Source organism: Staurois parvus, unplaced genomic scaffold (genome assembly GCF_062004578.1).
Source record: "Staurois parvus isolate SC_StPar_1 unplaced genomic scaffold, SC_StPar_1.0 ptg000132l, whole genome shotgun sequence".
In the NCBI taxonomy this organism is placed as follows: Eukaryota; Metazoa; Chordata; class Amphibia; order Anura; family Ranidae; genus Staurois; species Staurois parvus.
Genome location: NW_028317928.1, coordinates 8,414,091 through 8,480,791, shown reverse-complemented (window position 1 = coordinate 8,480,791; position 66,701 = coordinate 8,414,091). Strand labels below are relative to the sequence as shown.

The window sequence follows — 66,701 nt, the reverse complement described above, 5'->3', positions numbered from 1 at the left end:
TGAATGCGGGGTCCGACGAGAGCGGATCTAGTGAATGCAGGGTCCGAGGAGAGCAGATTTAGTGAATGCGGGGTCCGGGGAGAGCAGATATAGTGAATGCGAGGTCCCGGGAGAGCGGATATAGTGAATGCGGGGTCTGGGGAGAGCGGATATAGTGAATGCGGGGTCCGACGAGAGGGGATCTAGTGAATGCGGGGTCCGACGAGAGCGGATCTAGTGAATGCAGGGTCCGACGAGAACGGATTTAGTGAATGCGGGGTCCGTGGAGAGCGGATATAGTGAATGCGGGGTCCGTGGAGAGCGGATATAGTGAATGCGGGGTCCGTGGAGAGCGGATATAGTGAATGCGGGGTCCGTGGAGAGCGGATATAGTGAATGCGGGGTCCGTGGAGAGCGGATATAGTGAATGCGGGGTCCGTGGAGAGCGGATATAGTGAATGCGGGGTCCCGGGAGAGCGGATATAGTGAATGCGGGGTCCGGGGAGAGCGGATATAGTGAATGCGGGGTCCCGGGAGAGCGGATATAGTGAATGCGGGGTCCGGGGAGAGCGGATATAGTGAATGCGGGGTCCCGGGAGAGTGGATATAGTGAATGCGGGGTTCGGGGAGAGCGGATATAGTGAATGCGGGGTCCGGGGAAAGCGGATATAGTGAATGCGGGGTCCGGGGAAAGCGGATATAGTGAATGCGGGGTCTGGTGAGAGCAGATATAGTGAATGCAGGGACCGGGGAGACCGGATATAGTGAATGCAGAGACTGGGGAGACCGGATATAGTGAATGCAGAGGCCGGGGAGAGCGGAAATAGTGAATGCGGGGTCCCGGGAGAGTGGATATAGTGAATGCAGGGTCCGGGGAGTGCGGATATAATGAATGCGGGGTACCGGGAGAGTGGATATAGTGAATGCAGGGTCCGGGGAGTGCGGATATAATGAATGCGGGGTCCCGGGAGAGCGGATATAGTGAATGCGGGGTCCCGGGAGAGTGGACATAGTGAATGCAGGGTTCGGGGTTTAGTAACACTTTAAGAACAGTGGCTTCCTCCCCGCCATTGATTATGAATTCTCCCTGTATCATTTCCTCGGACTGGAACACTGCAAGTAAAGGAGGGGATCCTGCGCTTCAACCACCCCTCTCCCATTCATAAAAACTGTTGCATTCTATGAAAATAATACAAGGAGTTTTCTTATAGAATGTATTACCCCAACATTTCATATCCCTGATATGTGTCTGTTGCACCATGTACACGTATTAAAAAGTATCCTGTTCTCTTTGTATTGCTCCATTTGTGTGAAATACATGGTGATTCAGTCAGTCCCCCTTGTTTCCTATTACAAACTGACCACCCTAGGCATGAGAGTACATTTATCCCAGCATGGTCAGTTTTCTGTCTGCCCTGGGAGAACAGTCTGTCTGTTCTCCAATGGACTTGTGCCCCCCCCCCCCCCAGCACAACCATTCGCTGGGAAGATCAGTGTGATGCTGTTTACCCCACCCACAGCTCATGTGTTTTTTTTTATTCTTTTGTCTGAGAATAGATCTGTGCTTGTCCCACAGTTTTGTCCCTGTCTTTGATTTGTGCTCCTGTGTTGTCACCCAGGCCTCTATGGACGCTATAAGAGGCTGATGTACCAAAAAGGGAGGCCATCTGTTGTCACCATCAGAAAACCCGCTGTGAGAAATGCCATGCAGCCATCACTGGTGTGCATGAAGTCGGCAAGTGGCTGCAAAGAGGCAGAGGGAGCTTAGTAGCACTTAAATGTGACAACAATGTTGTTTAGTTAGGGTTTACATCTACTTCAAGTGAATGACAAGGTGTATGCTCTCTGTTGTGGATTTTTTTTTCTTTTTTTCCAGATGTGGATATATAACTTTTTTGTAATATGTAAAACAGATTTCCAGCCTTTTTTTTCCCGTAACCTTGATTTTTTTTTTTTTTTTAACTGAAAGCTGAAAAAAGCACCAATAAATAAGGTTGTGTGTTCTATATAAAATGTATTTTTTATTTGCAGCTAATATAAGTTCCTGAATTTGTCTTGATATAAGTATCTCATCATTTCCTGTACAGCAGCTCCCAGACGGGGAGGTTGTGGGTGCACGACTCAGAGCCAATGAGGCCTCATGCACACGGGACATTTTTACAGCGCCTGTTTTTGGCTTTTGGCGGTTTATTCTACAGCCAGTGAACCCCCCAGCATGTTATCTTGTGTCCATTCACACATAGACTTGAATCAACATTTTTTGGCTGGAAAAAAACCCAGGACTAGTGTGATTCTAGAGGAGTTTTTTCGCTGTAAAAATGCTCTAATGCTGAAAAATGCAGCAAACTGGCGTTTTTCAACTTTTTTGAGTAAAGAAAATTATTTTTGGTAGGAAAAAAAAACCGCGGCTAACGCTAATGGTAAAAAAACTCTGAAAAACTCATGTTTTTAATGTGACTAACGTGGCAAACTGGTGTTTTTGGACTTTTTTGGAGCATGAAAAAAATATTTTTTTTGGTGAAAAAAAAATGTGGCTAAACGCTACTGCTGAAAAACTCCGAAAAACTCACATTTTTAACATGACTAACATGGAAAAAGGCATTTTTGGACTTTTCTTGAGCAAAAAACTTCCTTCTTTTTTTTTTTTTTTTTTTTTAGTAAGAAAAAAAAAAAAGGGGCTAAACACTAATGATGAAACATGCTGAAAAAGTCAGGTTTTTAACGTGACTTTGCACAGCTAACGTTACCGGTGTTATTAAAATGCCTTGTGTGTATGGAGCCTAAACATGCTATCAGGAAAAATAATAAAAATTTGATGTGGTGGCTGCATCAGTTTTCTTTCCTTTATTTCTTCGTCTTTCAGTGCGGAACAGAGGAATGTGGAAATGGTCATGTTATAACTGCCGCTTACAGGACGTGGGACACTAAAAAAACTAGTAAGCTAGAACTGTGTAACCCTCTTCTCTACCCAGCATGCTTCTGGTTTTTTTTTTTTTTTTTGCTAATGTTCAAGGAAGCGCTGTCGAGAAACCAGAACTTCACCCAAAAGGAGGCATTCCACTTTTCCCCTTCCTCCTCTCCCACTTTTGGACACATTTTTTTTTGGGGGGGGGGCAGGGACCTAGTTTTGATAGGTATCTGCCCCCGCTTCTGCTCAGATCGCCTAGGCCAGGGGTGTCAAACTGGCGGCTTTCCAGCTGTTCGGAAACTACAAGTCCCATCATGCCTCTGCCTTTGGGAGTCATGCTTGTAACTGTCAGTCTTGCAATGCCTCATGGGACTTGTAGTTTGGCAACAGCTGGAGGGCCGCCAGTTTGACACCTGTGACCTATGCAGTCTAGACTATATTCTTTAACCCTGAGTAAGGGCCCAAAAGGTGGACCAAAATTGCACCATAATAATTAAAACAGGAAATGTAAGGGAGGGGGGGAAAAGAGAAGGAAAGTAGAGGAGAAGAGTAACAGAGAATGTATACACCCGTCTGGGAAATCCACTACGCCTCCAATCCATTGACAACCTTCAGTGTCCGGTACATGCAGGTAGGATCATCAGTGTCTTCTTCAGCTTTGGCGGGCAGGGCTGGGGCCTCCCCAGTGTCCACAAGAACTACCATGTCTATTTTGGACTTTTTATCTGTTTGTGCCAAGTTACTGGATCACTCTGCTCCGGCAGAGTCTATCTTTGACCCTTACAGGCCGTTAATTCAAACCATGCCCAAGGCCCCTGTTACCATCCCTGATTATCAACAGTCTATTCCTGGAGAAACTGTTTTTGATCCACCTTCAGATGACTTGGATTTAACAAGGGGTTGTTTCTATCCTTGATTGTCTATTTTACCCTGAATCTAAAGGAATATCCTATGGTCTTTTAGAGGTCTCATAGTCGCAAAGAACTTCCTGTTACACTCACTGTTTAAATCATTCCTGTATGAGCACTGGAAGCAACTTGTAGGTTCCTAAGCCACTTCTGGAAATCGTGTCTGAGTTTTCCCTTTACAAACCAGAATTTAAACTCGCCGACCACTTTATTGGGTCCACCTTGCTAGTGCCAAGAAAATCTACCCAACACCATAACACCACCAGCCTGAACTGTTGATACAAGGCAGGATGGATCCACCACACCATAACACCACCACCACCAGCCTGAACCATTGATACAAGGCAGGATGGATCCACCACAGCATGACACCACCACCACCAGCCTGAACTATTGATACAAGGCAGGATGGATCTACCACGCCATGACACCACCAGCCTGAACCATTGATACAAGGCAGGATGGACCCACCACATCATGACACCACCACCACCAGCCTAAACCGTTAATACAAGGTAGGATGGATCCACCACACCATGACACCACCAGCCTGAACCATTGATAGAAGGCAGGATGGATACACCACACCATGACACCACCACCAGCCTGAACCGTTAATACAAGGTAGGATGGATCCACCACACCATGATACCAACACCAGCCTGAACCGTTGATACAAGGCAGGATGGAGATTTTTTTATTTAAATGTATTATGAGCATACATATCCATCCTTAACTTATATATAAAAGTACAAAAATATAATAAATAAATACAAAACAAAACAAAGAAACAGAAAAAGTCCCAACAACCCCTGTGGGAGAAATAATAAACAAAGAATATAAACTCAACCTGATGGCCATAAACTCAAAGTCCAGCTCCTGGAAGAGAAACCAAACACGTATAAATATATACATATATGTACCTCGGCCTATATGGCCAGAGTCCAAGTCCTGAAAAGAAACCTCAAAATAATGGTCTCTATGGCCCAACATAAAAGTCCATAACCTGGGGGGAAAAAAACAAACTATATACAATATATATATACAAGGCCTCTATGGCCGAGACCAAAAAAAAATTATAGAAAAGTCTTTATGGCTCAAAACATGAAACAGAACCATATGCAATTTCCATATATATCTACTGCTTACGGCCTATATGGCCTAACTCTACACAGACCAAACTTAACCTCACTATAATGTACACCACGGGGGAGGGCTAAGGAACCCGCAGATCTTCCACGTCTGACCCCTACAACCTACCATGTAAAAGGCTACCAAAAAGACCGAAACGCAAAAGCTAGGGAGTGCAAAAGGCAGAAAACAGGGACAGTTCCCATCACCCGAGATCAACAGACCGCAGCAACAGGCTTGATGTTCCTCCACGCCTCCATCCAAGCCCTACGCCGCAGCCTGTCTTTCTCAAGACCCCAAATTTTCCCAACCTCACCAAGGATGTCACTCACCACCACCTGAACAGGGAGGACCTTCTGCCGAATGGAGACCTGACACCGTGCCATCCAAGTGTAGTAACGGACAACTAAGCTGACTAGAAACAAGGTGTCCAAATCAAAACCCATGTGACGCTCGAATGCTCCGTACACCCACTCCGCATACGACATGCGATGGAGGAAAGGAACACCCAGAGCCCCTCCCACCTGTTTATACACCTCTACGTTAAAGGGGCACTGACGCAAGAAGTGGTCCATAGTCTCCACTTCACCCCCACACTCCAACCTAAGGACGGTACTTCAGGTTACCCCTCATGTAGAGCCTGCCGTGGAAGGCGAGCCAGGCCTGGTCCTGCAACTTCAGGGGGATCTGCTCCAGATTTATCAAGCGCAAACCCTCCTTCAAAACATGGCCTGGGCAATCTCTCAAGGCCAGCGGTGCATGGAAAGCAGAAGCCACAATCCTCTCACCCAGAAGCCTCCTGGGGAGGGACCGGACCTCCTCCGCAGTCACATGCCACCGTCAGAGTAACTTCAGGCACGGCGCCACATAAGCCAGGAGCTTACCATGCTTGACCCGCAGGCTTCTCATTGGCCCACCACTCTCCCAGCTGTGCAGAAAGGGTCCAAACCAGATCCGGAATAGCCCTACCCATGCAGGCGGTCTCTCTGCCAGCATTATACCAAAGTTATGTTTCAAGAACATCAGAGAGAAAAAGACCACTGGGTTGACCATACCTAGGCCACCTTCCCTCCTGGATGAGTAAGTCACATCCCTCTTGACGAGGTTCAGCCTGTTCCCCCATAACAACTGGAAGAAACAGCTGTAGATCCTCGTATAGAGCGATTCTGGCAAGAGGCAATCAAAGCTGACATACAAAAAGACGGGGAGCAAGAGAGTCTTGATCAAGTCAACCCTTTCCCTCAAGGAGAGCTGCCACCCCTTCCAGCATCTCACCTTGACCTCGGCATCTGACAGTTTGGTATCCCAATTTTGCTTGCTGTAATCAGCAGGGCCAAAATTGATGCCCAACACTTTGATGTTTGGCTGAGGCACCGGGAAGGTGTCCGGGAGTGAGAAGCTCTCACCCTCCCTACCCATCCAGAGAACTTCACATTTGTCCTGATTGACCTTGGAACCTGATGCTTCGGCATACTGATCCATTACTGAAACCACCTCCTGTGCCTCCTCTGGTCCAGAAATGAAAACAGAAATGTCATCAGCATAAGCCATAACTCTCAAAGGCGGATCTACAGTGGCACCCACCGGCACCCCACTCACTGCCCCACCATCTAGCCTACTGACGAAGGGGTCGATGGCAAAGGCATAGAGCAAGGCACTCAGCAGGCACCCCTGGCGCACCCCAGATCCAACCTCAAAGGGCTGCCCAACCCAACCATTCACCAACATGAAACTCTCAGCCCCTTGATATAATGTCTTCAGCCAGCCGATGAACCTCCCCTCCAAACCATACCGGTCCAGGAGATGGCAGAGGTACTCATGATTAACCCGATCAAAGGCCTTTGCCTGATCCGCCGCCAGCAAGTACTTTCCCCATCCTTCAGACTTACACCGTTCCAAAGCCTCCCAGAAAGCTAACACCGCTGTAAAGGTACTCCTGCCCTGAACCGAGCAATGATGCTGACGAGAAAGCAAACTGTCTGCCACTGACGACAAGCGCCAGAACAAGATCTTCACCAGAACCTTTCTATTGACATTGAGGAGGCTGATGGGGCGCCAGTTCTCAATAGCCGAAGGATCCTTACCCTTTGACAGGAGGATAACTGCAGACTGTCTCATGGAAGGAGGGAGAGATCCCTCATCCAGACAGCTGTTAAACACTTCCGCGAGACGAGGTGCCAGGCAGGACTTAAAAGCCTTAAAGAATTCGGCTGTCAGACCGTCTGGCCCAGGAGTCTTTTTAATGGCCAGACTATCAATCGCTCTGGACACCTCTTCCGCAGTAATCTCCCCAGTCAAACTCGCCAGAGGGACATCACTGTCCAGACCAGGCATGGATTCCAAAAAGCTCAACATCCTCGTCCGGTCAAGGTGCTTCTCACCCAGTAAGTCCGCATAAAAGGACCTGGAGACCTCCAGGATCCCTGACCTGGATTTCGCCAGGGACCTCGTACTATCCCTCAGAGCAGAGATCGTCTTAACTGCTGCACTCTGCAATTCTGGAAAGGGTCAGGCGAGTGGTATTTCCCATAATCCCTCTCCAGAACCAAAGAGGCACGCCGATCATACTGGAATTGCCTGAGGAGAAGCTTCACCTCCGAGATTGCCCCCGAATCTCCACCGCTAGAAACAAGGCAGTCGAGCCTTCTCCGCAACCGCTGGTAGGCGTTATACCGTTTAAACTGCCGTCTCTTACCAATGGCCTTGAAAAACCTGCTGATCAGCACCTTGGTAAGCTCCCACAACTCCGACTTACTACTGCAGAAATCCAGCACCGTCTCCTGTGCCTGAAAGAACCCCTCGAAAGATTGTCTCACCTCCTCATCCTCCAGCAGAAACGAATTCATCCTCCAGATGCCCTTTCCTCTCAGCGGCGTGTCTGAAATATTCAAGGTGACAGACAGCATAAGGTGATCGGAAAACTCCACCGCCCGACACTCAGGTGTCGAGAAGGCAGAGTTCTCCTTAAAAAAAAACCTGTCTATCCTACTCTGGCTATTACCTCTCCTATAGGTGAAACCCGTGCCGTCTGGGACACTTTGAATCCAAGCATCAACCAGACCTGCCTCCCTGACTATAGCATTTAAAAAAACGCTATCATATCCCAGCCTGTCAGAGAAGCCTCTCCTGTCCTTGGGCCTAGTAATGGTGTTAAAATCACCTCCAAAGACTACAAGCCGGGATGTAAAGAGGTAAGGTTTAATCCTCGCAAAGAGGTTCTTCCTGTCCCACTTGGACTGTGGGCCATAGATATTAATGAGACGGAGCTTTTGCCCCCTTACGAGAACATCCAGAATCAGACATCTTCCGATCTCTACCTCAATTATCCGCCGACACGTTACCATGCCAGTAAAAAGCACCGCAACTCCGCTGTAAGGCTCAGCCGCAAGAGACCAGTAGGAGGGCCCACGCCTCCACTCACGCTTGGCCAGATGGACATCAGCCCAGGTGGGCAACCTGGTCTCCTGCAAAAAGAAAATATCAGCTTCCATCCCACTGATCAAAAATAAGGCTGTTTCTCTAGCACTTACAGACTTCAGGCTGGCAATATTAATGGTTGCCACCTTTATCGGAGCGGGAACTGCCATTAAGATAATTGAGAGGGACGTTTCTTAACCCTCCTCCTGACTTTTTTAGCATGGTCCCTTACACGCTTCAGGGGCCCTCTCGCCTCCTCATCCTCCATCGGAGAAGTGGGATCCAACTCACCCTCCTCCCCCCGGTTTTCCAGGGCCACCTTTCCCACCTCCAGAGAGGAGACTGACCCCGCAGAGGATAGTACAGGCCTATTATGCCTACCCCCAGACACCTGGGACCACTCCTCCTCCTCCTGAGCCCCTACCGGGACAGAACCCTGGGACTCCTGAGGCCCCTTACCAGGCTTCTCCCTCCGCAAAGGCAAGAGCACAGGAGGAGTAGCCACAACTACGCTAGACCTGGCCTCCACCAACCCAGCCCCCCTAGCAGCCTCCCTCAGCTGTTTCTTGTTCCTAGGAGGAGGGACAGGCATGCCAGAAGGGGCGACAGAGGACACAACCGGGGCAGATGGGGCAGAGACCAAAGAAGCCTCAGTAGCCTCCACCTCCCCCGCCAGGGTAGCTGCCAAAGTCGAAGCAGCCCTCACTAACTCCTCCCCCGCATCCATGCGGGAAAACTCAGCTGCCAATTCTCCCACAGGGAGGTTATGGAGGGCTTCTGGGCACCTGTTGTACAAGTGCCCCTCCGTACCACAGAGGTTGCACTTGATGGTACTGCAATCTCTTGCCAAGTGCCCTATCTCCTGGCAGAGAGAGCAACGTACGACCGGGCAGGTGGCAGCAAAATGCCCCTTATCCCCGCACCGGTGACAGACCCTCGGCTGGCCAGGATAGAAGATAATCAACCGATCCTTCCCCAAGAACGCAGAGGAGGGGACATGCTGGATAACATTCCCGACCACACGGAGGCAAACGGAAGCCGTCCACCCGTCGGTCAATATCCCCTGGTCATCCAGGACCTTTCCCAAGGGCCCCAACACATCTCCATACCTGCCCAACCAGACCTGGATATCCGCAGCAGGGATGGATTCATTCTGCACCAGGATTGTAATCTTCTTAGCTAGGGACTGGCGGGACAAAAGCCAGGGGGTCAAGCCCACCCACCTGGGGCTGGACACAAAAGTGGCCTCATACCGCTGCCAAAATAAATCAAGTTGATCAGGCTGCATGAAAGAAACATCATATTCCCCGCTCCCAACCGGGGCGATAAAGGCAAAAATTTCACTTGCCCGGAACTCCATCTCTAGGATTCGGTTGATTACTTCCCTCCTACTAAGGGGGGACCCTCCCCTGTCCACTTAATTTGGACTACATTATGCCTGGCTGCTAAAGTGGGTAGGTTGCCTGCCCTTGCCCTGGCTGACCTCATGGGCACTGGACCACCCCTAACCGCCGCGGAGTAGCTCAGCGCAGGCTTAGGGACACTTATACCAGGGGAGCCTGCTTAAGGATGAACCACTGCACTGGCAGCCAAGACAGGGGGCTCAGGCTGTGAAACAACGGGACCCCGGGGAGCTGGAAGGTGGGCATCACTCCCCCGGGCAGGGGAGCCCACCTGGACTTGACCCACAGGAGCCTGTACTAGGGGCTCAGAAGACAAATCCCCCTGAGGAGCAGTATGAGGCTGTATACCTGCAGCCGTCACAACCCCCGAGGGGGGCGGGGCCCGGCGGGACTACTGGGGAGAGGAGACCCTTAGTCAGGACCGTGGGGCGGACCTGCGCTCCTGACACTTCAACAGACATAACATTTGTCACCCCCATGCCCGAGAATACCTCACCAGTCCCGGTAGCAGAGTCCTGTCCATTGTGTCCTGAGGGAAGTTCCCCAGCCTTAGCCAGCACCTCCTGCGGAATGTGATCAAGCCGCACGAACGCGGCACGCTCCTTGGCCACCGGCTTGCGCGGGATGACGTCACTTCCGGCGTCCACTTCCTCCTCCTCGAACGAAAACCGGAAGTCCGCGTGACGCAGAGCCGGTCCTTCCTCCACTGTAAACTGGAGCTCGCCTGCCAGCTCTGCCTCCTCCATCCTTGTCCCCCAATCCGTGGGACGCTGCCCAGGGGGGAGGGACTCTGATGATTCCGCAACTGCACGCTCCTCCAGATCAGGCCTAACCTCTTCCTCCACTGACACAGCAGGCTCAGCCAGCCCATCTCCTCTCACCATCCTCCGACAACTCCACTGCAAGATCCTCCACAGATGTAGCATCCTCCACCGCTACCCTGCGGCTTCTCGCAGCCTTGAACTTGGCCTCATTAAGATACCGCTCACTAAGGGCCCCACTCTTGCGCTGCAGCGCCAAAACGTATCGCTCCTGCTGGGACACTTGGAGCTCCAAGGCCTCCAGGCCTGGCTTCATCGCCTGCCTCTTGGAGGACCACACGAGTAAATAAGAGGTCTGCAGCTTCTTTAACTCAAGGGACAGCTTCTTAAGCTTTGCCCTCTCCTGCTCCACTAGCCTGATCCGAGCTGCCACACACTCCCTGTATTGGGAGTAGGTTTCCCCCATCTTTGGGCCTGTTCCCAGGTCCTCCACTGCTGGGATTCGGAGGTCGGTACTAGGTCCCTCCAGGGTACTAACCTTGCAGGAGCCAGGATCAGGTCCCTCCTTCCTGCCTGGGCTGGGCAGGGCACTTGGGGTCCCAGGCTTTGGGGCCTTCTTCACTCCAGGACTAGGCCCAGGGCCTTCCATCCTGTCCGGGACGGATAAATCACCTGAGGTCCCAGGCTTTGGGGCCTTCAGGCCAGTAGAACCAGGCCCAGGGACCGACATCCCACCTGGGCTGGGTTGGGGCAGGCAAGCCCCAGGCTTTTCAGGACCTCCTGGAGCTCAGCAGAGCAGCTACACACACAGCCTCTCCCCACACTGTCAAGAAATGACACACCTGCTGTGTGGGCTGCAGTACCAGTGCTGACCAGCGGGTCACAAGGCAGGATGGATCCATGACACCACCGCCACCAGCCTGAACCGTTGATACAAGGCAGGATGGATCTACCACACCATGACACCACCAGCCTGAACCGTTGATACAAGGCAGGATGGATCCACCACACCATGACACCCCCAGCCTGAACCATTGATACAAGGCAGGATGGATCCACCACACCATGACACCACCAGCCTGAACCGTTGATACAAGGCAGGATGGATCCACCACACCATGACACCCCCAGCCTGAACTGTTGATATAAGGCAGGATGGATCCATGCTTTCATGTTGTTTATTCCAAATTCTGACCCTACCATCTGAATGTCACAGCAACCAGTCTGCCCATTCTCCTCTGACCTCAACAAGAGATGTTCGTCCACACAGATGCCATTTACTGGATATTTTCTCATTTTTGGACCATTCTCTGTAAACCCCAGAGATGGTTGTGCATGAAAATCCCAGTAGATCAGCAGTTTTTTAAATACTCAGACCAGCGCATCTGGCACCAACAACCGCCACGTTCAAAGTCACTTAAATCCCCTTTCTTCCCCATTCTGATGCTCAGTTTGAACTTCAGCAAGTCGTCTTCACCCTGTCCAAATGCCTAAATGCTATGAGTTGCTTCCAGGTGAATGGCTGATCAGCAATTTGTGTTATTAAGCAATTGAACAGGTGGACCTAATAAAGTGGCCGGTGAGTGTATTATTCCTATGTGGATACACCAGTGATCCACGTTAACAGGCATAACACCAAACAGGGGAAGGTTAATTCTGCAATTCATTGTTTCACTGACAGGCACTTGAATTCCTTTTTTAGATATCTGTTTGAATTAATTGGAGTGGCTCTCCATCCTGTGTTGGTGGCGACTTTGGTATAGGTAGCTTCCCTTAAGGCTGACCCCTCCATCAGTGGAGTAGGTCCCAGTACTATGGACAAGTTGGATAAAATGTCTGGAGCCTTGTGCTTTAGTTGTGATGGCTTGTAACCAGGGGCGGACTGACAACTCATGGGGCCCCTGGGCAATAGGGGATCATGGGGCCCCTGTGTCCTTGCCCAAACTCAAAAAAGCCTATGAAAAAGGTACCAGGGGTATCTCATGGTGCCCCCTACTGACCCCAGGGGATCATGGGGCTCCTGTGTCCTTGCCCAAACTCAAAAAAACCTATGAAAAAGGTGCCAGGGGCATCTCATGGGGCCCCCTACAGACCCCGGGCTCTCGGGCAGTGCCCGAGTTTCCAAATGGTCAGTGCGCCCCTGCTTGTAACTAGCATCTAAACACACGTTTTGCATACAAATGATATTCATCCAAATGTGTACAGCATTTTTTTTGCCTATGCGCCCGGGGTGCAAAAGATATGGTCAAGGAACATTTGACTTGGTAACCCCTTGAGGAAAGTTTTGTCTTCGAACCTGCTCTTGACACTGGCCAAATTGCTAGCTTTACAACTTCTGCCTTTCCAGCTGGTGGATTCTTCCCCTTTAGGGAAATCGCAGCTTTTGCTGTTCTAAAGTGGCAGGTACCAGGTCCACAGACATGTGGTCCAGCAGGTATGGGCAGGGGTGCTATATATAGTTTATGGCCCACTAGACGACTCTGCTGGCAGCCAAGAAGGATGCAGCACAGGATACCCCATTGGAACACAGCTGCTGGTGATGCTGCCAGAGCTGTCCCCCTCACCTTCTCCCATTCCTTCACAATGTCCTCTTCTGCTGAGTTGTTCTCTGATCCACCAGTCCCTTTGATGCGTTCAAGAGGCTATTGTATGGCTCAGGCTAAATGATTCAGTGCAGCAGCTCGTATGCCTAGAACAGCTGGTATGAAGAACGTTTAGTCTTTGGGGGACAGCAGTAGAGATGGGACAAGTATTGCAGCAGGAGCCTTCTTTATTCAGATTCATCAATTTTATTATATACACACACTTCCAGTCCAGGCCAATTTTCAGCTTTCAGCGCTATCACACTTTGAATGACAATTGCGTGGTCATGCAACACTGTACCCATATGAATTTTTTAGCATTTTTTGAGACAGATAAAGCTTTATTTTGGTGGTATTTATTCACCACTGGGATTTTTATTTTTTTTGCTATGTAAATGAAAAGTCTAAAAAATATGAAAAACTGTGTTTTTCTCATGAAATTTTGCAAATAAATAATCTTTCTTCATAAATCTTGGCCAAAATTTATTCCGTTATCTTTTTAGTAAAAAAAAAAAAAAACAATAACCCAAATTAATTTATAACCAAAAATTATAATTTTTAAACTTTTTTTTTTACATTTTCATTTTTTTTTATATTTTTTTTTTACGTTTTTTTTTTTTTACATACTGTCATCCTAGTGACACTGTACTACTTGTTGGGGGTGATGAAGAATTTTTTTTTTTTGTACACTGATTGCTTTTACACCCATAAAGGCTGTAAAAGCAATCATTTCTCCTTCTCTCTAGCTGCATTCTTGCAGCCATTGAGAACTACTGTGTGAGCTGTGATTGGTCACATCGTGTCACATGGTACAAGGCTGTTGTGAATAGCCCTGTACCATGTGACCGCTGTGATCATTCACAGATTTCACACGTAAGCAATGATGTCAGAAGTGACATCTTGCTTACTATTCTGTATGTGATCACTGATTGGCCAATCAGTAATCACATGATCGGGACCTCGCACAGAGGTCCCGTCCAACGATCGGTGTTCCACTGTGTCCGGAGGACACAACGGGCACCGGATAGCGGTGCTGCGTGCTCCCAGGGAGCGCGCACAAGCAGAGGGCGGGGAGGCCGTTTATAAACGGCCACCCGACCCTGCACTGCCACCGTCCGGCCGTTTATATACAACGGCCAGACAGGAAGTGGTTAAAAGATCGAATAAAATTGTTAAATGGCATACCCTTCAAGGATTCTCTGCACTCATCAAAGACATGATATAGCAGCAGAAAATTATAACGAAAAAATATACACACTGCAACGATGTGAAAAATAATGCTTTAGTATTCAAATGAGTTTTTAACCAAGGTTACCAAAGATGACAAAGGGGTTGTTATCAATTAGGATTGGATCTGGATTTTGTATACAAAAAATCCTCAATTGTGCCAAACTTACTCCCACACCCAAAATCTGCCTGCTGGGCCTATTTGGAGAAATGGCTCCCACTATTCCTGAAAGAATGTTTTTGGGCCTCCTACATTTTTTTACTCCAGAAAAACTATCACCATGAGTTGGAAAAAAAGTGCACCCCTCCATCCTTTTCTGGAAAACGGCTGGTGAACTTGAATATCCTTCTATATCCAGACACACGAACATTGGGGTTTAAGAAATAAGTTCACTTGTTTGGACAAAATGGTTGGAGGACCCACCAACGGCAAACCATTTACGCCCATGATATCCTCAGTTTGGTACTTGGCAAAGCCTGCAATAGTTCCCTTGTCTTACATAGTTACATAGTCTGGCTGAAAAAAGACAAAAGTCCATCCAGTTCAACCATAGGAAAAACAAAAAACGTTATAATCCTGCACCCACAGTTGATCCAGAGGAAGGCAAAAAAAACCCCCAGCAAAGCACGATCCAATTTGCTCCTGCTGGGAAAACAATTCCTTCCTGATACCCGAAAGGCAATCGGATATTCCCTGGATCAACTTTACCTATAAATGTTAGTGTCCAGTTATATTCTGTGTATCCAAGAAACGATCCAGGACTTTTTTGAAGCAATCCACTGAGCTGGCCAGAACCAATTCTTAAGGGAATCTATTCCACATTTTCTTAGGTCTCATTGTAAAGAAACCTTTCCGTGTTTAGAGATTAAATTTTTTTTTGGTCAGAGGACCCATCAACGGCACATCATTTAGGCTCATGATATCTTCAGTTTGGTACTTGGCAAAGCCTGCAATAGATCCCTTGTCTTAAATTGACTCTTCTTAGTAGACCCAAAAATTAAGGGATGAATTTCTTTCCATGTGCTATGGATTACCGCGTGAGCCAACATGTTGTATTTTGTTTTGTCTTTGTTGGAAATTGTAAGAAGGTATAAGTGGCCTCTCCTTAGAGAGTTGCATCATGTGGGGTTTGTAGCAACTCTGTTTTTACAACCTCAATAAAAAATAAAAAAACCCTTAATTGTTGTGGGAAGGAAATCTCTTCATTGGAGGACATTCTGCAGTGGCATCAGTGTCTTCTCAGGAGTTGAGTGATACAGTTGAAATGATCATACTATATTTATAGGTTCCTGTAGATAGAGGCATTGTAGCTTTTAAGATTTTCTAGTGTACAGAAGCAGCACAACTCAGAGGGTCTTCTTCCATCTTTCCATGTAGATACCTCCAAATTTTCATTTAGTGTTTAGTCCTTTATTTAGACACTGGAGAGCACCTGCTATAGATTTCCAAAACTCCACCAGACATGAACTTTTACTTCTGTTTGAGACTTGAGGTGTGAAATATGAAATTACATTTTTTTGAAGCCTTAGGCTGGCCATACATTGTACAATTTTCTTGAGAATTTTCCTATACATTTACCAAAAACCATATAATATGAGGTCAAAGCTAAACAACACTTTTCATTGTATCCAATTAGGCAGGCCCTTGCACAACATAGTTGAAGGTAAATCTAAAGTAAATTGGGCAGACAATTGGGCAGAAAATTGTATTGTGTATGGCCAGGCTAAGTCCATGTTTTCTTTCACTTTAAAAAACAATTTCCATCACTAAGTATGCAGCCCTGTGTTCTAGCCAAATGACTTCCTGTCTGCTGCTGAGACAAAAATCAAGTCGGGCTGAATATAGAGCCATATGGAGGATGCCTTGTATTTTTATGAATGAATACGAGGCTTCCTTTCATTGGCTGAAATAGAAATGCAGGCAAATACTTTCACAGTTTCACCTCAAAGAATCAGGACAAGCTTTGCATCCATTCATAAAAACACACAGATTTTTCTGAATGTCTGAGAAGCACTCAATTTTGTTGCAGTAGCAGATGTGAGATTGCCCATAATGCTGCCGGAAGCCACAGCGCTGCATACTGTATGTAGCAGATTACTAAAATATATCATGCTGAAAGTGGCAGATAACTATTCACAGTGAAATGAAACATGGACTTCAGTTTTAAGTTTGGCTTTCCTTAGAACAAGGGTGTCAAACTGTGGCCCTCCAGCTGTTGCAGGATTATAAGTCCCATGAAGCATGACTCCAAAAGGCAGAGGCATGATGGGACTTGAAGTTCCACAACAGCTGGAGGGCCGCAGGCTGTCAACCCTGCCTTAGAACATATATACGTTTGTACTCTCCAATCACTCATATCTTATTTATTTTTGAACCCCACTCCCTGCCTTTCCACCCATTTTTCTTTCTTTACCCCGCCTAACTGTCATGCAGTATTGTTCTCGATTTATGTACCCACCTGTCCAGTGGATTTGGGATTCTCCTGCTGGAATCCACTGCTCAGGTATGACAGCCCAGATCCTCTGCAGCCATCTTGGTCTAACTTTAATCATCATCATCTTCAGGGCTCAGATAGCCGGCCCGCAATGGCGCACATCAGCTCCAGCCCCCCTCCCCGCCACTGTTTGGTCTACTCCTGCTGCTTCCTGGGATACTTGATGTAGATATCCCAGGAGGCTGTAAGAACAGAACACGTCAATCTTGCCTAGGCGAGAATGGCATTGAGGGTACAATTTAACACCTTTTACAAATAGAACAAATGTTGAATGAACAAAACATGTTATTTTCATCAGAGACATCAACATATTTTAGTTATACAGAACATATACATCATACGTAACAAGAATATGCTTTCTAGCTCATATACGAAAAATGCTTCAGCGTCATGTGACGTCTCTTCTATAAAATAAAGTGGTTGTAAAGGCTCAAGGTTTTTTACCTTCATCCATTTTTTTTTCTTCTTTTTTCTTCCTCTGATACACAATTCATTTATACATATTCATTATTTCCGTTCTAAATTTTATTGATATTTCATTATTTATTTATTAAAATTTGTAATTTCTCAGATAGGTTTTTGGCATATGACAGTACATCCATACATGCACATTATATATCATATGTATATAATTATTACTTTTTTTATTAACACACAAGCCACCCATGTTTTGACATCCTTTTTGTCCCATTTTTACACTCCATGACTTTGCTACCCAGTCCGAAGTCCATCCAGTTCGGCATCCCAGCAGGTTCCTCTCACAGCGATCGTTTCCCAGGGTTGCCGGTGTCACGGCGTTCCCTTCGGCCACTTCCGCCCATACCCGCGTCACTTCTGACAGGCGGGGAGTATCAGCGCTCAGTGCGCATCTCCATTCATAGTGACCGCCGCCATACAGCTAGATATGCCAGCATCTGCACACACGTGGAGGATGCCAATTACACTGCCTCCCATTCATGAATGTCTCCCCTTCGGTGCTTTAGTAAGTCAATATAGTCATTTTTATAATTTTTTTATATACCAGTACCAATAATACAAACATTATGAACACACACATGTATGAATATTCCATCTGTTTTTTTTTAAATATTTTTTTGGCAGTCGACATGTATTGGTCGTCTGACGTCTTTGTCGTGTTATTTCTCCTATTTCTCCCCTCCCGATTGGTTGACCCATCGAAAGAGCGGTCACCTGGAGGGGGAGGAGCCTTTTTGCCCTCTCACATGATCTGCTCAATTGGCCTCTCATTTCATCCTACTCCTCTATATAGGTTTGCATCATGTCTAGTTGTTTTAGCTCTGAAGAAGGGAGTATGTCTCCCGAAACTCGTTAAAGACCCTGTCCCCAGACTACCGTTTGCTTGGACTGTCACATTGGTTCCTAGCTTGTTTTATGAATCTTGGTTTGTGAGTATATACTTTTGTCATTTTTAAATAAATTCCTTTTTATCACGGTAATGCACGAGGAGAGTGCGCCCCTTCTTTGCTTTCTAATCTATGCATGAAGGTAAAAAACCTTCTGTGTGCAGCCCCCCCCCCCCCCCCCAAATACTCACCTGAGCCCCACTGTAATCCAGCAATGCGCATGAGAGCCTTGGCTTTCTGGAGACTCTCTCTCCTCATTGGCTGAGACAGCAGAAAGAGCCACTGGCTCCTGCTGTGGTCAATCGCAGCCAGTGAGCCAATGGGGAGAGGAAGGGGTGGAACCGAGCTGCAGCTTCATGTGTGGACACACACAGCTCGGGGGTGAGCCTGTTTGGGAGCCCTAATAGCAAGCTGCTTGCTCTAGGGGGCACTTAGCAGGAGAAAGGTGCCAGGAGCACAAGCAGGGGGACCTGAAAAGAGGAAGATCAGGGCTGCTCGGTGCCAAACCAATGCACAGAGCAGGTAGATGTGAAAACACTAGTTTAAGTGGACTTGGCATCTAATCCCTACCTTTTAGCCCCCAGCTTTACTTAGCACTGTGCAGGAGTGCATTCTCGCAAGATGTGGGATCTTGAAGTGGATGTTCAGGCAAAACCTAAGGGTAAACCTACTCCCACCCCCATCCTAAGGCTGTTCTATCTAGTCCTGTAAAGAATAGATACTTACCTATTCTGAAGCCTGATCTGAGCTGTCAGCGGCAGCTTCTGTGTATGGGGGGGCAGCCAACAACAAATGCCCCATAGTAAGTCTGTGGGTGACGTCATCTCCCAGACATTTCCAGTCATTTCAGGTGGTCTCTCCTCTTCACTGGAGGCCATACCGGAATATCTTCAGAACAGGTAACTATACAGATCTATTCTTTACCAGGGTTAGATAGAAGAGCCTTGGGATGGGGCAGCAGGTGTAGGTTTAGTCTTAGGTTTTGCCTGAACTTCCAACTTTCTCAGGATTCTGTAGGAAGGCTATATAAAATCACCAGCTCCTAGGCCAGTAGGCCAGAAGCTAGGATCTGTGGAAAGTTTTTCCCTCATTCATCTTTACTGCAATTTTTTTTTTTTAGTGAGTGATTTTTAGGGAGGGCTAATGGGTATTAAGACAGGGTGGATTTGATTTAAATCAAACTGATTTAAATCACGCTATAAATCACTAGTCAGTAAGGCTTGATTTAAATCCTAGTTTTCTACATAGACTAATCCTTGCTGGTATAACTTTAATATGCAAGTAGATGAAGATTTTTAGAATAACAACTTTTCATGTTAGTTTTTTTATCCCCAGTTTAATAGGTTAATCATTCATATTTGGACAACTTTTCTGTTGTACTTAGGAAGGAGAAAAATAATCATTACCTTAATAATAACAATTTAAATAGATTTATTCAACTGAAACAATAACATTACAGCATATGTTATTTGCTTAAACAAACATCCATGTTTGTTAACTAATTTGGCTAAACAAAATATATATATTTTAAGAAACTTGGACTGTCAGCCCCTTCCTCCTCACACTTAGTTTCACTTTCTTCTTGTGCAGATCTATTCCACTCCAAACAATCAGAAAAATATTGTTTCTATTCTATTCACTGAACTTCTTGAAACTTAGCACTGAAGGGGTGGATTCTGTATTCATAGGTTTGTAGAAGTTAGGATTAAGGTCTTTTTCTTAACTCGGTTCATGATATAACATTTTTGCTGTGAAGAAGAGGCATGTGATCTCCGCTGAGTCAAATTCAGTTTTGAGAACTGCAAAAGTAAACCAAGCATCTGTGAATAATATCTTGTAGACAGAGAAACTGCCGAATAATCTTACAAAAACCTCTGGAAGAGCATGACATTGTGAATAGATTAATGGAATTTATTTACCAAAAAAATTAAACATACACAGCCTTATTCTACATAATTAAAAAACGAATCTTTATTTCATGATGGAATAACCTTTGGATGATAATATATTTTCCTCAAAAAGCATTTTATTTAAAAAAAATCCGATTTAAATAAAAAAAAATCCTATTTTTTTTATTTTTTTTTTAAAAATCATTGATTTTTATCCACCCTGGTATTAGGTGATTTTTCCAATGTGGATCACTTTGTTAGGAGCATCTGGCCGGCAATATACTGTCTCCTGGACGCCTGTTTGAAGAGAAATTTTACACTGAAATCCATCTTCTCCATGCTGCAACCACGTCCATTGGAAGCAGATGCGTCATGTTTGTGGTGCAGCCCCATTCCTCTCTATGGGACACACTGGCAGGAAGGATCAACTGCTAAACATGACATGTGTATGGGACTGTCCAGCTTTAATACTCCTCACTGCCACCTCTACTAGTCTACTAGGCGGGTAATCTCAGATCTATACACTAGTATTCACCTATCAGCACTGTATGTTGACCTTCCATGTAGAGCAGGTTGGGTAGAGGATCTAGGTCAGGGGTGGCCAACCTGTGGCTCTCCAGCTGCTGCAGGACTACAAGTTCCATCATGCCTCTGCAAGTCAGTAACTTCCCATCTTTGCAATGCCTCATGGGAAATGTAGTTCCACAACAGCTGGAGAGCCACAGGTTAGCCACCCCTGATCTAGGTGGTTGGTGGACTCAGTTCCCTTAATCAATCTCTCACAACCACAAAAGGTAAAACAACCTTTTTGCTTCATGATTATTGTACACCTTCAATTTAGGTGATGCCTGGATGCCTCTTGTGAGAGGTGCGGGGATTCACCTAGCACTCTTTTTCACATGCTCTTGAGATGTCCTCAAAATGCTTTAGAGATGTCCTCAGCTACAAAAATATTGGTCAGATGTTCTAAATGCGATAAACTCCATTTTCACATGATCCTTTTCATTAGATCCTAAACTGTGTCTGCTAGGTTATATAGACAAGGAACTGATACCCGCCTCCATGCAGATTCCAGCACTTATTGCCAGAGGAGGTTGGTTTCCCTACCACCTTCTCACTCAGATTGGTTGATGTTAATGACGCCTAAGTGATGGAGAAGCTCATTTACTCTAGGCGGGGGTGCTCTGGTAAGATTGACAAATTATGGGGACTTTAGATACCCCGGAATTGGCACCTAGCTCTCTAATTTTCGATAGGCTCCTTGCCTAATTCTGTTGAACTTTCTACCCTTTTCCATCACCAAACTATGCATGACCCAGTAGTGGTCAGTATGAGAACTCTCGAGAACTCTCTTTACAGGGGGTTATGGTGCTTTATCATATTTGTATTTTGGTTTGAGTTATGTTATGCAGATAAATCTAGATTATGTTTTCTTTTTGTACAAGTTGAATAATGAGAAACTCGAACCATTACATTGTATTTGCAACTGTTTATTTAAATGACAAAATCTTACAACAGAAATGCATTCTTTTTAGGACACCGTACTGTATGAAAAAAGTCTTTTGTGCCTCCATTGTGTACACCAGGCACTGTTTATTTTGCACTGATAAATGTTCTAATTTTTGCAAGGGTTTCACAGATTTTGGGGGTACTCGTCGGGATGGGGGGAGAGAAAGGGCTGCTGGGAAGGAGGTTTATATGTTCTCTGTTTTTTGTACCTTATATACATAGCCTCATAAAAATTAGGCCATCCAAATGGGGCCTTTGGAAATTGAAATGAAAAAATTCCATACTTTTCTTTACAAAAATAATGCACAGGTGTACCTCGGTTTATGAACGCCTCGGTTAACTTAATTTTCGGTTTATGAATGAAAATCCATTAAAAATAGTGCCTCAGTTTACAAATTTTTTTCTCAAAATGAACGATTACTTGGTTTTCAGTGCATTTACGAATTGTTTTTTTATCATGTCCCTGTACAGTATTTATGCCTTTAAAGTGCACTTTATAAGAGTTTTGAACAGCTAAAACTTTTTTTTACTTTTTTCTGACCTCCAGAACGGATTAATTTATTTTCAATGCATTCCTATGGGAAACCGCGTTTCGGTTTAAAAAATTTTCGCAATACGAAAAGTCCCGCAGAACTAATTAAATTCATAAACCGAGGTACGCCTGTAAATGTAATGTACCAAATTTTGACCTAGTATGAGGTTCCTGTAATCCCCTGAACAGAATTAGTCTGAGAGTGGGAGGGGCAGGGACTTAGAGCCAATCAGGTGACTGGGCAAAAAGGAGGTGACCAGGCTGAATTGCTTAACCCCTTGACACTGAGCGCACGCAAATATGCAGCCTCTCGGTGTCTGCGCCTTGACGCAGAGCGGCCACATATTTGCGTGCCATTAGAAAATACATATGTGCTAAGAGTGTGCGCCCTGCGATCAGGACCTTTTCCAATCGCGACGGCGAATCGCATGACCCTAAAACCCCGCCCACCTCCCGGCTTCTGAAACTCTTAAAGGGCTGGGAGGCACCGCCAGTGTGAAGTGGTTAAAGCGGAACTTCATCCAAAAGGGGAAGTTCTGCTTGTTTGCATTCCACCCCCCCCCACTGCCACATTTGACACTTTTTGGAGGGGAACAGGTACCTGGCTTTGATAGGTACCCGTTCCCACTTCTGGTCAGATGCCCCACGGCGATCTGAGCTGGAAATTCAGCCCCCACCCCCTTCCTCCTGCTTCCGCAGCCTTCTGGGATACATGCGCAGAAGGAGACCAGCTGTAAAGCTGCAAGGCTCCACTACCGGTTTCCCTTATTGAAGATGCCAGCACCTGCACCCAAAGATGACTGAAGAATCAGCTCGGGGTGAGGACATCGCTGGATCCCTGGACAGGTAAGTGTCCTTATATTAAAAGTCAGCAGCTACAGTATTTGTACCTGCTGACTTAATTTTTTGAGGGGAGCCTGGAGCTCTGCTTTAACGGTCGTAGACTAAAGTCAGGCCAACAGCCTGACCCTGATGTTTAGTATGGCTGTGTAGATCTTAGGATGGACACAAGTACAAATACTGGATACAAATCTATTTACAGATAAAACTGCTGTTTTATATATTTAAACTGTTTGCCTGTAGGTCAACTTTAAGATTTATTTTCCTTAGAAAAAAAATTTACCATTTTCAGAAACTATTAGCCATTATAACTTCTCTGATGTAATAAAGACCGCCTTATGGCTTTTTGACTGTACAAGTTCTCTCGTGCATCATTTTGTCTTCCCGGGTTAACATTTTCCATATTCAGACATTGGAATTACATCCAAATGAATCTCCTGGTATTTGGTATGATGAAACTTGTTTAAAAAAAAAAAAATTACAAATACATATGGTAATAGTTTCACTCATGTGCCAGTTCTTTAGGAAATAACATCAATTCCATGTGGGAAATGTATCTCTCATGGTCACAGCAAAGCAGCTTCCCCCCCATATGAAGTTTTTTTCACGAGTGGCAAGAGGTCATTTCAAAAACATCTTTGGTGCAGTGAACATGAACCTCCCCCCATGTGAATCTTCTTGTGTTTGATAAGATTTGGCTTCTGCAAAAAGCAGTTTCCACACTTCAGACAGGAAAATGGTTTCTCCCCTGAGTGGGTCCTCTGGTGATTCGCAAGAGTCGACCTTTTATTCAAACATTTTCCACAATTGGGGCATGCAAAAGGCTTTTCCCTCGTGTGAGTTTTCTGGTGGGAAAGGAGGTTGTCCTTCCAAGCAAAACATTGGCCGCATTCAGAGCAAACGGCTTCTGTCCTAAATGGGTTCTCAGATGATTGGCAAGGGTGGATCACTCAGCAAAACATCAGCCACATTCAGAACATGAAAACGGCTTCTGTTCTAAATGGGTTCTGAGATGATTGGCAATGGTGGCTCATTCGGCCAAACATTTTCTACATTCAGAACATGAAAATGGCTTCTGTCCTAAATGGGTTCTAAAAGAGTCCATTGGTCAGCAAAACATTTTCTTCATTCAGAACATGAAAATGGCTTCTGTCCTACATAGGTTCTGAGATGATTGGCAATGGTGGATCATTCAGCAAAACATTTTCCACATTCAGAATATGAAAATGGCTCCTGTTCTAAATGGGTTCTAAAAGAGTCCATCGGTCAGCAAAACATTTTCTTCATTCAGAACATGAAAACGGCTTCTCACCTGTGTGTGTCCTCTGATGCAAAACAAGATGGTCTTTCCGGATAAAGCTTTTGCCGCATCCAGTTCAGCAAAAAGGCTGATCTCGTGAATGAGTCCTTTCATGGTTGGCCAGAGCTGACTCTTTGCTAAAACATTTCCCACATAAGGAACACGAATATGGCTTCTCCCCTGGGTGAGTTCTCTGATGTGAAAGAAGATGGTCCTTTAGAGTTGACCTTTTATAGAAACATGTCCCACATTCAGAACAGGAAAAAGTCTTACAGTGTGTCTTCTGATGATACAGAAGGTTCCCTTTCTGGGAAAAACACTTCCCGCACTCTGAACAGGAATATGGTTTTACCCCCGTGTGGGTTCTTTGATGTGCAACAAGGTTGCTTTTCCTGGCAAAGCATCGCCCACATTCGGAACACGAATGCGGCTTTTCCCCCAAGTGAGTTCGCTGGTGATGGGCATAGGCCGACCTTTCTGCAAAACACTTCCCACATTGGGAACATGAATATGGCTTCTCCCCTGTGTGAGTCCTCATGTGTGAAATAAGTTGGCCTCTCCGGATAAAGCCTTTCCCGCAGTCAGAGCAGGAAAAGGGCTTCTCTTCTAAGTGAAGTCTTTGATGGTTGGCCAGGGTGGACCTTGCTGCAAAGCATTTCCCGCATTTTGAACACGAATACGGTTTCTCCCCCGTGTGAGTCCTCATGTGTGAAATAAGATGGCCTCTCCGAGTAAACACTTTTCCGCAGTCAGTGCAGGAGAACGTCTTCTCTTCTAAGTGAATTCTCTGGTGGTTGGCCAGAGTGGCCCTTCCCGCAAAACGTTTCCCGCACTGGAGACAAGAATATGGCTTCTCACCAGCGTGAGTCCTCTGATGTGAGATAAGGTGTGCTCTTCGGCTAAATTGCCTACCGCAGTCAGGACATGAACAAGGCTTCTCTCCTGTGTGACTTCTCTGATGTTTAGCGAAAGCAGTGGCTTCCACAAAACATTTTCCACATTCGGAGCAAGAGTAAGGCCTCTCTGCTGTATGAGTCTTTTGATGGAAGATGAGATTTGCTCTTGAGGGAAAACACTTCCCACAGTCCGTACAGGAATAAGGCTTCACCTTTGTGTGGGTTTTCTGATGTTTAGTGAGTTTGATTCGAGACGTAAAACCTCTCCCGCATTCCAGGCACGAGAAAGGCCTTTCTCCGGTATGAACTTTTTCATGCGTAATGAGATTTGACCTCTGCGAAAAACATTTTCCACATTCGGAACAAGAAAACGGCTTCTCTCCTGAATGTATTCTCTGGTGGTTGGCCAGAGTTGCCCTATCAGCGAAACATCTCCCACATTCGGAACAAGGAAAAGGCTTCTCCCCTGTGTGAGTCCGCTGATGTACGGTCAGTTGGGCCCTCCATTTGAAACATTTGCCACATTCCGAACAGGAAAATAGCTTCTCAATGAAATGAGTCCTGTAGTGTCTAATGAATTTTTGTTTTTGAGAAAAGAATTTCCCACATTTGGAACATGAATAAGGTTTTCCCTTCCCTGGATCTTGCTGGTGGGAGGAAGGTTCTCCTCTGTGGGCCAAAGATTCTCCAGACTCAGAACATGGGATCAATTTATCAATTCTCAGAGATATATGATCGGTGTTTGGAGTGGAGATATGTGCAAAAGACCCCTCATGTGTAGACTGATTAGATGACAGGCCTTCACCGTGAAGGACCACATGGAGATTTTGGGTTATGAGGTCTTCTCCTGGACAATCAGCTGTAATGTTATCACCATTTCTTTCATCATTTGGCCAGAAAACTGGACATTTATCCATTTTATACCAGTCGTGTGGTCTATCTAGAGGAAGTAAGAAATTGGGGAGAATAAGAATCTAGGTGAGGAACCGATGAAATCACTGAATGCAACTAATGTTTGAACTTTGCCTTCCATCCACCTACCTCACAGTACAAAATTCACCATTGTTATAAACATTCCCTGAAACACCACCAGACATACTTACGAATGTTTTAAATCTGAACCAACCTAGGAGTCATAACAAGGATTACATTTCTATAATGCTTAAAGAACCAAACATGCTATAAAATATTAACTGCTTCCCTACCGCTGCATGTACAGGCGTACCTCGGTTTACGAATTTAATGCGTTCTTCGGGACGTTTCGTATTGCGACAATTTCGGAAACCGAAACGCGGTTTCCCATAGGAATGCATTGAAAACCAATTCATCCATTCCGGAGGTCAGAAAAAAGTAAAAAAAAGCCTTTTATCTGTTCTAAAGTGCACTTTAGAGGCCTAAATACTGTACAGGGGCATGATTAAAAATTAATTTGTAAATGCATTGAAAACCAATTAATCCATTCCGGAGGTCAGAAAAAAGTAAAAAAAAAAAAAGAAAAAAGTTTTATCTGTTCAAAACTCTTTATAAAAGTGCACGGTAAAGACATAAATACTGTTCAGTGACATGATTAAAAATTAATTTGCAAATGCATTGAAAACTGATTAATCCGTTCTGGAGGTCAGAAAAAAGTAAAAAAAATGTTTTATCTGTTCAAAACTCTTTATAAAAGTGCACTTTAAAGGCATAAGTACTGTACAGGGACAGGATTAAAAATTAATTCGTAAATGCATTGAAAACCAATTTATCCGTTTGTATTGCGAAAAAAAATCATAAACCGAGGCATTATTTTCAATTAATTTTCATTCGTAAACCAAAAATTACATTAACCGAGGTGTTCGTAAACCGAGGTACATTTTCGCCCCGTGTGCTTCTTTTTTACCTCCATATGTCCATAAAAGGAATTTTGTCTGCACACAGTTCCGCTAGCTGAGACAATGAGGCAGCAAAGGACATTGGGAAATCACCATAAAAGGAATTTCCTGTTTGCACACAGCTCCGCTAGCTGAGACAATGAGGCAGCAAAGGACATTGGGAAATGTTCCTGTTTGCACACAGCAAAGGCCAGACAATAAAAGCTAGAGCAGCAAACTATACTGGGAAATGTAGGAATGTACTGGAAAAAATGGCAGCGCCCAAAAATATTGCTTAAAAAAAAAAAGAAGCTAGAGTCTCAAAAATGCCGGATAGCTGCGTTTCTTTGCATTTTTACAGCCGAAAAACTCCTCTTCAAACACAGTGGTTCTAGGGGGGAAGGGGAGGGGGGTTCCAGCCTGAAAATGTCCCTGCCAAAAAATTGCTCATAAAAGCCTACGTCTGCATGGACACATAGGGTAACATGCTGGGGAATTTACAGGCTGAAAAAAAAAAAAAAAAAAACCTACTGACGCCTACTACAGCCACTGTAAAAACATCCATTGTGCATGAGGCATTAATGTTGTAGCTTTTCTTTTCTAGCTGTATTTATTACCCTTCTCACCTTACTTCTCATTTACTTTCCCTGTCTGAAAATCTTGCAGACTGTCTGCTCTTCCCAATATACTGACAATGAGCTGAAAACATTCTAGAAGCAGTCCCTCATTTTCAATGCATCATTCTAGGGAATGCATTTTTTTCTTGTTTAAAATTTTATTAAAGGTTTTGAATACAGTTTACAGAAAAAAAACAACATCAAGAGGGAGTTAAGCACAACCTGCACACAGAGAGGATACATGGATTGCACAGAATCATAGGAAAAATACCTGTGTGTCTTTAAGATACAAGAATCGGAAAAGCTTACAATCTACAGCTACGCTTCTTCATGCTAACTAGTTACTAAACCCCGGACCCCGCATTCACTATACCCGCTCTCCCCGGACCCTGCATTCACTATATCCGCTCTCCCAGGACCCTGCATTCACTACATCCGGTCTCCCCGGACCCTGCATTCACTATATCCGCTCTCCCCAGACCCCGCATTCACTATATCCACTCTCCCCAGACCCCGCATTCACTATATCCACTCTCCCCGGACCCCGCATTCACTATATCTGCTCTCCCCGGACCCCTCATTCACTATATCCGCTCTCCCCGGACCCCTCATTCACTATATCCGGTCTCCCCGGACCCTGCATTCACTATATCCGCTCTCCCCGGACCCTGCATTCACTATATCCGCTCTCCCCGGACCCTGCATTCACTATATCCGTTCTCCCTGGACCCTGCATTCACTATATCCGCTCTCCCCGGACCCTGCATTCACTATATCCGCTCTCCCCGGACCCTGCATTCACTATATCCGCTCTCCCCGGACCCCGCATTCACTATATCCACTCTCCCCGGACCCTGCATTCACTATATCCGCTCTCCCCGGACCCCGCATTCACTATATCCGCTCTCCCCGGACCCCTCATTCACTATATCCGCTCTCCCCGGACCCTGCATTCACTATATCCGCTCTCCCTGGACCCTGCATTCACTATATCCGCTCTCCCCGGACCCTGCATTCACTATATCCGCTCTCCCTACACACACACACCTGTACACAGCCCTAGAAAAAGTTGCAGTACTTCGTTGCCTTCACTCACAGAGCTACTGTATTGCACTCTAGGGGGAGGCAGAGAGCACAGCATGCACTCCTTCCTTTGCTCAGCTATTGAGCAATCTGATGGCCCCCAGTGGGAGTGACAGAGCCGGCCCCGAGTTCCGAGCCTTCTCAGCAAGATGGCCCTGGGGGACACACTCGATCCCACCTTATTTCCACTCGCCAATGCGAGCAGGTGAGTGGAAATTTCAAGCCCTAATATGGAGCAATAATTCTGGGTCTCTGTCATAGAGAGGAAAAAAAAAAAAAAAAGGGGGAGAAGGGGGGTGGGAAGCAGGCAGAGGCAAACAGAGGTGTCATCCAAGCGCCATGCAGGCATTAAGAGCAGGGACCATAACCTGGCCAGGTTCAGGTGGAGAGGTCTGCCATATAACGCACTGACGCTGATATAACGTGCCAATCACAGCTGATATGAATGCATTAATTCATAACTGCTTTGTCAACAAAATGATCATGTAGCGATCACATGATCTCCGGGCCCCAGGTACCAGGATCCACAATCCGCTGTGTCCAGTGGGACAGCATGTGGCACGCGCCCCCTGAGCTCAAGCAGGCAAAATGACATACATGTACGTGATTTCGCCTGCCATACCACCCAGCTGCAGTATATGCACTGTGGCTGGTCGGCAAGTAGTTAAACCGCCCACCAAGCAAGCTGCCAAGAAATCTTTAAAGGACTGTAGATCTGTGATCGATGCACCTAGGATGTTCAATGACTACTCAAATCAACACATGATCTTTATTGGTGCCTCCAGAGTGAACACCAGGCTCATAAATCAAAGTAATTGACTTTTACCTGTAATAGAACTCACCTAGGCAGATCTCTATAGGAACTTCCTCATCCTTAATCTTCACTTCTATTACTTCCTCAGCTTTGACAATTGTCTGAGTGTCTCCGGGGTCTGTGAATAAAGATGAGAGTGAAGCCCCCTGTACTGAGATGTATGAGAGACCCCAGAGAGGTGATAAGGCATAGTGAGACAAGTCCTAGTAAGGTGTGCACCTACGTGTATGGTATGAAGATGTTACATAGTTAGTCTGGCTGAAAAAAGACAAAAGTCCATCCAGTTCAACCATTAAAAAAAACAAGTTATAATCCTATACCCACAGTTGATGCAGAGGAAAGCAAAAAAACCCAGCAAAGCTTGATCCAATTTGCTCCTGCAGGGGAAAAAAGTCCTTCCTGATCCCCCGAGAGGCAATCGGATATTCCCTGGATCAACTTTATCTATAAATGTTATATCCAGTTATATTCTGTGTATTCAAGAAAGAATCCAGGACTTTCCTACAGCAATCCACTGAGCTGGCCAGAATCAACTCTTGAGGGAGTCTATTCCACATTTTCACAGCTCTTACTGTGAAGAAACCTTTCCGTGTTTGGAGATTAAATTTATTTTCCTCCAGTCGTAAAGAGTGCCCCCTTGTCCTCTGTGATGACCTCAGGGAATACCTCTGCACCGAGTTCACTATATGAACTACTGATGTATTTATACATGGAGATCATATCCCCCCCCTTATGTATTATACATGGCGATCATATCCCCCCCCTTATGTATTTATACATGCTGATCATATCCCCCCCTTATGTATTATACATGGAGATCATATCCCCCCTTATGTATTATACATGGAGATCATATCCCCCCTTATGTATTATACATGGAGATCATATCCCCCCTTATGTATTATACATGGAGATCATATCCCCCCTTATGTATTATACACGGAGATCATATCCCCCCTTATGTATTATACACGGAGATCATATCCCCCCTTATGTATTATACATGGAGATCATATCCCCCCTTATGTATTATAAATGGTGATCATACCCCCCCCCCTCCCCCCTTATGTATTATACATGGTGATCATATCCCCCCTTATGTATTATACATGGAGATCATATCCCCCCTTATGTATTATACATGGTGATCATATCCCCCTTATGTATTATACATGTTGATCATATCCTCCCTTATTATACATGTTGATCATATCCCCCCTTATGTATTATACATACTTGTGCACTCCCTGATTATCTCACGCCTTGACTACTGCAACTCCCTCCTCACCGGCCTACCCCAGTGCAAACTCTCCCCGCTTCAGACCATCCTGAACTCAGCTGCCAGACTCATCCACCTCACCAGCCGCTCCACCTCTGCCACCCCCCTCTGCCTCTCCCTCCACTGGCTCCCTATCGCCCAACGCATCAAATTCAAACTACTCACTCTGACCTACAAAGCCATTCACAACACTGCCCCTAACTACCTCACCGACCTGATTCCCAAGTACCACCCTACCCGTACCCTTCGCTCTTCACAGGACCTCCTTCTATCTTGCTCCCTGGTCTCCTCCTCACACGCACGTCTGCAAGACTTCTCCAGGTCCTCCCCCATCCTCTGGAACTCACTACCCCAATCCATCAGACTGTCACCTTCCCTCCTCACCTTCAGGCGCTCCCTGAAAACCCACCTCTTCAGGGAAGCCTACCCCACCCTCACCTAACTGCTGCTCTCCTTCATTCCTCCTACCACTCCATCCCCCACAGCCACTTCCTCCTGTACCACTACCCCCTCCCTCCCAGATTGTAAGCTCGAAAGAGTAGGGCCCTCTTACCCCTCGTGTGCTGTTCGTAGCTGCTGTAATGTTTCATGTATTGTCCCCCCCTCTATTGTACAGCGCTGAGCAAACCCTTTGGCGCTATATAAACTCAATGTAATGTAATGTAATGTAATACATGGTGATCATATCCCCCCCTTATGTATTATACATGGTGATCATATCGCCCTTATGTATTATACATGGTGATCATATTCCCCCCCCCCCTTATGTATTATACATGTTGATCATATCCCCCCTTATTATACATGTTGATCATATCCCCCCTTATGTATTATACATGGAGATCATATCCCCCCTTATGTATTATACATGGAGATCATATCCATCCCTTATGTATTATACATGGAGATCATATCCCCCTTATTATACATGTTGATCATATCCCCCCTTATGTATTATACACGGAGATCATATCCCCCCTTATGTATTATACATGGAGATCATATCCCCCTTATGTATTATACATGGAGATCATATCCCTGCTTAATCTCCTCTTCTGAAGAAAGTAAATTCAGTTCCTCTAATCTTTCCTCATAGCTGAGCTCCTCCATGCCTCTTATCAGCTTGGTTGCCCTTCTCTGTACTTTCTCCAGTTCCCCAATGTTCTTTTTATGAATTGGAGCCCAAAACTGAACTGCATATTCCAGATGAGGTGTTACTAATGATTTGTACCGGGGGAAATGATATCTCTCTCTCTGGAGTCTATACCTCTTTTAATACAAGAGAGGATTTTGCTCGCTTTAGAACCCGCAGCTTAGCATTGCATGCCATTTATTAAGCTTGTGATCTACCAGAACCCCCAGATCCTTCTCCACCATTGATCCCCCCAGTTGTACCCCCCCTAGTATGTAAGATGCATACATATTCTTAGCCCCCAAATGCAGAACCTTACATTTATCAACATTAAACCTCATTTGCCACAGAGTTGCCCAATTACATAGAGCATTGAGGTCGGCTTGTAAGTTGGGAACATCCTGATGTGAGCAAGTATGATCTTGTTAACCCTTGGATTACTGGTAGGTGTTCTATACATCACTGACTGCCTAGCAGATACATCAATACATTGACTGTTGGAGATTTAATAAGACAGAGAGAAACCTTCCAGCTACAGCCAACCGACAACCCCCAAGGGTGGGGGACCCAGGTAGCAGACCTTATTTGTGTCTGAAATCTTATGCGGGCTGAATTACATATTGGCAGATGCAGGACAACACAGACTTCTTATGTTTTGTTGAGCGTCTATTCCTCACCTGTGCTGATCTCTATAGGAACTTCCTCCTCTTCAATCTTTACTTTTATTTCTTCCTCCTCCTCAATTTTGATATCCTTCTGAGTCTCTCTGGTGTCTCCGGAGTCTATGAATAAAGATGAAAGTAAAGCCCCCTGTACTGAGATGTATGAGAGATCCCAGAGAGTGTGTGTGGGAGGAGACTGGTCACGTCTCAATGACATGATGCGAGGAGGAGAGCCGGAGTCTAATAGAGGCTGATGGCTCCTGACCCCCCCACTGGGCACATACTGTCCCCCCATTATTGTCTACTGACAGAGGAGGGGGGAGAAGAAGAGATTGTTGTAGTGACTGAAAAAGGAGAATCTGGGACTCTTCTCTGGATTTAACCAAGGTTCACACTTGCGGATTTCAGTGCATTTTCCAGTTTGCAGAAACGCACTACAGTCCACTTAACATGATTTTATATGGATCTAGTTCACACATGTGCGACCTGAGTTGTTGCGTCTTTTGGAAAGGGTCAGGGACTTTTTTTTTCCACAGAAGATTGCGTTTTGCGTGTAATAGACTTCAATGAACTCGCACCAAAAATGCAAGTGTTGTGTTTTTTTGTGCGTTTTGTAGGGAGGAGGGGTTTCCAATGGGAAAGTATTGACTTGGATGCGCCTTTGGAAGGATGTGACTTGGGTGAGACTTTGGATGGGTGCGACTTTTTCTTTCCTATTCCCCAAAAAAAAAAAAATGTTGCAAGAGCTCTGGTTCACACCAGTGTGACTTGTCATGGGATTTAAGAGTTTCAAATCGCATGACAAGTCGCACCCTACTGTCCGCAATGGAACCGTTCAAAACGATTTTGCAAGTAGTTCCTGCACTACTCTTAAGTGATTTCAGGTTCGACTTACATAGACATCTGGGCATGAAGTCACACAGATATCTTCCAAGTCGCACTGACATGCAACTTTGAAATGATTTTAAAGTCGATTCCAGTGTAAGTCACATCAAAGTGGCGCCCATCCAAAGTTGCATACAAGTTGCACCATTCCAATTGCATCAAAGTTGCGCCCATCCAAAGTCGCATCAAAGTCAATCATTTCCTATGGGCAAAAAAAATGCATCAAAAATGTGTGTTCAAAAACGCAAAATGCACCGTGAGATCGCGCAGTCTGCAATCTGCATAGATGTGACCCTAGAATTTGTGTTTAATACTCACTTGTGTTGATCTTTGGAAATATTTCATCCTCTTTGCACGGCTCATCACCTCCCATATTCCCCTTTTCTGCTTCTTCTTTCACTTTAACACCAATAAGATCTTCACCCTGAATAAGACACACAAACGTGGAACATTGTATTACATAAAAAAAAAACTGAACAATGTTACTCAAGAAGAAGCCTCTCAGTCCAACCTACCTGATCCTCCTGAGGGATCTCCTGATATTCCTGTGTGGAGTCCCGGGAATACAGAGGACAGGGACATCTCTCTGGTGGGTTCCCATTGCTGGATCCATCTGTAGGAAACACACACACTGACTGAATACATTGTTTCTATATCTTTATATCAGGAGGTAGGGATGAGCATGTTCAGATCCTTGTCTGAACTCACCTAATTGAGCCCATTGGGAAAGCTGTCACCGGTACTGGGCTTCTCATAAACGACTGAGGCATTCCCCGACTTGAAGGAGAATGCCCCAACCACAGATGCTTAGACCAGTACAGGTGATGGCTTCTTGATGGGTTTGGACAAGGATCAGAACTCCCCTGAGCTCATCCCTAATCAGAGGATGTGTGTATTTAGGTGGATCCTCAATACAAGAAATAAAAGCCTCCTCTTACCCGGTGATGTGAGGGGCGGCCGGTTCTCCATCATGACGTTCTTCTATAGATCCTTGTGTCCTTCTATATACTCCCACTCCTCTATTGTTTCTATGTCTTTATATCAGAGGATGTGTGTATCTAGGTGGATCCTCAATACAAGAAATTAAAGTCTCCTCTTACCCGGTGATGTGAGGGGCGGCCGGTCCTCCATCATGACGTCCTTGTAGAGGTCCTTGTGTCCTTCTATATGCTCCCACTCTTCTGAATGATGGAGTCTGTAGTTATAATGAAAGTTGGGTTGTAAAGCTCACAATAAATAACCGTTTTCAAACAACATGTACTGACCATAGATAATACGTGTTTATATCTAGGGGATCGGGAACAGCAGTTCTACTTACCCGATCCTCCTCCTCCTGACAGCCAACACTTTCCTCTATTCCCGAGCAGTGGACCATAACATCCATACCGATCACTGACTCTGTCCATTCATAACTGAAGCGTATGCTTCAGTTTGTGAATGAATGGGAAGCTCTGTACAGAGCTATTTCTGTCAATTCTTTATCTGCTGCTGGGGCTGCAGAGATGGAGATTGAGGGCTTGTGTCCTCAGTCTCCTTTCTCTGGCTCAAAGGTGAAACATCAAAGGTTTGCTTAGACCCCTCATATTTCACCAAAGCCCCCCCAACGGGGCTTCTAAAAAACTGTAAAGAAAATAATGAAAAACAAAAGTGTAGCAATAAATAAACGAAAGTGTTAAGAAAAAATAAAATAATTATAAAAACTATTGACACCAGTAGCCGAACTACCAGGGTCGGCACCCTAACATCCATTGTGGCTATGGGCTCTGCATGGGTCTTGATAACACCAGAGGATCTGCGACCCTCATACTGGTGAAGATGGTGTGGGGTCTAGCAGTGTGGAGGGAATCCGAGGGAGCATAGGATCAAGTAAGTTTAACTACAATTTGTGGTCCCTAGACATATTCGAGGATAGGCAGCCCCACTGCAAGGACAAATTTTCTTTTCCTCGAAGTTCAGCTTTAAGCCCCTATTCACATTGAGCGTTTTTCTGCTCATTTCCCCACACCTGACTGCAGAATCCCATTCTTTCCAATTGTCTCTTGTGATGGACTACCTGACACCCCGACTGGGTATCTCCATCAAACTACAGCTTCCTCCAATCTAGAACTAGAATATAGCAAATTTACCCCAAGCATCAGACACAACCAACACTGGAATAAAACAAGGACTGATTTTACTAACAAACAGCACAGCATTAACACAGTCTGGACTCTGGAGGTGATTAAACAAAGTGAACGCTTATCACCTAAACCTAATTACAGCAAACAATAGTTGATACCAGGAAACCTGGAACAGAAAGTGGTTTCTTAACCCCACATATGTTGGAATTCACCCCCTACACGTAGCACATGGCTCCAGGATAACCGGTCCACTATGCAGAGTATGGTGTTTCCTGTGACATCTCTGTTCACACTTGTACATTGCCCTATGCTCAGAAAAGTGCGTGTTCAGGTGTTTTTGATCCCAGTGCCAGTGCTTACACATTAGCTAGGCCTTGTGACCTGGTTACAAAAATTGCCTTAGTCTTGGCCAAAAGGCTTAACCCATGAAGCAATGCACAGAAAAAAAGCTGTGGTGTTGTGGCCGAGTTTCCCTTCTCATAGTAGTGTCCCCAACCCATAGTGACATTCAGAGCACCTCCGGGTCGCCACTTCTAGGAGATGCTTAACTCCTTGGGGTCTTTGCCTTCAAAGCCCCTGACCAGACAAGGTAGCGCTGCTTCAAATCAGGAGGCACTGGGCTCTTCGGAAACCCTGCACAACAAGGAAAAACTCCCGACCCCCACCTTTACCCAGTGGGTGCTTATTTTGGTTTCTTTCCCATGAGGAGGGTCCCTAGGATGCCAAGCATACCAGCAGGGATACTATACAAATAGCCATCCAAGCAAGAAGGCCACAGTGATGGCAGAAAACCCCTATTGGACACTGATAGGAACAGATACCACATTTGATGTTGGCCAATAAGCCAAGAAGGCTAACAGGTCATTATTAGAGATGAACTCATCTCTGCCCAAACTCCGAACTCGTCTCTGCCCAAACTCCAAACTCGTCTCTGCCCAAACTCCGAACACAACCCCAATGAGCTGTGGGCTGGGTCATCGCCACCGCTTTGTTTACATGAGCTGCGAGGGGGGAGGGAGATCATAGCCACAGCTCATTGGTTAAAAAGAAAAAAAAATGGGCCTGAGTTTGGACAGGGATGAGTTCGTAGGATTCCTTGAGCTCATCTTCGGTCATTATTAGGCAGAAACAACAAAATACATGTGAAGTCATCTACTGCACACTACCACAATCTTTCCATGGGGGTATCATTCCAATTGGAAGAAATACATAAAAAGAAAAAAGAGCTGTATTCTGTCAGTCTCCTAGACAATCGGTGGGTGCCGCCTCTCAAACATTGGCCAGCACCCGCTGATCGGCTTTTGCTGTGACCAATCACAGCAGAACCGGCGTGCCAGCAGCGTGCACGCACAAGTGCAGAATCACGTTTACATGCATGATTCTGCACAGCGGGGACACCCTGTAGCAGTATATGGGGGGCGGTCAGCAAATGGTTAAGGGACTTTACACATGCACCCCAGGAATTATTAACTGATCAGAAAGTGGTATCCTGTTTTATGATCAATTAATAACTCCTGGGGTGCATGTGTAAAGTCCCTTATATCCTTTTTTGTTTTTATAGTCATTATTAGGTAGACATGACCCTCAGAGATGGAAGGAAACGTCAGACATCTCTATGCAGTTTTCAGGTCATTAAAATAGTGCATGGTAAGCCGTTTCAATGACAAGCAGATCTACTACAAGCATTCACTTATCAATTACAACTTTACGACCCCCTAATATTATTATACCGTATTTATATAGTGCCAATAGTTTGCTCAGCGCTGTACATTATAATGGGAGACAGTACAGTAACAATACAATGCGATACATGAGGGGTTTGAGGGACCTGCTCCTTGGAGCTTACAATCTAGGAGGGAGGGGAGAATGGTACAGGAGGAAATAGCTGTGGGGGATTTAGTGGTGGGAAGAGCGGAGGAGATCAGCAATTAGGTGAGGGCTGGGTAGGCTTCTCTGAAGAGATGTGTTTTCAGGGTGCGCCTAAAGGTGAGGAGGGTAGGTGACAGTCTGATGGATTTTGGTAGCGAGTTCCAGAGGATGGGGAAAGCCCAGGAGAAGGGCATGGGAGGAGGAGACCAGGGAACTGGAGAGTAGGAGGTCTTGTGAGGAGCAGAGAGTGCGTGTTGGGTGGTAGATGGATATCAGGTCGGTGATGTAGTTTGGGGCAGTGTTATAAACAGCTTTGTACGTCAATGTTAATATTTTGAATTTTATGCGTTGGGCAATTGGAAGCCAGTGGAGGGATTGGCAGAGAGGGGAGGCGGATACGGAGCAGTTGGTGAGGTGGATGAGTCTGGCCGCAGAGTTTAGGATAGACTGAAACGGGGATAGCCTGTGTTGGGGTAGGCCGGTGAGGAGGGAGTTACAGTAGTCAAGTCGTGATACGATAAGGGAGTGGATGAGTTGCTTTGTGGTTTCTGGAGTTAGGAACAGACCTATTTTGGAGATGTTGTGGAGGTGGAGTCTGCATGAATTTGTCAGCGATTGGATCTGGGGCTGGAAAGACAGATTGGAGTCTAGAATGACACCTAGTACTTTGACTGATGGTGGCGTTGTTGGTCGCGATGGAGAGGTTGGGGGGGCGGTCTGGGGGGAAAACTAGGAGCTCGGTTTTAGCAAGTTAAAGTTTAGGTTTAGTTTGAGGAAGTGGAGGGACATCCACTCTGATATGTCGTTCAGAAGACTAGTGATTTGGGCGGAGACTGAAGGGGTGAGGTGAGGGGTGGAGAGATAGATTTGAGTGTTATCCATCGGCATAGAGATGGTAGTTGAAGCCGTGGGAGTATATCGATTGACCAAGGGAGGAGGTGTAGATGGAGAAGAGAAGGGGCCCAAGGACAGAACCTTGGGGGACCCCAACAGAGAGGGGGAGTGAGGGGGAGGTGGCAGTGTTATAGGTAACACTGAAGGAGCGTTGTGATAGATAGGAAGAGAGCCAGGAGAGAGCGGAGTCTCTGAGGCCAAAAGAGTATAGTTTTTTGTGAAGGAGGGGGTAGTCGACCGTGTCGAAAGCTGCAGAGAGGTCGAGGAGTAATAGCATGGAGTAGTGGCCTTTGGCGGTTAGCAGGTCGTTGGTGAGTTTGAGTAGTGCGGTTTTGGTGGAGTGTAGGGGACGGAAGCCAGATACTGGCTAATATTGAGTAGGTCCCCCTTTTGCTGCCATAACAGCCCTGACCCATCAAGGCATGGACACCACTAGACCTCTGAAGGTATGCTGTGGTATCTGGCACCAAGCTGTCAGAAGCAGATCCTTTAAGCCCTGTAAGTTGGGAGGTGGGTCCTCCATGGATCGGACTTGTTTTTCTAGCACATCCCACAGATGCTCGATGGAAGGAGATCTAGAGAATCTGAGGCCCAAGTCAACACCTCAAACTCGTTGTTGTGTTCCTCAAACCATTCTGGAGCCATTTATGTAGTGTGGCAGGGTGCATTATCCTGCTGAAATGGGCCACTGCCATCAGGTAATACCGTTTCCATGAAGGGGTGTAGTTGGTCACCAACAATGTTCAGGTAGGTAGTGCGTGTCAAGTAACATCCACATGAATGGCAGGAGCCAGGGTTCCCCCACAGAACATTGCCCAAAGCATCACACTGCCTCCGCCGGCTTGTCCTCTTCCCATACTGCATCCTGGTGCCATCTCTTCCCAGGTAAGTGATGCACACACACCCAGCCATCCACATGATGTAAGGGAAACCATGATCCATCAGACCAGGCCACCTTCTTCCATTGCTCCATGGTCTGATGCTCCCGTGCTCAGTGTAGGAACTTTTGGCTGTGGACATGGGTCAGCATGGACACAATGCTCTGTGTGTTCTGTTACCATTCTATCAGAACCAGCATTCAATTTTTCAGCTGCAGTAGCTCTTATATTGGATAGGACCACATTGTCCAGCTTTTGCTCCTCTTGTGCTCAATGAGCCTTGGCCACCTTGTTGCCAGTTACCCAGTTTTCCTTCCTTGGACCACTTTTGGTAGGTCCTGACCACTGCAGTTCGAGAACTTCCCAAAAGTAGGGTTGCCACCTCATCCCTTTAAAACCGAACACATATTATTTACACGGGTTCTGTGGCTGATTAAGGTGGCAATTAAACTTACCTAGTGCCTTACCTACATTAAATTAGCCTCAGAACCTGTGTAATTAATATGTGTTTGGTTTTAAAGGGATGAGGTGGCAACCCTACCCACAAGAGTGGCAGTTCTGGAGCTGCTCTGACCCCGTCGTCTAGCCATTACAATTTGGTCCTTGTCAAAGCTGTTCAAATCCTTACACTTGCCCATTTTTTTCTGCTTTCAACTTCAGGGATAACATATTAACTAGCTGCCTGATATATCCCACCTGCTTTCAGATGCCATTGTAACCAGATAACCATTGTTCACTTTACAAGGCAGTGGTTGGAATTGTATGGCTCATCGGTGGATAAAGCTTCAGTATAGCAGCTGGGACATCAGCCACTACCATCTAAGCGCTGCGTAAACGGCGTGCGGCGTCTCAACTGACCAACTCGTTTTACGGTAAGTACCTACAATTCCTCGATGGTAACTATTCCATCTAACCGGCTTATCTGGGTTAAGGAACGTCCCTTCTCTACGTATAACTGACCGATTTGATAGGATACGAGTGAGCAGCTCCATTCACCGCGGATTGCCCTCACATTCCTTCTGTACTGAAAGTATTGTAATTTCTCCCTTATATTGTAAAGCGCTGCGCAAACTGTTGGCGCTATATAAATCCTGTATAATAATAATTGTGAATATGCTCCAGCACCATCAGAGCTGACCATCTAATGTGCTACACATCAGTGGCAGGAAGATGAGGATTGGCGGAAGGGACATGATACCCCCAAGCAGTCCACACAGTGCTGGGACTCCCTTCTCTCATCATAACAATACTATTACCTTCTCCGCCGACCCTCCACCACCAGCTGCTGGACAGATAGAGCAGAGTTCCTGTAAGTTTGTTTTATTTTTTTTCTTGAGCTACAAGAAAATGGCCGGCTCCTTCACGCCTTAGCGGCCCTTTTCTCTCTGCGCACGCGCAAGCTACAAGAAAATGGCCACCCGTCTAGCTTTATTCTCGCTGCGCACGCACGAACTATAAACCGAGCACGGCCGAACGGCCGTGTAACGTACCCTGGAGAGAGCGCATAGGGTTCTTGCATTGCCTTATAAGGAAAACCCCGCCCACTGGGCGTCTGTACACGGAGCGACCGCTAGAGGACAAAGCTCCAACCTTACCACTGCAGAGAGGCGGCCATTTTCTTGTAGTGCAAGTACAATTTATGAAATTAGAATACACAAACATATTTTATTTATTATAATATATAATTTTATTATTATTATAATTTATTATTAGATTCTCTGTCAAATTACAGATGTCAACCATTTTAGAATAAAGTTTTGTTGGTTTAGCGGCCGTTTTCTGGTAGTGGGAGGAGTTGATAACTTCCTGGTGTGTCAAACTTTGTGGGTACTAAGGAGGTGGTAATAAAAGAAAGAAGGGGGTCCCAGCCAGGGGCAGGACAAGGTCATCCGATGCCCAAGGTAACAATGTCAAACTGCACCCTCTACCCCGAGGAGGAGTGGGCGGGCTTAAAACAGTGCGTGTAGCGCCAAGCTGAAACGTATGCAGTGGCTGCGGCGTCCTTTGGTGGAAATACATGCAATAACTTGAAACCCTCCCTACAACATTCAACCACTAATCGGGGTCTAGAAGTAATCAGGGGTCCCCATCCAGAAATACAGGGCGTAATCTGAGACCACCAACTGCAGTACAAGGAGACACCCCTTCCCAACACACAATTCCAGATGTATGGGGGAGATTTTCAGTGATCCCCACTACCAATGAGTGCCGGGGGTGATCAGAGGGGACCCCTCACTCCCATCCAGAATACAGACAAGTACAGGGGGACCCCCTTTTAGGAATATAGGACCCCCCTCTTGCAGAAGGAGACCCCTATCCTGGAGGAGTGCAGGGGGATGATTAAAGGGGACCTCTCCCTTCCATCCAGGCATCTAAACAAGTACAGGGAGACCCCCTCCAGGAATACAGGAACCCCCCTCCAGTAGAAGGAGACCATCCAGGAGGAGTACAGGGGGTTATTAAAGGGTACCCCTCCTTTCCATCTATCCAGGAATATAGACAAGCACAGTGAGACCCCATCCAGGAATACAAGAACCCCCCTCCAGTAGAAGGAGATCCCCATCCAGGAGGAGTGCAAGGGGATGATTAAAGGGGACCTCTCCCTTCCATCCAGGCATATAGACAAGTACAAGGAGACCCATCCAGGAATACAGGAAACCCCCCCTCCAGTAGAAGGAGACCCCATCCAGGAGGAATGTAGGGGGGTGATTAAAGAAAACTCCTCCCTTCCATCCAGGAATATAGACAAGTACAGGGAGACCCATCCAAGAGTACAGGAACCCCCCCCCCCCAGCAGAAGAGGAGACCCCTATCCAGGAGGAGTGCAGGGGGTGATTAAAGAGGGCCTCTCCCTTCTATTCAGGGCATATAGAGAAGCACAGAGAGACCCCGTCCAGGAATACAAGAGCCCCCCCCCTCCAGTAGGAGACCCCTGTCCAGGAGGACTGCAGGGAGATGATTAAAGGGGACCTCTCCCTTCCATCCAGGCATGTAGACAAGTACAGGGAGACCCATCCAGGAACCTCCCCTAGTAGAAGGAGACCCCCATCAAGGAGTGCAGGGGGTGATTAAAGAGGACCTCTCCCTTCTATTCAGGGCATATAGAGAAGCACAGAGAGACCCCGTCCAGGAATACAAGAACCCCCCCTCCAGTAGGAGATCCCTGTCCAGGAGGAGTACAGGGAGATGATTAAAGGGGACCTCTCCCTTCCATCCAGGCATTCGGCCAAGCACAGCGAGACCCCGTCCAGGAATACTGGAACCGCCCTCCAGTAGGATACCCCCATCGAGGAGTGCAAGGGGATGATTAAAGGGGACCTCTCCCTTTCATCCAGGCATTCAGCCCAGCACAGCGAGACCCTGTCCAGGAATACTGGAACCCCCCCGGGTCGGAGCAGCAGGATGACCAATTGTGTGCTCTGGCCAAGGTTGCATCTCCCAGTGCATCCTCCCCACATAATAAAGTTGCACCCCGGGCACCTGCTCCTTTTGCCCCACCCCATTGCCCCAGCCCTGCCTGTGAGGAACCCAGTGAAGGTCCAGGCAATCAGCTGCAGGAGGAAGACCCGATGAAAGCAATGGGAGGCTGCCGTCTCCCATAACTGGTCATGGCCGCTCGCCTGTAAGTGACCGGCCCTGAAAGCAGATAGCCGACAGGTGATCAGGCCCATTCACAGATGAGAATGTGGACCCCCACCGTACTACTCTTTTTTTTTTTCCCATCCCTCTACTCATCCTCCTCCCACCCTGTCCTTACTTTAACCGTTCAACTCCCCTTTTTATTTCCTCTTTCTGGCTGCTGGAGGATCAACTGTCGCTGGTGGGGGATCTATTGTTACTGGGGGGTCAATTGTTGGTGGAAGGGATCTATTGCTGAGAGAGGGGTCTAATGTTGCTGGCTGCTGGAGAGTCTATTGACGCTAGCGGATCTGGAGGGGATCAACTGTCACTGGTGGGGGATCTATTGGTACTGGGGGGTCAATTGTTGCTGGAAGGAATCTATTGCTGAGGGAGGGGTCTAATGTTGCTGGCTGCTGGAGAGTCTATTGATGCTAGCGGATCTGGAGGGGATCTATTGTCGCTGGTGGGGGATCTATTGTTACTGGGGGTCAGTTGTTGCTGGAAGGAATCTACTGTTGAGGGAGGGGGTCTAATGTTGCTGGCTGCTGGAGTCTATTTATGCTGGTGGATCTGGAGGAAATCTATTGTTGCTGGTGGGGGATATATAGTTACTGGGGGGTCAATAGTTGCTGGAAGGGATCTATTGTTAAGGGAGGGGTCTAATCTTGCTGGCTGCTGGAGAGTCTAGTGATGCTGGCTGCTGGGGGATCTGGAGTAGATCTATTGTCGCTGGTGGGGGATCTATTGTTACTGGGGGGTCAATTGTTGCTGGAAAGGATGTATTGCTGAGGGAGAGTTTCTAATGTTGCTGGCTGCTGGAGAGTATATTGATGCTGGCTGCTAATACCACAAATGATACTTGGCTCTGTATTCTCTATAAGGATCGTTACTGGGAGGTGGGTGAGGGATGGAAGCAAGGGACAGAGCTCAGAGGTGGGCAGTGGGGGACACAGACAATAAGGGACTCAGATGTAGGGGTTCCTGCACCTCTCTGATACATAGCTTAATATTGTACACATCCCAATTTGTAGAGTTTACACTAGTGCTGATACCCTGTCTCTTCGACACACACTGGATTTCAAAGAAAGAATAAACATGCACCACAACTGCCTGGATTTACTGAACTGGCATGGCCATGGTGAAAGGGACCTTAGGAAGTTAAAGTGGTTGGAAACCTCAGACACAAAACAAAGCATATCCCTCTCTAGTGTGTACTTGTCTGTGTCCAGAGCTCTAAGTGTCATTTCTATTTGCTGCCCCATTCCTCTGCTATCTGCATGAGTTGCTTCTGCTAAGATTTCCTGACACCAAGAGAAAAATGGTGACAGTGGAGGGACCTCTAGCTGATTGACAGCCTCAGCTCTGTTCCTGTGTGAAGGGGGAGGGGTGTGTCTCTTTTCACCAATTAGCTCTCAGAGCTTTCCTCACTGATCTCTGCAGTGTGTAATTTTAGCTCTTCCCCCCCCTTTTTTTTTTCTGACAGCTCAGACAAGCTTTAGGGTCCTTTCACACGGACGTACCATTTTTTTTTCTGTTCAGTCACGTTTTTTTCAAAGAAAAAATGGATGAGTTTACATCCATTTTTTCATCCGTTTACATTCGTTTTTTCATTTTTATCATCCGTTTTTCCATCTGTTTCCATCCGTTTTTTCATCTTTTTCATCAGTTTTTCCATCTGTTTACATTGGTTTACATCCATTTTTTATTTGTTTTTTCATCCGTTTACATCAGTTTTTCCATCTGGTTTTTCCTCCGTTTACATCCATTTTTTCCTCCGTTTACATCTGTTTTTCATCCGTTGACATAAATTTTTCGTCCGTTCCGGGTTCTTTTGCAGATGAAAAATAGGGTTTCTTCCATCCAAAAAAAAACGGATGTTAACAGATGCGGGCATTAACGCATGAAAAAAGATGTTCATCCATTTACATCCGCAAGTCCACAAAAATACATAGGGGTCTGTTTTTCATCCGTAAATGGACAGATAAAAAACGGACATACGGAACGCCCGTGTGAAAGGGGCCTAACTGTCGTAGACAAAAGTCAGGTCACCAGCCTGTCATTAGGGCTGTGTATCTCTCAGGATGGACACAAATACTGGATAGACACAAATTTATTAACAGAAAAAAAGTCTTTATTTACAGTTTATATGTATTTAAACCATGTATTTTGCTGTTTGCCTTTGGATCAGCTTTAAGATTTTTTTTTTAGTTAGAAAAACATTTCTTATATTCAGAAAATGAATATTACTCACAATTAGCTCTCTGATGTAATATAAAAAGACAAATCACACATACATAAGGAAACCCGTTTCGCTCCTGTGCCAGTTCTCTAGGACACAACATCTAGTGTGTGTGGGAAATATACAGGTGTTGGACAAAAATACAGAAACACTACATGATTTGCAGGAGTGAAAGTAACGACATGGCGTTGAAAGCGGGAGTGATGCAGCATTCGTTTGCTTCCGCTGTGTGATGAGACACCTAGCTAACAGGTGGGAAGCCCCACTTTCTTCACTGCTTGAGCTGCTAGTAATACGGAGTCATGTCAGAGCTCACTGAGCTTCAAAGAGGGCAAATTGTTGGTGCCGCTTAGCTGGTGCCGCTTAGCTGGTGCCTCTGTGACTGAAGCTGCCAATTTGCCGAAGTCCAGTATCAAAGATTATGACGGCATGTACAGTTTCCAAGAGAAAACTTCGTCTGATAAGTATCAGCTCGGTCAACATGGTCAACTGACCAAAAGAGACAAAAAGACACTGCGCAGGATTGTGCCCCAGAATTAGAAAACAACTGCTGCAAAAGTGACTGCAGAGCTCAATCTCAGTCCCGTGCAGACAGAGTCCGGTGAAGACTGAGATTGAGCTCTGCAGTCACTCTTGCAGCAGTTGTTTTCTTATTTCTTGCAACTCGCCCTGTGAATGTTCTGCTTATGGAGTTCCCTCCACACAGTGTTTGTGGACATGTGCTTTGGAAGACAGAGATTGAGCTCTGCAGTCACTTTTGCAGCAGTTATTTTCTTATTTCTTGCAGCTCGCCCCGTCAATGTTCTGCTTATGGCGTTCCCTCGGCACAGTGTTTGTGGACACGGGCTTTGGAAGACTGAAATTGAGCTCTTCAGTCACTTTTGCAGCAGTTGTTTTCTTATTTCTTACAGCTCGCCCCATGAATGTTCTGTTTATGGGAGTTCCCTCCGCACAGTGTTTCTGGACACGGGCTTTGGAAGACTGAGTTTGAGCTCTGCAGTCACTTTTGCAGCAGTTGTTTTCTTATTCCGGGTCACTATCCTGCACAATGTTCTTTTGTCTTTTTCAGTCAGTTGACCATGTCCACCGTGCTTACGCTCATCAGACAACAATTTCCCAGAAACTGTAAACTGTATACGCCGTCATAACCTTTCATACTGGATCTCGCGGCACGGCAGATAAATTGGCAACTTCAGTCACAGAGGCACCAACAATTTGCCCTTCTTGAAGCTCAGTAAGCTCTGACAAGACTCCGTATTACTAGCAGAGTGCACAGTGAATGACAAAAGTGAGGCTTTCCACCTGTTAGCTAGGTGTCTCATCACACAGCGGAAGGAAAAGAATGTCGTCACTTTCATACCTGCAACCATATAGTGATTCATATTTTTTGCCTAACCCCTGTATCTCTCATGATCACAACCTGAAAGCAGCTTTTTGATGAATGACAAGAGATGACTTCAGAGAAAAACATCTCTTGGGCTGTGATCGTGAATCTCCCCCATATGAATCTTCTTGTGTTTGATAAGATTTGACTTCTGCGAAAAGCATTTTCCACACTTCGGACAGGAAAATGGTTTCTCCCCTGAGTGGGTCCTCTGGTGATTCGCAAGAGTCGACCTTTCAGCAAAACATTTCCCACAATCGGGGCATGCAAAAGGTTTTTCCCCCGTGTGAGTTTTCTGGTGGGAAAGGAGGTTGTCCTTCCGAGCAAAACATCGGCCGCATTCAGAGCAGGAAAACGGCTTCTGTCCTAAATGGGTTCTCAGATGATTGGCAAGGGTGGATCGTTCGGCAAAACATTTCCCACATTCAGAACATGAAAACGGCTTCTCACCCGTGTGTGTCCTCTGATGTGAAACAAGATGGTCTCTCCGGATAAAGCTTTTGCCACATTCATTACAGGAAAAGGGCTTCTCTTGGGAGTGAGTCCTTTCATGATTGGCCAAAGTTGATCTTTCAGCAAAACATTTCCCGCATAACGAACATGAATATGGCTTCTCCCCTGGGTGAGTTCTCTGATGTGAAAGAAGATGGTCCTTTAGAATTGACCTTTCAGAAAAACATTTCCCGCATTCAGAACAGGTAAAAGTCTTAGCGTGCCGCTTCTGATGAAACAGAAGGTTCCCTTTCTGGGAAAAACACTTCCCACATTCTGAACAGGAATATGGTTTTACCCCCGTGTGGGTTCTTTGATGTGCAATAAGGTTGTCCTTCCTGGCAAAGCATCTCCCACATTCGGAACACGAATACGGCTTCACCCCCAAGTGAGTTCGCTGGTGATTGGCAAGGGTCGACCTTTCTGCAAAACACTTCCCACATTTAGAACACGAATATGGCTTCTCCCCTGTGTGAGTCCTCAGGTGTGAAATAAGATGGCCTCTTCGGATAAACCCTTTATCGCAGTAAGAGCAGGAAAAGGGCTTCTCTTCCAAGTGAATTCTTTGATGGTTGGCCAGAGTGGACCTTTCTGCAAAACATTTCCCGCACTGAGGGCAAGAGTATGGCTTCTCACCAGTGTGAGTCCTCTGATGTGAGATAAGGTGTTCTCTTCGAATAAAGTGCCTACCGCACTCAGAACAGGAATATGGCTTCTCTCCTGTGTGACTTCTCTGATGTTTAGCGAGAGTTGTGGCTTCCACAAAACATTTTCCACATTCAGAGCAAGAGTAAGGCCTCTCCACTCTATGAGTCTTTTGATGGAAAATGAGATTTCCTCTCAAGGAAAAACACTTCCCACAGTTCGTACAGGAATAAGGTTTCACCTCTGTGTGGGTTCTCTGATGTATAGCAAGCTTGGTTCGGGACGTAAAACCTCTCCCGCATTCCAGGCACGAGAATGGCCTTTCTCCAGTATGAACTTTTTCATGCGTAATGAGATTTGACCTCTGCGAAAAACATTTTCCACATTCGGAACAGGAAAATGGCTTCTCTCCTGAGTGTATTCTCTGGTGGTTGGCCAGAGTTGCCCTTTCGGCAAAACATCTCCCACACTCTGAACAAGGAAAAGGCTTCTCCCCTGTGTGAGTTCGCTGATGTACGGTCAGATGGGCCCTCCATTTGAAACATTTGCCACATTCTGAACAGGAAAACGGCTTCTCTATGAAATGAGTCTTGTAGTGTCTAATGAATTGTTGTTTTTGAGAAAAACATTTCCCACATTTGGAACATGAATATGGTTTTTCCACTGCCTGATCTTGCTGGTGGGAGGAAGGTTCTCCACTGTGGGACGAAAATTCTCCAGACTCAGAACATGGGAACAATTCATCCTTTCTCTGAGATATATTATCACTGCTGAGAGTGGAGATATGTGGAAAAGACCCCTCATGTGTAGAGAGATTAGAGGACAGGTCTTCACCACGAAGTACTACATGAAGATTTTGGGTAATGGGGTCTTCTCCTGGACAATCTGCTATAATGTCACCATCTGTTTCGTTTGGACAGAAAACTGGACATTTGTCCGGGTTATTCCAGTCGAGTTGTCTATCTAGAGGAAATAAGAAATTGAGGAGAATAAAAGGGGAGGAGCAGTTGAGATTGCTAAATGTAACTCATTCTGAAATTTAGATATGTAACATCCCTGTAGGCTACTCGAGGAAGACAAAACAGCCTGGTAGAGGACCTGCCCTAGCTGGTGACTGGACAAGGAAAGAACAGCAATGTGGCAATGAGGTCATCACTCCTGTCAGCAGTCTCCCAGTGTTTTTGATGGACAGTATGCAATAAAGCATGGCTGGATTACAATGCCCCCCTTCCCAGTGTGCTATGTAGAGGATTACAGGAAGGCAATATTAACCACTTCCTGTCCGGACACTTTTACCCACTTCCTGTCCAGGCCAATTTTCAGCTTTCAGCGCTATCACACATTGAATGACAACTGCGAGGTCATGCAACACTGTAGCCATATGAATTTTTTAGCATTTTTTTGAGACAGATAAAGCTTTATTTTGGTGGTGTTTATTCACCACTTGGATTTTTATTTTTTTTGCTATGTAAATTAAAAAGTCCAAAAATTATTCCGTTATATTTTTAGTAAAAAAAAAAACATAACCCAAATTAGTTTATAACCAAAAATTATAATTTTTAAACATTTTTTTTACTTTTTTTTTATATATTATTTATTTTTTATTTTTTTTACATACTGTCACCCTAGCAGTACAGTGTCACCATGGTGACATTGTACTACTTGTGGGGGGTGATGAATATTTTTTTTTTTTACACTGATTGCTTTTACACCCATAAAGGATGTAAAAGCAATCATTTCTCCTTCTCTCTAGCTGCATTATTGCAGCCATTGAGAACTACTGAGTGAGCTGTGATTGGTCACAGCTTGCCACATGGTACAAGGCTGTTGTGAATAGCCTTGTACCATGTGACCTCTGTGATCATTCACAGATTTCACACGTAGTAAGCAATGATGTCACAACTGACATCTTGCTTACTACTCTGCATGTGATTAGCCAATCAGCGATCACGTGATCGGGACCTCGCACGGAGGTCCCATCCGACAATCGGTGTTTCACTGTGTCCGGAGGACACAACGGGCACTGGATCGCGGTGCTGCGCGCTCCCAGGGAGCGCGCACAAGCAGGGGGCCGGAAAAGCCGTTTATAAACGGCCACCCGACCCTGCACTGCCACCGTCCGGCCGTTTATATACAACGGCCGGACGGGAGGTGGTTAAGAGATATTGTGAAACTTTTATTAGCTAGGGATGCACCAAAATTTCGGTGGCTGAAACGTTTCAGGCGAAAACACCCATTTTGGCCACCGGCTGAAATGAAAAAAGGCACTGCTATAGGTGCCGAAAAAATCCCGCTTCTCACTGCCGCCCACCCAACGTTGCCGCCATTCGGTAGTTCTCAGCCTTACCCGAGAAACCATCGATCCCGGCGCTAGGCATAGAGATGAGTGAAAGAAATATGGCCTCCACTCATCTCTATCCCCTTGGAGGACCGGAGTGATGTCACTTCCCGTTCCGGCCATTTTTTTTTTTTTTTTTAAAGCAGTAGACCAGTGGTGGGCAACCTTTTTTTTCAACTGAGCCAAATCTCGCCAAAACCACGATTGAAATTTATTTTGAGAGCCACATTTTTAAAACTGAAAATACATCCCCCATATAGTAATTCATCCCCCATAGTAATTCATCCCCCATATAGTAATTCATCCCCCATATAGTAATTCATCCCCCATATAGTACTTCATCCCCCATAGTAATTCATCCCCCATATAGTAATTCATCCCCCATAGTAATTCATCCCCCATATAGTAATTCATCCCCCATATAGTAATTCATCCCCCATAGTAATTCATCCCCCATATAGTAATTCATCCCCCATATAGTAATTCATCCCCCATATAGTAATTCATCCCCCATAGTAATTCATCCCCCATATAGTAATTCATCCCCCATATAGTAATTCATCCCCCATATAGTAATTCATCCCCCATATAGTAATTCATCCCCCATAGTAATTCATCCCCCATATAGTAATTCATCCCCCATATAGTAATTCATCCCCCATAGTAATTCATCCCCCATATAGTAATTCATCCCCCATATAGTAATTCATCCCCCATAGTAATTCATCCCCCATAGTAATTCATCCCCCATAGTAATTCATCCCCCACATAGTAATTCATCCCCCACATAGTAATTCATCCCCCATATAGTAATTCATCCCCCACATAGTAATTCATCCCCCATATAGTAATTCATCCCCCATAGTAATTCATCCCCCATAGTAATTCATCCCCCCTATAGTAATTCATTCCCCATATTGTGTCAATTCACTTACCTTTGCTCCGCGCGTTCTTCTCGCCATGTTCCCGCGCCGTTCTGGTCTTCAGGGCGGACTGTGAGAGGAGAGGAGTTCGTCACGCTGCCCCGCCTACATCCTGGCTGCCCCGCCTACATCCTGACAGCTGCAGAGTCCTGACTTTTGGGGCGGCCGCCCGAGAGGAGGGAGGGGGGGCGGCCGCCCGAGAGGAGGGAGGGGAGCGGCCGCCCGAGAGGAGGGAGGGGAGCGGGCGCCCGGCACACAGAAGAGCCGCATTTAAGTTTGTAAAGAGCCACATGTGGCTCGCGACCCGCGGCTTGCCGACCACTGCACTAGACCAATGCTTATTTTTGATCCAATGCTTTACATTGTAGAGGAGAGTTGTGGGGTCTTATTGACCCCGTATTTCTCCATAAAGAGGACCTGTCACTAATTATTTCTATCACAAGGGATGCATGCATTTCTTGTGATAAGAATAAAAGTGATTACATTTTTATTTAAAGGAACAGTGCAAAAAAAAAAATTAAATACATTTTTTTTAAAAAGTTTAAAGTGCCCCATCCCCCCGCGCTCGCATGTAGTGGTGAACGCATACGTAGGTCATGCCCACATATGTAAATGGTGTTCAAACCACTCACGTGAGGTATCGCCACGAACTTCGGATCAAAAGCAATAATTCTCGCACTAGACCTCCTCTGTAACTTTACACTGCTAACCTGTAGAAATTTTTAAAGCATCACCCATGGAGATTTTTAAGTACCGCAGTTTCACGCCATTCCAGGAGCGTGCGCAATTTTAAAGCGTGACATGTTGGGTATCTATTTACTCGCGGTAACATCCTCTTTCATATTTTGCAAAACAATTGGGCTATATATTGGGGGTTTTTTTGTTTTTTTTTTAATCAAAGTGTATTTTTTTCCAAAAAAAAATATTCATTTTTAAAAACTGCTCATTTCGGTTTTCAGCCAAGTGCATTTTGAATTTTCTGTTTCAGCACCAGAATTTTCATTTCGGTGCACCACTACTAAAATTATAATAAAGTGTACGTGTGAGCTACTATAGTGATATTTAAAAAATACTTATAAATGACTGACTCCTAAAATTGTGATGGTGCCTCAACACAAATACACATACTCATAATAATGTGTGAAGATAAACTAATAAAATATTAAATGTGTCGCGCTCCACCTACTAGAAAATGAAATATTTGCAATATTCTCCCCTTCAAACGTGCATATTATGCACTACTGTGCTAAATAATAAATAATGTAAATATATATTATTCCATAGTGATATAAAATAAATTAAAATAAAAACACCTCTGTGCTACAATTGATTATTGAAAAATATTACTAAATATATTATAAATAAATAAGATCAATAATATAAAAAACTGTAATAAATATAATCAAATTCCATATACGTGATATTATTATTATAAGAATTAATAAACAAGAAACCACCATTTAAGGTGATATATATGTGCAAAACAAAATGTGTATGTGCAAAATACACAAAAACATTTTTTAAATAAATAATATTAATAATAAATGATAAATAATAAAATAAAGAAAAAACCTCTATATAATCTTGTTGTGCAAGTGATATTGTGTGCTCACCTCACTTATACAGCCCAAAGTTCTAAATGGAGCTATATACTTATTGTCCTTAACTAGACATAATATGAATGTCCCAATTTTAATCTTTATATATTGTGAAAAATATATTGCTGTTGGAATATTTTTCACAATATATAAAGATTAAAATTGGGACATTCATTTTATGTCTAGTTAAGGACAATAAGTATATAGCTCCATTTAGAACTTTGGGCTGTATAAGTGAGGTGAGCACACAATATCACTTGCACAACAAGATTATATAGAGGTTTTTTCTTTATTTTATTATTTATCATTTATTATTAATTATTATTATTTATTTAAAAAAATTTTTGTGTATTTTGTATTTTGCACATACACATTTTGTTTTGCACATATATATCACCTTAAATGGTGGTTTCTTGTTTATTAATTCTTATAATAATATCACGTATATGGAATTTGATTATATTTATTACAGTTTTTTATATTATTGATCTTATTTATTTATAATATATTTAGTAATATTTTTCAATAATCAATTGTAGCACAGAGGTGTTTTTATTTTAATTTATTTTATATCACTATGGAATAATATATATTTATATTATTTATTATTTAGCACAGTAGTGCATGATATGCACGTTTGAAGGGGAGAATATTGCAAATATTTCATTTTCTAGTAGGTGGAGTGCGACACATTTAATATTTTATTGGTGCACCACTACTATTAGCTGTATACAAAAACACATTGGGATTCAGTGTCACACTAAATAGAAAGAAACATAAAATTGTATTTGTACTTTGGATAAAGCCTTCTCCATATTGTTTTTCTCTCTTGTATCTATAGGTTCTCACAAAACCCTAAGTATTCCCAAGTAACGTAAATTTTTATTTTTATTTCCATTACTTTTCCTAAATCGCAACAGCAACGTTACCATATACATTTTCACCATTCCCTAAAAGGTACCAAAGGTGGGCCATGAGCTTTGAGACCTTCTGGCATTGTCTGGAACACCCCACCACCCCAGATTATTTCCCATGCCTATCCTAACCATATCAAGGTTCGGTTTCCAGAGGTACCATGGCATAATGAAGCTTCTCATTCTTTCTGCTTTCCTCTGCATAGATCAGGGGTGTCAAACTGGTGGCCCTCCAGCTGTTCGGAAACTACAAGTCCCAACATGCTTCTACCTTTGGGAGTCATGCTTGTAACTGTCAATCTTGCAATGCCTCATGGGACTTGTAGTTTGGCAACATCTGGAGGGCCGCCAGTTTGACACCTGTGGCATAGATCCTTCCTTTTACATTTTGTATTTTTTCTTACATGTCTATATCACCCTTCTGTCTGAAAAACATGCCTGCTGTGCCTCATACACTGTACGTTGGACACACTCTAGAAGCAATCCCTGATTTTCAATGAGTCATGTCTACTGCAGCCATCAGCTTGTGATTACAGGTTCACTCTTTGGATGTACATAGTACATTCAAAGAGCTGAACTGGTTAATACATAGAATGCATTAGAGTCAAAAACCTTCCGCCTTTAGAACCAATTTAATAAAAAAGATTTCTCAACGGCCTAAAAGGTCCAATAGTTATGGAAACGTTTAACTCGTTTGTGCCCCTGTACATCCCTATTTCCTTTTCAGCAATTTGTCCACATACAGTACCTTGAAAAAGCATTCATTTTCCACGCTTTGTCTTGTTACAACCAAAAACGTTAATTTTTGGGGGGATTTTATGTGATAGACCAACACAAAGTGGTACACCATTGTGAATTTTATCCCTGACATGTCTGGTGTGTTCCTTGGCCTACATGATGCTGTTTGTTCACTAATGTGAACCCTCTGAAGGCTTCACAGAACAGCTGTATTTATACTGAGATTAAATTACACATTTACTAATTAAGTGACTTCTGAAGGCAGTTGGTTCCACTAGATTTTAGTGGTAAAGAGGGCTAAATACAAATGCATGCCACACTTTTCAGATATTTGTAAAAAATGTTGAAAACTATTTATCATTTTCCTTCCACTTCACAATGGTGTGCCACTTTGTGTTGGTCTATCACATCAAATCCCAATAAAATACATTTACGTTTTTGGTTGTAACATGACAACATGGGGAACATTTCCGGGGGGGGGGGATTTTTTCAAGGCAATGTATGTACTTCTTGTCAGGGTGGGCCCTACAACCTTAAACAGCCCACCAAAGCTCAAGTCTGCACACTGAAAGGCTGATTATATGGCTCTATACACCACCACAATGGATTTGAAATGAAACGAACAAGATGTGCTTTAACTGCAGACTGTCAGCTTTAATTTGAGGGTATTTACATCCAAGTCAGGTGAACGGTGTAGGAATTACAACAGTTTGCATATGTGCCTCCCACTTTTTAAGGGACCAAAAGTAATGGGACAATTGGCTTCTTAGCTGTTCCATGGCCAGGTGTGTGTTATTCCCTCATTATCCCAATTACAATGAGCAGAAAAAAGGTCCAGAGTTCATTTCAAGTGTGCTATTTGCATTTGGAATCTGTTGCTGTCAACTCTCAAGATGAGATCCAAAGTGCTGTCACCATCAGTGAAGCAAGCCATCATTAGGCTGAAAAAACAAAACAAACCCATCAGAGAGATAGCAAAAACATTAGGCGTGGCCAAAACAACTGTTTGGAACATTCTTAAAAAGAAGGAACGCACCGGTGAGCTCAGCAACACCAAAAGACCCGGAAGACCACGGAAAACAACTGTGGTGGATGACTGAAGAATTCTTTCCCTGGTGAAGAAAACACCCTTCACAACAGTTGGCCAGATCAGGAACACTCTCCAGGAGGTAGGTGTATGTGTGTCAAAGTCAACAATCAAGAGAAGACTTCACCAGAGTGAATACAGAGGGTTCACCACAAGATGTAAACCATTGGTGAGCCTCAAAAACAGGAAGGCCAGATTAGAGTTTGCCAAACGACATCTAAAAAAGCCTTCACAGTTCTGGAACAACATCCTATGGACAGATGAGACCAAGATCAACTTGTACCAGAGTGATGGGAAGAGAAGAGTATGGAGAAGGAAAGGAACTGCTCATGATCATAAGCATACCACCTCATCAGTGAAGCATGGTGGTGGTAGTGTCATGGCGTGGGCATGTATGGCTGCCAATGGAACTGGTTCTCTTGTATTTATTGATGATTTGACTGCTGACAAAAGCAGCAGGATGAATTCTGAAGTGTTTCGGGCAATATTATCTGCTCATATTCAGCCAAATGCTTTAGAACTCATTGGACGCAGCTTCACAGTGCAGATGGACAATGACCCAAAGCATACTGCAAAAGCAACCAAAGAGTTTTTTAAGGAAAAGAAGTGGAATGTTATGCAATGGCCAAGTCAATCACCTGACCTGAATCCGATTGAGCATGCATTTCACTTGCTGAAGACAAAACTGAAGGGAAAATGCCCCAAGAACAAGCAGGAACTGAAGACAGTTGCAGTAGAGGCCTGGCAGAGCATCACCAGGGATGAAACCCAGCATCTGGTGATGTCTATGCGTTCCAGACTTCAGGCTGTAATTGACTGCAAAGGATTTGCAACCAAGTATTACAAAGTGAAAGTTTGATTTATGATTATTATTCTGTCCCATTACTTTTGGTCCCTTAAGAAGTGGGAGGCACATATGCAAAGTGTTGTAATTCCAACACTGTTCACCTGATTTGGATGTAAATACCCTCAAATTAAAGCTGACAGTCTGCAGTTAAAGCACATCTTGTTCGTTTCATTTCAAATCCATTGTGGTGGTGTATAGAGCCAAAAATGTTAGAATTGTGTTGATGTCCCAATATTTATGGACCTGACTGTAGGTATTTTGCTCTTTCCAATCGCGCCGTGGTTTGATAGACATCTATCACACTCGAATTAACCACTTCCCATCCGGCCCATGTACATAAACGGCCGGACAGGAGCAGTGCAGGAGCGGGTGGCCATTTCTAAATGGCCTCCGCATTCACTGCCTGTGCGCGCTCCCTGGGAGTGAGCGACACCGCGATCCGGTGCCCACTGTGTCCGGAGAACACCGATCACTGTATGGGACCTCTGAGTGAGGTCCTGATCATGTGATCACTGATTGGCCAATCAGTGATCACATCAATAGTAGTAAACAAGATGTCACTTCCTGACATCTTTGCTTACTACTTGTGAAATCTGTGAATGATCACAGAGGTCACATGGTACAAGGCTATTCACAACAGCCTTGTACCATGTGACAAGCTGTGATCAATCACAGCTCGCACAGCATTTCTCAATGGCTGCAAGAATGCAGCCAGAGAGAAGGAGAAATGATTGTTTTTACAAATCTTTCTATGCCGAAGCTTTCCAGCCATTAGTTAAACACTGGGATAAGTGTAGAAATGTAGCAGGGGAGTATGTAAAAGAATTAAATGCAGTTTCCACTCCTTGAAATTTGTTCTTTTATTATATAAACTCATAAGTCCCGGTTTGACTTGAACTCCCCTCGTATTTGACTTGTAATAGAACTCACCTAGGCAGATCTCTATAGGAATTTCCTCCTCTTCAATCTTCAACCGTATTTCTTCCTCCTCTTCAACTTTGACAATAGTCTGAGTGGTTCTGGTGTCTCCAGGATCTGTGAATAAAGATGAGAGTGAAGCCCCCTGTATTGAGATGTATGAGAGTGTCAGGGCAGGAGCGATGGAATGGGCAGACAGGCCTATGGTAAGGTCACGCAGCGACTGACGACAGCCACTCCCCACAGACCAGAGTCCCTCAGGGCGCGGAGTCTAAGCCCCGGGCTGCCCTTCACCAGGGCCCCTGATGGTGGGGATGGACTTGACGCAGCCTAAGACCAGGTCGCGGCCCCCGAGTAACCCCAGCTGCGGTAACGACTGCCACCAATGGCGGACAGCTAGTGGGAGCTAGATGGGAAAACGTGTAGCGTGGTCAGACAGGCCGGGTCTATAACAACGGAGCAGACAGTACAAGACGGTAGGCAAAGAATACTCAGGTCACGGGCCGGGTTCAGCAACGGGAGGTCAGGTAAAGGGTTAAAGCAGAGAATAGTCTTGTCCAAGCCGAGTCGGTTACCAGGAGAGCAATGAGAACTGAACAAGAGCTTGCTGCAAGGGAACATACAGGACACGAATGCAAAGAGCAAGTGCAGACAACAGGCTTAAATGTGATCAACCACACCCCTCTACGGGAGGGACCGCAGAGGCCTGAAAGCATAAAAGGCTCCCACCATGCTTTGCAGAAACCTAAGATGGATGCCAGCACATGTAGCAGCACAACCTCTGAGGTAAGGTAGGACCTTGACAGAGAGACCCCAGAGAGTGTGTGTGGGGGGAGACTGGTCACGTCTCAATGACATGATGTGAGGAGGAGAGCCGGAGTCTAATAAAGGCTGATGGCTCCTGACCCCCCCCCCCCACTGGACACATACTGTCCCCCCATTACTGTCTACTGACAGAGGAGGGGGGAGAAGAAGAGATTGTTGTAGTGACTGAACAAGGAGGATCTGGGACTCTTCTCTGGATTTAGTGTTTATTCCTCACCTGTGCTGATCTCTGGAGGAACGTCCTCCTCCTTACATAGGTCATCACCCATCGTGTATGGATCTTCTGCTTCTTCCTCTCTCCATTGTTCATCAACTCTCACGTATGACTCTTCATTCTAATATTTATAAAAGCACACAGATACAGTATGTATTATCTTTTCAGATCAAACATTATATAGTATTGTTAGAATTCTCATTTGCCTCTACCTGATCCTCCTGAGGGATCTCCTGATGTTCCTGTATGGAGTCCCGGGAATACAGAGGACAGGGACATCTCTCTGGCGGGTTCCCATTACTGGATCCATCTGTAGGAAACACACACACTGATTGAATACAATGGGAGGATTAAATGTTTGTGCCACTCTTCTAAATTGAGAAAGCAGAGCAGATGCTGCTCCAAATAAACAAAATGGTGCAAGTCCCATGTGTTAATTAGGGTCGATCTGCAGGGGTGGACTGACAACTCATGGGGCCCCCGGGCAATAGGGGATCATGGGGTCCCTGTGTCCTTGCCCAAACTCCAAAAAGCTTATGAAAAAGGTACCAGGGGCATCTCAGGGGGCCCCCTACTGACCCCGGGCCCTCGGGCAGTGCCCGAGTTTCCAAATGGTCAGTCCGCCCCCGTCGATCTGTTACCTGTTCTATACCATACCTGTAATAGATACAGAACAGAGGGCAGTACAGTTGCAGCAGCATACTCCGGATTCCTCTGCCCATTCCTACACCCACACTCAGCTGAATGCAGGAGAGAAAGAGGAGGGTGTTAACCCTGCATACTCTGTTCGTGCAATGTAATCACTGCCCGAGCAGAGAGGGATGTGAGTCGTCTGGTGACAAATCACACCCTGTTTCCCAGGTCCAACCAGGTGGGGATCTGCAGCAGTTTTGTACTTTGAAAACTAACGCATTTTTTTGTTAATTAGGTGCAGACCATGCATCAGTTTCTATTTCAGTCTGAAAAAGGTCTATCTGCTTAGTTAATATGGCGCACACCAATGGCGAAGGAAGCTTATTTAATTCTCCACGATTTTTTCAATGTGTTTATATCAGAGGATGTGTGTATCTAGGTTGATCCTCAGTACAAGAAATGAAAGTCTCCTCTTACCCGGTGATGTGAGGGGTGGCCGGTTCTCCATCATGACGTCCTTTTACAGATCCTTGTGTTCTTCTATATGCTCCCACTCCTCTATTGTTTCTATGTCTTTTTATCAGAGGATGTGTGTATATAGGTGGATCCTCAATACAAGAAATTAAAGTCTCCTCTTACCCGGTGATGTGACGGGGGGCCGGTTCTCCATCATGGAATCCTTGAACAGATCCTTGTGTCCTATATACTCCCACTCCTCCATGGAGTAAGGCAAAGTGTTATCCTGACACCTTATAGGAACCTGACACACACAATGATACAGTCACCATACAGACACATCCCTTGTCTGTTACTGGATAATGTCCCAGAATTCCCGGCACCGCTCACCTCTCCCGTCAGCAGCTCAATGATCTCACTGGTGACTTCTTCAACCTTCTTGTTTATTCTCAGGTAGTGAGTTGGAGAATCTATATCGGGGCTTTGGGTCTTCATCATGTTGGAAGCCACCAAGCCATCAGATAACTTGAAAGTTATATAATTCTATATACAAAGCAAAGTTATCAAGTTATAACATACAAGTCTAAATATTCTCATTGTATCCAAATTAATAAAATGTACATAAATTTTATATCTCAAAACAAATTTGTTTTAAAAAGTGTCATGTGACCTCCCAGAATCCTCCTTACCTCTTCGGTCAGGTCTGTGTTTTATTACTAGATATAAGAGTGATGTCATGTGACCTCCCAGAATCCTCCTCACCTCTCCGGTCAGGTCTGTGTTTTATTAATAGAGATATGAGTAATGTAATTTGACCTCCCAGAATCCTCCTCACCTCTCCGGTCAGCAGGTGGATAACCTCTAAGGTTAGTTGTAATATCCTCTCAGTCATGTGACTCCGCTGCCTCTCCATTCTTAGTCACGTCCTTGTAAATCTTTGGCTTTCGATTAATCTGTTTTTGGTGTACCATAAATTGAAAAATCTGAAATCAGAACAAATACAAAACAGAAACATAAACACATATAGAAGAGAGCTCCAATGTATTTATTGTAGAGTAAATGCCTTGTGCAATGGAGGTAAGGATCACATAGGGGAAGATTTACTAAAACTGGAGCACTCAGAGTTTGGTGCAGCTCTGCGTGGTAGCCAGTCAGCTTCTAACTTCAGCTTGTTCAATTCTTTGACAATAAAACCTGGAAGCTGATTGGTTTCTATCCAGAGATGCACCAGATTTTGCACTCTCCAGATTACGTAAATCTCCCCCTTACAGTAATGCAAGACAGTATTCATTTTCATACAAACACACATCTAAACCTATAGGAGATCTAAAATATCTAGTAATGGTCAATGTATTTAACAAATCCTTATTTAAAATATGGGCATTACCAAAGGGCTACACGTAACATTCATTGAATGTAGTGCTACTAAAAGCCATCAGAGACTTCAGGCATGCTATTGGAGATGGTCAGAGACTGTCACAGTGTGAGGAAAGTACTGCTGAGAACCAACAGTTGTCAGGGGAGGGATCGGCACCGATCATCTGGGCACCGATGATCGGTGCCCAGCAGTGCCGCCCACAAGTGCCCAGCAGTGCCACCCACCTATGCCCAGCAGTGCCATCCATCAGTGCCGCTCAGTAGTGCCACCCAGCAGTGCCGCCAGTCAGTACCGTCAGTACGTGACCATCAGTGCAGAGTATCAGTGCCCATCAGTCCTGCCTATCAGTGCAGCCTCATCAACGCACATCAGTGAAGGAGAAAAATTTTATAATAGAAACAAAGAAAAACTTATTTTTGTTTGCTCTTTTTTTTGTTTATAGCACAAAAAATCAAACACCCAGCGGTGAGTAAATACCACCAAAAGAAATCTCTATTTGTGTGAAAAAAAAAGATAAAAATGTCATATGAGTACAGTGTTGCATGACTGCGCAATTGTCATTCAAAGTGCGACAGCACTGAATGCTGACCTGGGCAGGAAGGGGGTAGAAGTGCCTGGTAGGCAAAGGGTTAAATGTCAGCTTCAAAATTGGTCATTTTTGTTTCAGATTGGAGTCTCTTTAAATGTTCTTCTACAGTAGGGAAGGGGTTAAGAAAGTGTAGAGTAAATATTCCCAAGGGATAAAATGGCCAAAAAAGCTCTGAGTAATGACACAAAGGTCCTAATTTGAGGCCGCTACCGCTTCACTTGAGATGTCCCAGGTTCTGCTACTATTGAGCTTCATTGGAAGCCTCCAATCCTGGAGCCTGAGCAGTATGTAAATCTTGACTTTGCTCCAAGTCAGAGTTTGCCCACACCCACACAGGCAGCCATATTGTACTTTGAGAAGTAGGGTAAAGTGGCCTGAGGTGGAGCAAAGTCCTAACCGTTATACTCTGTACATCCCAGGTATAGGTGCCCCAGTAGATGAACTACGCTAAGACCATGGTGTGTACTACCTGAGCACCACTTGTGCCACCCTACACCACCCGAGTTATATTTATCTCTATAGCACCCCCCAGGGGTGGTACAAGCTCTGTTAGGACCCAAAGGCATAAAAGGTCAAAGTGCGCCCCCATGACCTAGGAACTACTTTGGCAGCTCCTATTTGTGCCTCCTTCCCACTAAAGCGCCCACGATGGCTGCCTCTTCTGCCAACCCCTGGGTCTGGCCCTGGAGACCCCAATACACCAGAGGAGACAAATTTCCTAAGTGCACAGCCTCTGCCCCCTGCCTGTGTGCTATATAGAGAACATGTGACCCAACCCACCAGGTCACATTACCCACCCCCATCCATCCATATAGGCAATACTAGGACCCCCTCTTCTCATAAAAAAAATACATTATTACCTCTTCCTCTCTGTGTACACTCTGCAGCCTCACACACCCCAACCAGGAAATCCCTAAACTCCTCCCCAGCTTCTCACCAGGTCTACGGCAAAATGGCCGCCTCAGACAATAAAAACTATTAAAAAAGAAACTTGTATTAAACTCCATCATTAAACTTAATCTGCGACTAACCTGTCTATACTCGGGAGCTTGCAGAAATGGTTGTACTCTTCAATAAAATAGTAAGATTGTTAATACGTCGACTAAAGGAAAATGGCCGCCACGCTGCCTTTCGTCACTATAGCAACCAGGAAGCGGCGTCTAGCCGGACCTAGCTAGCAACCAGGAAGCGGCCGTGGAACGCACAACAGCCCGGAGTGAGATGCTGGGGGGAAGTGGAAGGAGCTTTGTGCTGATGATAGAGACGATGTCGGAGGCTTTGTTAGAACTGTAAATATTAGTCACGAAAGGATTAGTCTAATGACGTGGAAATTAGAATTATCTTTAAGTCGCCCCAATATATACACATATATATATACATATATATATATACACACACAACATACATATATATATATATATATATATATACATACATATATATATATATATATATATATACACATATATATATATGTACCTGGTGTTTGGATAAGTTTGTCCAACCTGTAGATGTAGACATGGCAAACATAAGAAGAAAGCCTAGTGCATTACCATAGGACCTTAACCGTTTCAATACCGGGCAATTTTACACCTTCCTGCCCAGGCCATTTTTCACATTTCAGCGCTCTCACACTTTGAATGACAATTGCGCGGTCATACAACATTGTACCCAAACTAAAATTTTATCAATTTCTTCACACAACTAGAGCTTTCTTTTGGTGGTATTTAATCACCGCTGGGGTTTTTATTTTTTGCTAAATTAACAAAAAAAGACCAAAAATTTTGAAAAAAAACACGTTTTTCTTTGTTTCTGTTATAAAAGTTTACAAATAAATAATTGTTCTTCATAAATTTAGGTCGAGATGTATTCTGCTACATGTCTTTGGTGAAAAAAATCCAAATTAGGATGTATTATTTAGTCTGTAGGAAAGTTATAGCGTTTACAAACTATGGTATAGATCTGAAAATTGATCAATCCTGAAGTACTGACGGCCAATCTAATTTCTTGAGGTCCAAGAATGTCAGAACAGTACAGATATCCCCCAAATGACCCCTTTTTGCAAAGTAGACAGTCCGACATACTTCATAAGAGGCATGGCAAGTTTTTTGAAGTTGTATTTTTTTTGTCATAATTTTTCGGAAAATTAAAAAATTTAAAAAATTATTTTCACTATTTTGTTTTTACATACTGTCACCAGTGCAGTACAGCATCATCATATAACTGGCATGGCGGTGAACAGGGACACTGACTGGTGACAGTATGAAAAAAAATATATATATATATATTTTTTTTATTATTTTTAATTTTTTATTACATTTTTTTATTTTTTTTTAAAGATTTTTTTTCATAATTTACTATGACCAAAGTAGTACAATGTTACCATAGTAACATTGTACTACTTTGGGGAAGTGATCAGTATTTTTTTTTTTTTTTACACAATTTGCTTATAGCAAAGAATTACTTTGCTATAAGCAAGCATTTACCTGAATGAAATCGATTCATTCAGGTTTTTTTTTTTTTGTGCTTAGCTGTGATTTGCTCACAGCTAATCACATGACATGTGCATGTGATTAGCTGTGACCATTCACAGCTAGGCACTAGTATAAAATGGATGGCATGAATGAAGCCATCCATTGTATACAACTGTCATGTGACCTGCTGTGATTGGTCACAGCAGGTCACATGGTACCAGCAACGGGGGCCGGTACTCAGATCTGTCATCGGCCGTGTCCGAGGTACACGGCCGGTGACAGATCGCGCCGCTGCGAGGCTCTGCATTACCGCAAACTGCGCATGTGCAGGTGCACGCCAAATGGCGTGCACCCGGAATGCTGATGCGCTTTTGAAGCCGCCAAACGGCCATTGGCCGGGCGGCTAATGGTTAATAAATAGATAAAAAGAATATCAAACTACTCACAAAATAAAATAGTCAAGTGCATGTAAAAGATCAACAAGCCACCGGATGTCCACCCACCAGGGCACGGCTTTCGCGTTTCAAAGGGGGGAAGCCCTTCTCCTCAGAGCTAGCCCAAGCCTCTTAAGCTGCGATCCTAAATAGTGACTCTAGCACTCTACAAATTTAACCCCTGTCTGGGTAGAGTCCTGAACATCACATGACTCTCCCCGGGCAGGTGCTAACTTTGTAGAGTGTTATTTCATGATTTGTCCCCTCTTACCTTGTTAGGGATGGGAGTTTGCTATTTGAGCATTATGGCATCACTATTTAAGATCGCAGCTTAAGGGGCTTGGGCTAACTCTGAGGAAGAGGGCTGTGCCCTGGTGGATGGATGTGCTTCCGGTGGCTTGTTGGACTTTTACCTATACGTGACTATTTTATTTTGTGAGTAGTTTGGAATTCTTTTTATTTATTATAGTTCTATGGTAATGCACTAGGCCGGTGTGCTTTCTTATTATATTTGTCTTGCAGTATTGGCTTTTCCCCGAGAACGCACCAAGGTATATCTAGTGTTGGACATCGGGGTCGCTAGTGGTGGGCATTTCTACACTAATTGCTTGGCGAGATGATCCTGCCCTGACTCTCAGTGTGGACTAACCAATTTGGGGGGCCCATATCCTGTAGTGCCGACTTATATTGTCATGCATACAGTATGTACACATGGGACTACGTTCCAGTACACAATCTTTCAGCAATTCCGGCACTAATGAACATGAAGTGGGCACTAAATCCTGTAATAATTTGGTTTCTGAAGGTCTGTGTCAAGGTCACACCACCAAGAAAACCATTTTTCCTGAGGTGGAATTTATTGGTAGTCTTGAAGATTCTCAAAAGCTCCCTTTTTTTTTTGAGACTTTATGGAACACTTTTATTAAATGGTGAACCTTGCACACTTGACAACAGCAGCGGTGGACTGACAACTCGGGGGGCCCCCGGGCAATAGGGGATCATGGGGCCCCTGTGTCCTTGCCCAAACTCAAAAAAGCCTATGAAAAAGGTACCAGTGTTGGGGTCACCATAGCTCAGTGATGGAGAAAAACTTAGGGAGAAGAGAAACACTGGAATACAAGTCAGTACCAGCGAGCAAAAGTGTATTTGCTTTGGAAGAATAAATCACCTCTAATGTTGGGTGTCCTACATGTGTGGATGTTGCTGTGTTATACAAGACTATTAGAATAGTTTTTCACATTGTAGAATGGGGTGCCCTTTTAAAATTTTGACAGTCTAGAGGCACCCCATTTTAGAATGGGGTGCTTCAAGACTGTCCATCATATTTAAGGGTGCCTCGGGACTGTCTATAATTTTAAAGGGTGCCTTGACCTAAAAAAGGTTGAGAAACACTGTTCTAATACATGTGAGTGCATTTTAACCCTTTCCTTACATGGCTCAATAAAATCTACACTTAGATGGTGTGGCCCCGTCTTTTTATTATGTTTACAGTGCACAGAGATTGTCCATTACTCTGCCAGTGGAGCTGCAGCCATTGAGTAGTGGACTTTTAATATTATAGATATTCATGGACCTTTCTCCAATTGACATTTTTACCCTGCTTAATTTCCACTTCTCCTTGAGCCATTAAGACTTTTGTTTTATAGATTAGCATTACAATTCTGTTTATTTTTCCTTTATTGCACCATCCCGACTTGTGCAAGTTAGTTCCCATTGTATAGTATATTACCAATAGTATTGGACTGCCTGCCTTTCCACGCACATGAACTTTAATAGAATCCCAGTCTTAGTCCATAGGGTTCAATATTGAGTTGGCCCACCCTTTGCAGCTATAACAGCTTCAACTCTTCTGGGAAGGCCGTCCACAAGGTTTAGGAGGGTGTCTATGGGAAGGTTTGACCATTCTTCCAGAAGCACATTAGTCAGGTCAGGCACTGATGTCGGACGAGAAGGCCTGGCTCACAGTCTCCGCTCTAATTCACCCCAAAGGTGTTCTATCGGGTTGAGGTCAGGACTCTGTGCAGGCCAGTCAAGTTCCTCCATCCCAAACTCGCTCCTGCGTGTCTTTATGGACCTTTCTTTGTGCACTGGTGTGCAGTCATGTTGGAACAGGAAGGGGCCATCCATAAACTCTTCCCACAAAGTTGGGAGCATGAAATAGTCCAAAATGTCTTGGTATGCTGACGCCTTAATAGTTCCCTTCACTGGAACTAGGGGGCCAAGCCCAACCCCTGAAAAACAACCCCCCAAACTTTACACCTGGCATGTTGCAGTCAGGCAAGTACCGTTATCCTGGCAACTGCCAAACCCAGACACATCCATCGGATTGCTAGACAGAGAAGCGTGATTGGTCACTCCAGAGAACACGTCTCCACTGCTCTAGAGGCTAGTGGCGGCGTGCTTTACACCACGGCATCTGACGCTTTGCAGTGCACTTGGTGATGTAAGGCTTGGATACAGCTGCTCAGCTATGGAAACCCATTCCATTAAGCTCTCTACGCACTGTTGTTGTGCTAATCTGAAGGCCACACCAAGTTTGGAGGTCTTTAGCTATTGACTCTGCAGACAGTTGGTGACTTCTGTGCACTGTGCGCTTCAGCATGTGCTGACCCCACTCTGTCATGTTACGTGGCCTACCACTTGGTGGCTGAGTTGCTGTTGTTCCCAGTTGCTTCCACTTTGTTATAATCCCACTAACAGATGAGTGTGGAATATTTAGTAGCCAGGAAA

General features: G+C 44.9%; 1 protein-coding gene across 1 annotated transcript; it reads right to left on the bottom strand.

The window, feature by feature from the left end:
* Positions 1–21,538: 21,538 nt before the first annotated feature.
* On the bottom strand, positions 21,539–61,971 carry LOC149466300 (uncharacterized). Its single transcript, XM_089672991.1, is given in 9 exon segments — positions 21,539–25,686; positions 46,554–48,568; positions 56,981–57,085; positions 58,011–58,128; positions 58,220–58,317; positions 59,280–59,400; positions 59,487–59,639; positions 59,932–60,079; positions 61,924–61,971. Coding segments are annotated over 8 exon segments (4,146 nt in total). The 5' UTR covers positions 60,010–60,079; positions 61,924–61,971; the 3' UTR covers positions 21,539–24,228.
* Positions 61,972–66,701: the final 4,730 nt, after the last annotated feature.